General features: G+C 34.2%; 2 protein-coding genes, 1 long non-coding RNA gene and 1 pseudogene across 3 annotated transcripts; 3 read left to right on the top strand and 1 right to left on the bottom strand.

Moving 5' to 3' along the window:
* Nucleotides 1-8,145: 8,145 nt before the first annotated feature.
* On the top strand, nt 8,146-9,734 carry LOC143590515 (cytochrome P450 89A2 pseudogene; annotated as a pseudogene).
* A 13,818-nt stretch (nt 9,735-23,552) lies between these two features.
* LOC143590247 (uncharacterized) lies at nt 23,553-25,367 on the top strand. The gene is made up of 2 exons (XM_077070789.1): nt 23,553-24,195; nt 24,336-25,367. Exons 1-2 carry the CDS (start codon nt 23,671-23,673, stop codon nt 24,630-24,632), a joined length of 822 nt encoding a protein of 273 aa, XP_076926904.1. The 5' UTR covers nt 23,553-23,670; the 3' UTR covers nt 24,633-25,367.
* A 43-nt stretch (nt 25,368-25,410) lies between these two features.
* On the top strand, nt 25,411-26,298 carry LOC143590239 (uncharacterized). Its single transcript, XR_013145439.1, has 4 exons — nt 25,411-25,434; nt 25,528-25,711; nt 25,793-26,039; nt 26,117-26,298. It is a non-coding gene; the product is annotated as an uncharacterized LOC143590239 (long non-coding RNA).
* Nucleotides 26,299-26,329: 31 nt separating this feature from the next.
* Nucleotides 26,330-28,585, bottom strand: LOC143590507 (protein FAR1-RELATED SEQUENCE 5-like). The gene is made up of 5 exons (XM_077070965.1): nt 27,729-28,585; nt 27,436-27,694; nt 26,778-27,341; nt 26,386-26,700; nt 26,330-26,335 (listed from the first exon to the last, which is right to left on the bottom strand). Exons 1-5 carry the CDS (start codon nt 28,430-28,432, stop codon nt 26,330-26,332), a joined length of 1,848 nt encoding a protein of 615 aa, XP_076927080.1. The 5' UTR covers nt 28,433-28,585.
* Between the last annotated feature and the right edge of the window lie 43,504 nt (nt 28,586-72,089).

Here is a 72,089-nt window from a genome sequence, read left to right as displayed (position 1 = left end):
AACCCGAGATGTTTTTAGTTCTGGAAAAATTACAGGGAACTATGTGGGTGACAGGGGTCATCCCAGAAAAATTTGGGATTTTTCGAAGGTCGTTTGGTATTTTCGACATATTTGGTGTTTAAATGACGTTTAAAAATGGTTAAATAAATTTTAGATATGAAAATTAATTCTGGAAAAATTTTATAAAATTCCTTACTGTCAAAATATGGTTTGTACAAAATTTCAAGGTCCGAGACTAAACGGATATTTATTTGTGCTAAATGGAACTTAAAAACAAACTTTTAAAGCTTAAAACGAGTAAACCGGCGAAGTTCGCCTAAGCGAGCTGACTGGTGTTTGAAAACCCTAAAAATGGATGATTTTTATGAAACTAAGTTAATCAAGTAAAATAAATCATCCGAAAATAATTCGGATGATTTGGGTAATTTTACCCGACTTAACCGTTTCCGGTGTATTAAAGGCGGAAACGGGCCCCGCGGCCAAACGGGGTGTCTAACCAAGCTCTAATTTCACCACTTTAATGAAAATATCAATAACAACTATTTTCAGGTCGTGTGTGGTCAAACTCATTTTTTGAAAACATAAAGATGGATAACCGTGCTAGGCACGCAAAACGAGAAAACAAACTAACGGTAGTTTTGACTAAAGAACTCTAGGTGATATCACAATCTAAGTCCTGAAAAGTATTTCGGGGTTAACATTGTCCCCGGATCGTGTACGGTACTGGGTTAACAGTGTCCTCAGACGTACCGGTTAATACGAATTTAAGTTATATTGATAGAAATTGTGTAGTAACGATTTGGGGGATCGTATTACAGATCTGTACCAGTAGCCGTGCACCGTAGTACATCTTGCTCATAAGAAGGTGAGTTTTCACGAGCCCCTTTTTATTGAACTGTTTTAAATATTTTCCCGGGGCGGAAAGCATGTTTTTATCAAAGTGTTTAAGTACATGCCGATCGCATGGAAATCAATGTATTTATATAATGTTTATTGTACGGGAATCGTACGGTAATGTATTAAGATGGTAATTGTCTGAGTTGCTAATATTGTAAGGCCCGAAACAGTGTTCTGGGTTAACAGTGTCCCCAGAGGTTATTAAATGTATTTATGGGTTAACAGTGTCCCCAGAGGCTATTAAATGTATTTCTGGGTTAACAGTGTCCCCAGAGGTTATTAAATGTATTTCTGGGTTAACAGTGTCCCCAGAGGTTATTAAATGTGTTTCTGGGTTAACAGAGTTTTCACTTGTAGGCTCAGCATAATTACATCATTAATTTATGATTATTAAAATGATTTGTCATGGTTTACTTAAATTAGTGAAACTCACCAACTATTCGTAGTTGACCCGTTTTCTTTACATGCTTTCTAGGTACACCAAAATTGGAATGAATGATACGTGCTTGCTGATGTGGGCTATTTTGTGGAAGCTTAAGAGTCTATATTTTGTTTTAAATATATTAATGTACTATCGGTAAAACTTATGTGATAACACCTAGATGGTAACGAAACTCGGAACAATGTAATTCGTTTAAATTAATGTAGTGGTGTTTTCTTTATAAGCAATGCTGTTGATATCAGATGTGTCTGTTGCATCCCGTGTACGTTTCCGCTGCGGTTACGGGGTGTTACAACTATTCATAATTTTCCATTAGAAAATTTACATCCAAATTTGTGAAATATTATAGAATTTTGTTGTGAAAAATTATAGTGTTACAATGTGTAGGGATGACTTTAAAATTTGAACCCGATGAGAAAACCCGAAACCCGACCTAATCGGGACGGGTAATTCCCGACATATTAGAGTTTGGGACGGGTTTGAGGTCATCGACCAGTTTGTTTTTACTTTATAACATTTTAAACCAGATAGGAAACCTGAAACACGGTTGGTATCCCCAAAACCCGACGAGTAATTACCAGTTAAATACCGGAAGAGTCTAGGAGGAGTTTTTATAATTGGGTCTAGGTCTGGGGAAACCTAAACCCGTCTCAAACCCGACCCACTGCCATGCCGTGGACGTGGATATAAAAGATCTTACTAAAAAAGTTGTTATTAATTGTTATTAGGTTATATATGTACCCTTTATATATATATATTAAGTTTATATCATCAATTTTTATATGTGTTAAATATATATTTAAATTTATGTATGAATTATTTTAAATAAATAAATAACTAAATATGATTTAAGATATATATAAGTAAATAGATAATAAATACAGTGATAATAATGTGTAAATATAACTTGTAATATATTAATTAATTTATGACAAACGTTAGAATATATATTTGATATATAAAATTAATATAAACCAATTTATAAAGATGTTCAACGATTAGAAAACACCATAATGGTGTCGGGTTTTAATAAAATAACGATGACTTATTATTATTAAAAATATACTTATAATACATAAATACACACACACACACACATATATATAGAAAGGATAAAACACAATAATATCTTATCGTACATTGTGTGCGCGACTCCCTCAACCCTTGATTTCAAAAAACACGCGGTGGCAAATTTAGAATTATTTCAATTTGTTTCCTTCCTAATTAACCGTTGCATCGATTCAACCATCGTCACCGGCGTCATTTACAGACACACACTTTAATTGATTTTAATTGAAATACGCCATTTGCGGAAACCAAGTTGCAGAAGTTCCATATTTTGTTCATATGATCGAATCGATGATCAAATTAATGGTCGACTGATAATTGTTTGATGATTACGAGATTATATGAAGTGATTTCAGAGTTCAATTTCATGTTACAGGTGTTTAATTTTAGATAGGAACTTCTGAACGTTTAAAGGTGAACGTATAAGTGTTTCTGTACTTTTTTGTTAGTTTAGAAGTTCTGAACTTCTTTGAATGTATTAGAATGTTTAAAGACGTTCATTTTTTTCCAGAACTTCTTTGAATGTATTAGAACGTTTAAAGATGTTCAGGTTTGTCTCAGAACGATTAAACGTAATATTTTGAACCCTAATCAGAGCTCGATTGAGTGCATTATTTCTGCAATTCCATAATCGATTGATGAATCTAAATACTTCTACACATCAATTCGATTAGTTAAATCATCATTTTTTGATCAATTTTGAAGATTTCATAATGTTCAACGACGTTCGATTTTGATTTGGTTTTTGACTTTAAAGATTTCATACTTTAAGCTTTGATTAGAGTTTAGAAATTGGATGGGATTGAGCGACGAGTTCCAAATTTGGATCAGAGTCGATTTGTAATCAACGAATTTGGATCGCGAACTACTGTTGGGTTATTTACAAAATTATCACCGCGTGTTTTTTAATCTAACGCTCTAGAAAGTCGCATACATAATGTACGATAAGTCATTATTGTACGTTAACCTTCCCCTATATATATATATATATATATATATATATATATATATATATATATATATATAGGGGAAGGTTAAAGTACAAATGAAATTAGCATGCTAAACGTGAGAATCATGTAGAGTAATTTTATATACAATTAGAGTAATTATTTAATTACTCTATGATGTAATTAAATAATTACTCTACTTGATTCTCACGTTTATCATTTTAATTTCATTTGTATTTGATCGAAACCACACACACACACACATATATATATATATATATGGAGATGATCAAGAGATAACTCCTCTTTAAAGAGAGAACTAGAGAACAAATAATGAAATATTTTTAATGTAATAAAAAAAATTTAAATTTTTTTTCTTTCATGCTTCGTATATGTTGATATTCTTAGCCATAAAAAAATATAAAATTAAAAAAATTTAAAAAAAACAAACAAAAAAAAAACTTGTTGTAGTCCACATATGCAATACATCGACTTTTTCTTAATGCATATGTGCACTGGTGTGTATTTTTATATATTCAATAGTGTTGATTAGCATATATGCAGTTGTTTGTATTGTATATTTGCAATAGTGTTATATTATATACAAAATTTAAAAAAAAATGATATAGTGCATATGTGCATTAGTGTTATAGAAAAGGGTTAAAATAAAAATACATAGTTTTGTAATAAGAGTATGAATGATACAAAATTTAGAGTTAGTAAACTATGTACCATAAATCCTTAATCCTAAGAAACTATTTGTATTTTAAAAACTACCAATGTCAACCACTAGATCATAGATCCAATGGCCTAGATTTATTCTTACATTTCCTAGAAATCTATTTCATTTTATTATAACCCACCATGGTGTTATATTATATATATGCGATAGTGTATATTGCATACAATTATTAGTGTTGTGTTATACGCAATAAAACACTATTGTATATATGCAGTACGCATTAGTGCACATATGCACTACATCGACAACTTGTTTTTTTAGTAACAATATCATTTTATTAGAAAGTGGAAAGACAAAAATCACAAAATGTTTTTTTAAATAGTTAAAAATAATTATTTACTAGTTCTCTTGTTCTCTCTAGATCCCACCCCCATATATATATATATATATATATATATATATATATATATATATATAGGGTAAGATCCTAAGAGAACCCTTTGCAAATTGAGAACTTTGAGAACCATTTTAGACTACTAAAATCACCTTTTAAAAAATATTTAAAAAAATCATAAAACAAAAAATAATAAAAATTTTAAAAAAGTAAAAAAAAACCAAAATTCTTATGTTTCATTCCGGTTTCATTAAAAAAATTAAAAAAAACGTCGTATTATACTTATATGTATAATTTTATTTAATCTTTAGTTACGTAATATACACATATGTACAGCGTCATTTATCTTAAATTATACACATGTGTACAAAAAAATATGTAACTGTATATATATGTATATATTATACATATGTGTATATAATTTAGCTAAACCGAGTTTTTTTTATGAAACCGGGATGATAAAATAAGAATTTTGTTTTGTTTTACTTTTTTGATTTTTGTGTTTTTTTTTATTTTTAGGTTTTTTTGGTCCAAAATGGTTCTCATAGTTCTCAATTTCAAAAAGGTTCTCTCATGATCCTGTTCCTATATATATATAAAGGTTTAAATAAAAAGAAGTTGTTTCCTAGAAATGGTAAGAATCAATAGAATTATGACATTTGGCATTAAAACCTATGGTTAAACAACAATTATAGTAAACTATGTCGGTTATATTAGTGAATGAGTAATTGTAGGAAACTATGACGGTTTTTTGTAATTTTAAATCTCAATCATTGGTTGTATGATCCAATGGCTATGATTTATTTCTAGTATTCCTAGTAAACTACTTGTTTTTAGGATAACTCTCTATATAATATAATATAATATAATATAATATAATATAATATAATATAATATAATATAATATAATATAATATAATATAATATAATATAATATAATATAATATAATATAATATAATATAATATAATATAGGGTGCAGTTACTGTACGCTAATGCTTAACGTACGGTAGGTACGTGAGACGTTCAAAGGCAAAAAACAAAGGCAAAATCTAAAACGCTTAGAAGACGCTCACAAAACCTTAAATGCTCGTTAAACACTCAAAAACCGTCTTTGTGATAAAAAGTGAAAAATTGATCGATTAACCATCCAAAACCGTTTTTTTTTTCGGTGAAGTAATGATCGATTGGATATGTATTGACGATTCCGAGATGTTTGGATGTGATTTCATGGATTGATTCGTGAAAAATGGTATTCACGTACATATTTGTACGATAAGCATTAGTGTATTTGATCTTTTCAATATATCTATAATATATATAAACGAAAACATAAAAATTTTACGTATCGCGATGTGGTCGATCCCCCTTTTTTTGGAGTCACCAAATTTGCTTGATTTTTAAATGGAGGCTTCTCATGCATTTGACCCGAATTCACGGGTATGGGTCTTATCAAACTCATATATTTCTTAAACGGGTTATAACATCTCATTAAATTAAAAACTAAACTCACCAAATATTTGATACAAAAATCCTATAAAGTATGAATATACTAAAAATTAATATCTGATTTATTTAAAAAAAGATATATGTTATTTATAATTAAAAAACTAATTTTATATTAAAAAATAAACGGGTCTTGGGTCTTATTAAACTCATATAGCTTTTAAAGCGGGTTATAACATCTCATTTATTTATTTGTGGAACAATTTAATATCAAACCATAAGTATATTATTAACTTTCATACAATAAAAGAAAAAATAAAAATTTAAAAAATAGATAAATATTAAAAACAAATAATATAAAATGACCCCTATGATACGGAGGATAAAAACTATATATATATATATATATATATATATATATATATAAACGAAAACATAAAAATCCTACGTGTCGCGATGTGGTCGCTCCCCTTTTTTTGGACTCACCAGATTTGCTTAATTTTTAAATGGAGGTTTCTCATGCATTTCACCCGAATTCATGGGTATGGATCTTACCAAGCCCAGATGTTACTTAAACGGGTTATAACATTTCATTAAATTAAAAATTATTCTCACCAAATTATTTATGTAAAAATCCTATAAAATAGGATATAATAAAAAATAATATCTTATTTATTCAAAAGATATATATATATATATATATATATATATTATTTAAATTAAAAAACCAATTTGATAGTAAAAAAAAATAAACGGGTCTTGGGTCTTATCAAACCATAAGTATATTATTAACTTTACTTAAATATTATTTATAATTAAAAAACCAATTTCATAGTAAAAAAATAAACAGGTCTTGGGTCTCATCAAAACCATATAACTTTTAAACCGGGTTATAACATTTCATTTATTTGTGAAACAATTTATTATCAAACCATAAGTATATTATTAACTTTTATACAATAAAAAAATATAAATTAAAAAAATAAATAAATATTAAAACAAACAATATAAAACAACTCTCGTTGATAAAAACTAGTATGTGTGTGTGTGTGTATATATATATATATGAGAGGGTTATCCTAAAAACAAGTAGTTTTCTATGAAGATATAGTTTCTTAGATTTGTTCTTTCACCATATTTTGTAATGCCACATGTCAAAAATCTATTGGTTCTTACCATTCTTAGTAAACTTCTTATTTTTATTTGAACCTTTCTATATATATATATATATATATATATATATATATATATATAGGGTAAGGATCCTAAGAGAACCCTTTGCAAATTGAGAAATTTGAGAACCATTTTGGACCACTAAAAACATATTTGAAAAAAATATTTTAAAAAATCATAAAACAAAAAATAACAAAAATTTTTAAAAAGTTAAAAAACCATAATTCTTATATTTCATTCCGGATTCATTAAAAAAATAAAAAATAAATAAAAAAACAAAAAAAACGTCGTATTATACACATATGTATAATTTTATTTAGTCTTTAGTTAATATACACATATGTACAGTGTCATTTATCTTAATTTATACACATGTGTATAAAAAAATCATGTAAATGTACATATATGTATATATTATACATATGTGTATATAATTTGGCTAAACCGAGGTTTTTTTTATGAAACCGGGATGTTAAAATAAGAATTTTGGTTTTTTTACTTTTTTCATTTTCGTGTTTTTTTATTTTATGATTTTTTTATAATTGGGTTTTTTGTGGTCCAAAATGGTTCTCATGGTTCTCAATTTCAAAAAGGTTCTCTCATGATCCTGATCCTACATACATATATATATATATATTATATATATATATATATATATATATATAGGATTGATTTCTTTTAAGAACTGCTTTGAGTTTTAAGAACTCGAAAGAACTCAATGTAACAATTTTTTTTGAATTTTTTTTACACATGTGTAATACGTAAGTGTAAGTAATGTACAAAAAATTACCGTAATTTTTTACACACCGAATCGACTTTTTACACATGTGTAACTAAAATTTAAACTTGTGTAATCAACAAAAATACTTATTCTCTCTCCTGATTCATTTTTTAATCAAATTTAATCTCAGCCACATTTTTAACTCTTTTAATTAAATGTGTGGTCCAAAATTGAGTTCTTAAAGTTCTTACAACTCATTAAGTTCTCAAAATATCTCTCTCCATATATATATATATATGTATGTATATATATATATATATATATATATATATATATATATATTACGTCAACAAATATGTTGGAATCATTGTGGAACATGGAGTCTTGGTTAATTGTTCTCGCTTCTGTCGGCCTATCAGCCATTATTATATCTCTCTTGCTTTGTAGGAGAGGCAACAAGAAGCTGCCCCCTGGGACGTTGTTCTTTTACTCCCACTTCCTACTCTTAACCAATTCCCTTCCAAAGCTCCAATTCATCATCAGAGGTCTAAAGGCAAAATACGGACCGCTCATAACTCTTAACATCGGTTTCATTCTTCAGTCTTCGTCAGCAGCCATTCTCTGGCACACCAAATCCTCATCCAGAAAGGCACCACTTTCTCCGACCGCCCTAAAACATGGGGGATAGTCGGCATCTCTTCAGCCTCATACGGCCCTACCTGGAGAGTATATCGTCACAACCTTGGCTCTAATTTCTTGCACCCTTCAAACGTCAAGTCCTATTCGTGGGATCGAAAATGGGTCCTCCGAATCATGATTGATCAGCTTCAGGAGCAACAGAAGGCCGTGGGAACAATCAAGATGGTTAACCATATAAAGTTAGCCATGTTACGCCTCTCATTATTGATGTGCTTTGGGCAGAAGCTTGAAGATCATCGTATCAATGACATCGCATGTGTACAAGATGGTTTGCTCTCATTGGCCGACTCAATGAGTTTTAACTTGTTCCTTGTGTCCCGATGGTTGGCGAAGATAATGTTTAGAAACCAATGGAAGAAGTTCGTTCAATTGCGGAATGATCAGAAGCAACTGCTCATTTCGCTCATCAAGTCTCGAACATAAGCAGCTAGATCTGAATCAGTACGAGACAAAGAACAGTTGGTAACATACATCGACACCCTTGTGAAACTTCAAGTTCCGGGGGAAGACGCTATAAATAAAAATGGTGGAAAGCTCACCCAAAAGGAGATGGTGAGCATGTGCGACGAGTTCCTTGTTGTTGCCACCGAGACCACCTCTAGTGCTCTAAAATGGATTATGGCCAATCTCGTGAAGTATCCTGATATTCAATGTAAGCTCTATGATGAGATCGTTGCAGTTGTTGGACCACCACCACCATCACCATTGGGGTCTCAGCTAGAATCGGTTATAAACGAAGAAAACCTACATAAAATCCCATATCTAAAAGCAGTGGTTTTAGAAGGACTGAGGAGACATCCACCAGGGCACATTGCGCTGCTCCATAGGGTTGGTGAGGAGGTAGAGCTGCAAGGCTACATAATTCCAAAGGGGGCAACCATCAATTTCATGGTAGCTGAGATGGGTTGGGACCCAGAGGTCTGGGATGATCCCATGGAGTTCAAGCCCGAGAGGTTTCTTTCAAACGATGGTAATAATTGTGTGTTTGATATAACCGGAAACAAAGGGATCAAGATGATGCCTTTTGGTTCGGGAAGAAGGATATGTCCTGGTGCCGATTTGGCTTTGCTTCATTTAGAATATCTTGTTGCCAATTTGATTTGGTATTTCAATTGGAGTGTTCCCGGTGGTTATCGTGTTGATCTTACAGAGAAAGTCAAGTTTACCGTGATTATGAACAACCCCCCGGAAACAAAAATCTCTTTAAGGAACAAAACATCAGCCATCACCAAGTCTACAGTGTATAAAAATAAGAAACCTATTTGAATCCGCAAGTATGATTTACACTAGTATATGGAAACTAATATATTGATATTTGTATAATTATTTAATACCAAAAATAAGAAACCTATATGTACGTTTGGTTCTATGTAATGTTAGTTTATCGTTATGCAGTCATATTATATGAAACCATATATATATATATATATCTATAATATATATAAAGGAAGACATAAAAATCCTACGTGTTGTGATGTGGTCGCTCCTCCTTTTTTTAGAGTCACCAGATTTGCTAAATGGAGGATTCTCATGCATTTGGCCCGAATTCATAGGTATTGGTCTTACCAAACTCAGATATTCTTTAAACGGGTTATAACATTTCATTAAATTAAAAAATATTCACACCAAATTATTTATGTAAAAATCCTATAAAATAGGATACAATAAATAAATAATATCTTATTTATTTTAAAAAAGGATATATATTATTTAAATTAAAAAAACAATCTGATAGTAAAAAAAATAAACGGGTCTTGGGTCTAATCTAACCATAAGTATATTATTAACTTTCATAAATATTATTTATAATTAAAAAACCAATTTCATAGTAAAAAAATTAAGGGGTCTTGGGTCTCATCAAAACCATATAGCTTTTAAACCAGGTTATAACATCTCATTTTTTTGTGAAACAATTTATCATCAAACCATAAGTATATTATTAACTTTCATACAATAAAAAAAATATAAATTAACAAAATAAATAAATATTAGAACAAACAATATAAAACAACCCCGTAATACGGGGGATAAAAACTAGTATATATATCTATAATATATATAAATGAAAATATAAAAATCCTACGTGTCATGATATGGTCGCTCCCCTTTTTTTGGAGTCACTAGATTTCCTTGATTTTTAAATGAAAGCTTTTAATGCATTTGACCCGAATTCATGGGTATGAGTCTAATCAAACTCATATATATCTTAAACGGGTTAACATCTCATTAAATTAAAAACTAATCTCACCAAATATTTGATATAAAAATCCTATAAAGTAGGGATATACTAAAAATTAATATATGATTCATTTTAAAAAAAATATATTATTTATAATTAGAAAACCAATTTTATAGTAAAAAATAAACGGGTCTTGGGTCTCGTCAAACCATATAGCTTTTAAACTGGATTATAACATCTCATTTATTTATGAAACAATTTACCATCAAACCATAAGTATATTATTAACTTTCATACAATAAACAAATAAAAATTCAAAACATAAATAAATATTAGAAACAAATAATATAAAACAACTCTCGTAAATAAACAATACATTTAAAAGCTTTATGATTGTTTTTTACATTTACTCAAGCCACCATATTGTTTTATTTGTAAATTAAGACTTTAAGTGCATTTGACCCGAATTCACGGTATGAGTCTCACTATAGCCAGATAACCTTAAACGAGTTATAATATCTCACTGTTTTAAAAATAAATCTCACCAATTATTTAATATCAAATCTTATAAAGTAGGGATATACTAAATATTAATATCCAATTTTTTAAGACAAACGTATTATTTATAATAAGAAACAATTTGATAGTAAAAAAAAATAAACGGGTCATGGGTCTCACCAAACCCATAGCTTTTAAATGGGTTATAACATGTCATTTATTTATGAAACTATTTCATCATCAAACCCTAAGTATATTATTAACTTTTTTATAATACATAAAATTAAAATGCAAAAATAAATATGAATATTAGACACGAATAAGAAACACAACTCCCGTAACACGGAGGATAAAAACTAGTATATGTATATATATATATATAATTGTTTACCATAAAATCCTACGTGTCACTCTCACGTCGCTTCTCGCATCCCATAGAGCCGCCAGAGTGCTTGATTTCTGAATGAAGGTTTCTCATTCATTCATTTAAAAATCGCGGGTATGGAACTTTTGATGGTTTTGGATCGGGTCAAATGGATTATATCACATTGTATCGTCGTTGATGCTGTAAACCCTAATCCCTGCTAATACAAACTCCACCACAACCTTATCAATGACAATCCCTGCTCCCTTCTCTGATTACAACCCCTATAGAGCTTCCGATTCACCATAAAATACAACTACCCTAAATTGATTTGTTAAGCGTTGTTCCTCAATTACTATTCAATTCTATTAAGATGCCTTCTTTTTTACAACAGCCTAGGTTTGCGTCTCTAGCAAGGGGTCCACGACGATTCTATTCTCAAATCCGACCAACTGTCAGCTACGTATCTCTCTCTATTTTTGTTCAAATTTGATTGCGAAACATCTGCTTGGTGATTAATGTCAGGAATTAGAGGTTTACTCAGTTTGAATTTGGGCTTTTGTTATATTGATATGAGGATTTGATGTAAATTAAAATCTAAAACCTAGACAAATTATAATTAAAAATTTAAATGATTTTTGTTACACAGTTGTGGTGAGTGTTGGTAAAGAAACGATAATAAATACTTTTGTTGTATCAAGTCTATCAATTATAACTGTTTGTACCTAATATATAATTGGGCTTAGTAATCAACGCATCAAAGCTGGGCAATGGATGATCATAACTTTGATAAATTGTTTAGGATTAGATGTTTGGATAATCTGTCATGGTGATAGGTGAGTTGTCGTATGCTTTTATAATTTTATCATTCGTTCTTAATATGATGTTTGGATACTACTTGTGGTTGATGGTCTCCTTGTGAAGGTGTAGCTGCAAGAACATTCTCCTGTTGGCTTAAACATAGTAAATCCGGTATTTGGTATATTCTTTTGATGATTTTATGAAACTTGTGTATATTTTAAAGATATTTGTCTGGGATTTATTATTTGCTATTGGAATTAAAATGCATCTCTTTCATTTTGTTTTTGTATATGGGATTTCAATTTTATTTGAAGGTAATCTGTTGACGGTGGTCTGGAAGTGTGCATGCTCTCCAATCAAAGTCAAATTCATCAGTTACCGTTGTCAGGTTCGATTTCGATGTTCCCCGGTCAGGTTAGATTTACGAATTGCAAAAAATTGTTTGGTTAATTTATTAATTAGAAGCAAATTCAAGGAAATTGTTGAAAGATCTTTGAAAATTAGTCTTTTGATTCATTTTAAATGATTTTAGCTATCGGATGAACTTGCAAGTTAACTCAAAGCTGTTAATTTGTTGCTTAGTTGGATATGAATTAAAGGAAATTGATAAATGATATGTGAATTGTAACACCCCGACCAAAGGTGGCGGAACATGCCGGGGTGTAACGTGATTGGACAAATACACAAGACACTATTAAAGTGACAATATTTAATTAACTCATTAATTTCATTCAATCACCAAAGTAACACATATTGTTCATACAAATAACATCAAAACATAAGAAATAAATATTGTTCATTCTTCTAATAACCTAGCGGTATCAAAATAGAATGACGTCTTCGAACTCCAACTCAAGTAATAATCAAACCTGTAACAATGCATAAAATAACATTTGTCAACACGTATGTTGGTGAGCAATTTTATAGTTTTGAGTATATATAATATGAGCGAAATCCACAAACGTATATGAGACTATAAATAAAAGCATCAATCGTGGCATATAAAATATATGTAAATGAGGATCCTTTCTACTCGGTAACAACCGACATACTCGGATAATGAGGCCCTATTCTACTAGCACAAGGCTAAGTAGTTAGGGGAGCGTATGATCATACTTAATGAGGCTCAACAACAACATAAAAATAAACACTCGCGCAAGTAAAGCATATGAGACATATAACACGCAATAGAGCAAGTATTCTAGCATCATACACCCTAAGGTTTGTGGTTTGAGAAATGAGTATAATATAAATCATTTTTGTTGAATAAGTATGCATGTTACCCCCAAAAGATAAAAATGAAAACGAGGGATGAAATGTACTCACGTTAACTAAATAACTTGAAAGATTGATTCGTGAATAATCGGAGATCGGGTTTAGCAAGCAAGACCTAGATTAAATAGGTCTTAAGTTAGTAGGTAGTCTTGGAAGGGTTTAAAGTAAAGTATGACAAGTAAAGTAAATAATGAAGTTCATGGTTTAAAAATATACATAGTTGGGAAATTAAAGACATGTTCTAAAAAGTAAGTTTACTCGAAACCGGTTCTTGGTATTTCATGCATAATTATTACTCAACCTATGTTAAATAACTTATGTGGGTTATAATGCACTAATGCAAGACCCTTTGGGTATATGAACACCAAAACAAGGTTTTAATCGAGTGTTCGGATTTGTTAACTTGGGTCTAGATAATTAACTAAACTCAAAGTTAACTTTCCAAAATGTTTTGAGATAACTCAATAAAGTCGAAAGACTTAACCAAGTATATAGTTCTATTATGAAGAACCTTAACGTCTGTTAAGTGAGTATTTGGTTTCACCGGTCCAAGCTTGTTATAAGATCAAGTTGGATACCGACACACCAAGTAAGTTGATAAAATACTTAAAATTAGTTTTAAATATATTCTTGAAGAAAAGATGGGTTTCGATGGCCAAAAACACACTTGTGTGTCTTCGGCAAGTGAACTCGGTTAGTTCGGTTTTGGTTCGGTCCTTGACTCGGAATGATACCGAGGATGGTTGCCACATACCCAAATACCATAGAACTACCAAAATGGTTTTAGAAATTACAAGGTTCAAATCTTTCATAAGCATGTTTCTTTAACTATTTTAAACAAAACTAGTAAACAAACTATTTTAAACAAAGGCTAGTAAACAAGAGTTCGGTCTTGGTTCGGTCTTGATTCGGGTCTAATCTCGGGATAAAACCGAGACTAGTGACTTCATACCCAAGACCATGAAACTCTTTAAACATGAATTAAAACTAAACTATTTTAACTATTTTAAACAAAACTAGTAAACAAAACTATTTAAAACAAAAGCTAGTAAACAAGAGTTCGGTCTTGGTTCGGTCTTGATTCGGGTCTAATCTCGGGATAAACCGAGACTAGTGACTTCATACCCAAGACCATGAAACTCTTTAAACATGAATTAAAACTAAACTACTTACAATATAAACAAGACTAGTAAAGCATTAAAGGAAAATAGTATAATCAAGAACTACAAAGAGTTCTCCATGAAGCCTTGCCTTGTAGCATATCACCTCCCGAAGAAGATGAAAGCCGAAGGAAACAAGGGGTGCATATTATATATATGTTGTACCACAAGATATGAATTAGTAAGTAACAAAACAAAAATTAAAGAAGGTTGTTGCTTGATAATTATGAACCTTGAAGGTTAGAGATAGTGTTCTTAGTTTGAGAGAGAAAGAAGATGAATGAGCAAGAAGAAATGAAGGGGATGGGGTTGTTTATATAGGGAAGGAGTCACACTTGTTTTCCTTGTTTTATATCAATACTTGCATGTGTTTTTTTCTTTAAAAAAAAGGTTTAAACAAGTTAAATAATACAAACTAGTAACAAATCCAAAAAGTAAGAGATGATTATGAAACATAAAAATCCAATATTTTATATTAGTGAAAGATTTGGTTTACAAATCGGGTCGGGTTTCGATAAAAATACAAATACAAAAAAGACCGAAAATAACGAATGTTACATGAATATTAGTTTTCTAATTTCGTACATGGGCTATGCTATTATTAGCTTAATTCAAAGGTAATGAACAAATGCCTACACTAATTGAAACACAAGAACCAGAAGAGTTAAGAAGTTCAACTTACACAAAAAATTAGCTTGGGATAGTGCCTTTTTCACAAGTGATGGTACATTGGTATGTTATAACTTTAACTTGACGCGTTTTTAATGTTAGTTTTTTTAGTTGATTATGGTGGCTTTAATTGACCATATTTTATTTTATTTTTATTTTTATTCATTTATCATTTTTTTTTTACAATAATAAGGTTCAGTTCTAAATCATAATCCAAACATCATGTTTACCTTGCTCATTTTAAGAATCACTTTTTGTGTTGTACGCATGTGTTATTGACGCAGATGAGCTTTCAACTATGATTAAAGTAGGTGAAAAGGGTGTAAAACATCAATTACCAGGAATCGAAGAAGAATAATATTAATGGATTCAATTTGCACATTTGAAAGTGATAATCTGTCACTAGATTGGCTTGAAGCTGAACTATTTGACGACATTAGAGCTTAAATTCAGAAATCTTATAAATCATCGAAGGTTAATAATCTAAGTATCAAGACGTCATCATTAAAGAAAGATTTCCAACCAAAAATTAGCAGTTGCGAGTGTACATTCTATATAATCTAAGTATAATACTAGATATTGTAGTTTAAGTTCAAATCACATTTTTATGTTGTATGTTTTTTCTAAAGCATCAAAGAAGGCGGATCTTGATAACGGGTATATCATTTTGATTCATTTGATTGAGAAATGGGTCGGTTTGGGCTATGTTTTATTTTAATATTACAGGCACAATTTGGGAATATAAAAGAAAGTTCAGTTTTTTATTTTTCATTTTTATTTTTATTTTGTATTAGTATTATTTTTTTTGAAATGCCAAAATATATTAAAATGAAAACACATGAATCTTAGCAAATAGCTAGGAACCAAACAGAACAATCAAGAGAAGAAAGTTCAGTTTTGGCTGCAATTAATCCGTGCTTATTTAATAGAGCCAAAAGTGTGCAGATTATTCCGAACAGATTTATGCAAGGAATTTGTAATTCGAGTTTTGAATCTATACATGTTGAAGCTAAAGAGAATAAGAAAGATGATTGTCGTACCTCTACCACCAACTAAATGTGTAAAATTGCTAATGTGTTTCGTGTCAAATTTGATGAAATATTGGTGTCTTTTTGTACAGAAACATGGTGATTGGGATGTTTATTTCAGGTTGTTGCTCATGGAGTTTTTATGAGGTCAGAAAGCCAGAAAAGAATCACTCATGAAGGTGTACACATCAAACGGTTTTGGTCCATGAGCGATCTCACATCTTTGCATTGTTTCTGCTTAATTAAGAGGTAGACTTTATCATATAAGTTATTCATCTATTTGAGTTACATTATCATATCTGGTCGGTGTAACTAAATCAAACCCATTTAGTGGGGATTACGAGGATGAGGAGCGTTGGATATTTTACACCATCATGCATCATCAAGTTAGAATTATCATCTGGTTCGGAGAGCTACTCGCTTGCGGGATTCTCATGTAGCTTATGCCTAAGAGTATCACCATGTTATTGGAGATTTGGAGTTAGAATTTTCGTAGATTGTGTATCAATAAAGTAGATACCTTTTTATGCTTATGTACCACATTTGTTGGTTCACCGTCCATCATTACTCTGTTTCTTAGTTCATGTAACTTCTCTAATTCTTGCTGCAAATATGCATGAACTTCAAAAATTCCAATAATAAACATGATCTATGCATTAAAAAACTGTAGAGAATCTCTAATTATTTTCTGTATCATGTGTTACTGCTAATCTTAGATCTTGCTTTTTTTTTAATGGTTTAAACATATAAAATTATTAGATTTTCATGGGGGATGAAATAGATTTATCAAGTTGTTTTCTTATAATTAAACATAAAACTTGGTTTATCAAAACATGCCATGGCGTGAATTCATTAACTAACTCTCTTCGTGGGATTTTTAACTGATTGTTCTGATAATGCATTTGTATGATGTTTAGGAGTTTTAGTATGTTATGTGCGTGATTTTTTTTTATATTATTATATTTTTTTGGGGCTTTTGTATTTAGGATAAGATGGACTTATAGATCTCTCTCTTAAAATGAAAACTTAAAAAAAGTTAAAAACACAACAAAAATGAAGGAAAAAATGAATATTAAATCATAAATAGCACATCATATTCATTTCAAATGGGTGAAGAGAAATGGAGCTAATTGAATTGATGTCACTCACTTATTTTTTTTAATTTTGTATGCATAAAGCTATAAACTATTAAACTTGAACTAATTTTAGTTCATTTTATTTGTTTTTTTCGTATTAGTTCTTGCCCTACGTACCAAACCTAACCAATCTTGGTTCAAAGCATTATAACCATACAAACATATAAATTCTGAATGAATATAACAAACTTTATTACAATACAATGAATTAAATTGTCATTCAAATAACAATATTTTTTTCGTACTAACATCACATAATACAAAACAAAATAATTAATGAACAATTATTTTCATACAAACAAAAAAATCATTGCAAAAATGACAACCAAAATCATCTCTCCAAAATTAAAACAAACTTCCATACCCATGATGAGCATTAAATCTAAACAAACTTTCGCCCAAAAAATAAAAATAAAATTAAAATCGACCAAGATAAAATAACAATAACATATATAGAGAGAAAACAAAACGCAAAACATTTAAGTATACTTGAAATTAAACTCCACCCCAACAATTAATATAGCCTATCTTGGTCCCCCCCCAACCCCCAAAAAAAATACTATAATCAAAATGACATTAAAAACGGTAGATTAATTAAATAATATTACAAGTTATATATTTAAAATAGTATTAAAAAACACTAAATAAACCCGCGTAATACGCGTGCTAAAAACTAGTATATATATATAGAGGATTAAATCATGAGAGAACCTTTTTGAAATTGAGAACTTTGAGAACCATTTTGGACAAAAAAACACAAAAATAAAAAAAAATCATAAAATAAAAAAAAACACAAAAATGAAAAAAGTAAAAAAACCCAAAATTCTTAATTTAACATCCCGGTTTCATTAAAAAAAATCGGTTTAGCAAATTATATACACATATGTATAATATATACATATATGTACATTTACATGATTTTTTTATACACATGTGTATAATTTAAGATAAATGATACTGTAGATATGTATATATTACGTAACTAAAGATTAAATAAAATTATACATAAGTGTATAATACAACGTTTTTTTTTTTGTTTTTTTTTATTTTTTATATTTTTTAATGAAACCGGATAGAAATATAAGAATCTTAGTTTTTTTACTTTTTAAAAATTTTTGTTATTTTTTTTATGATTTTTTTAAAATATATTTTTAAATGTGTTTTTAGTGGTCCAAAATGGTTCTCAAAGTTTTCAATTTGCAAAGGGTTCTCTTAGGATCCTTACCATCTATATATATATATATATACTAGTTTTTATCCCCCGTATTACGGGGGTTGTTTTATATTATTTGTTTCTAATATTTATTTATTTTTTGAATTGTTATTTTTTTATTGTATGGAAGTTAATAATATACTTATGAGTTGATGATAAATTGTTTCACAAATAAATGGGATGTTATAACCCGGTTTAAAAGCTATATGGCTTTGATGAGACCCAAGACCTGTTTATTTTTTTACTATAAAATTGGTTTTTTAATTATAAATAATATATATCTTTTTTTTAAATAAATCATATATTAGTTTTTATTTATTCCTACTTAATAGGATTTTTATATCAAATATTTGGTGAGATAAGTTTTTAAGTTAATGAGATGTTATAACCCATTTAAGAAATATCTGGGTTTGATGAGACCTATACCCGTGAATTCGGGTCAAATGCATGAGAAGCCTCCATTTAATAATTAAGCAATCTGGTGGTTTCCAAAAAATGGGGGAGCGACCATATCACGACACGTAGGATTTTTGATTTTTCGTTTATATATATATATATATATATATATATATATATATAGAGAGAGAGAGAGAGAGAGAGAGAGAGAGAGAGAGAGGTTTAAGTTCAGGAAAGAAGTCGTTTTATTGCAAGAAGTGTGAGAGATCACTTTAACCAATTAGATTTTTTCTATTTGTTTTCTCTTTTAATTAAATATATGGTTATAATGTAAACATCTTAATTGTTTTATATGGTAACAACTAATGGTTTTTTTAGAAGTTTTAATTTTTTTATAACAATTATATTATTTATCTATTAATTTAAAACATAGGAAATGTATGATTATGGATTTGATTATAGTTATCATATCCAATTTTTTTTATATTTTTTTAATATAAATTATTAATCTTCATTTCATTCATAGATACTCAACCCCCTACACTACTCTACATATACTCGCTATATACCATACACGTAGCTCAATAAAATCCTACACTATAATAAACACAAATATTCTTACCAACCACTACTATAATACATACATTATCTTACACCATTCAAACACTGTCATTGTCAGCTAAAATGATTTAATACTAGGTTACCATACACATACATAACCTCCTAAATTTCCTACACAGTATCATTACAAAATAAAAACCTACACCGATCACAATATTAACTTACACATACAATACTACTTCATGTTATTACCTATACAAATCACAATATTAACCTACACATACATAACCTACCAACTTTCCTACACATTACCATCAAACTCATACACACACATCCTCACAAAGTCCCTACATGTACACATCCGACATAGTAATTTATGTGAGGATATTTGTAGATGGTATAGTGTAAAAGTTTAGTATATGTAGATTAATTTTTTGGATTGGTGTGTTAAAATATTTGTTGTTTTATTAAAGGAAACTGTTTTTCTTTTAAATTTTTGAACATCCCATTAGTTTCTAAATCACACATGATCACAATATGTTTCTATAATTTTATTAAAATATAAGAAAATTTAAAAGTGTTGTTAATATAATTTATTAAATTGTAGTTAATGTAATTTATTAGGATGTATGTTGCCTTTAATATGCCTAGACATAAAAGACTAAACTGCCCATTTCAACTTAAAATCATTGACTTGACTTTCTTATTTATTACAAACATGCCATTATTATTATCTACCTTTGATTAACAAAATCAATGACTCATATTTATTTCTCGCGTTTCTCTCAATAAAACAACTTCTCTCCTGAACCATCCCCTATATTACATATATATATATATATATACTTTGTAATTTTTCGTTTACACAAATTGGTTATGGCGTACATGTGTGTGCACGGTGGGAGTGGTCGGTTGGTGGGGTGGGGGGGGGGGGGGTTGATCACACTGAACGGTTTAGATGTTGTGGACTTTTCAGTAAGGCCCACCTTTTTCATGAGTTTGTGATTACCCTACACCATCTCCGGTTTTGCGGGTATACTCGTAGTTTTAAAAGATACAAAAGGAACAAAACATTACTTTTTGAAAGAAAAATTGGTTTCTAAGTAATTCTAACCATACCCTATTGATAAATAACAGTTTCAACTTAATACTCGGGTGATGACGGTCACAATTAAATGTGTATTTGTTTATAACTGTCCATGACTAACAGAAACCTAGCACCGTTAGTCGCAGGTCGACGGAAAAACGTTTTTGGCCGGAAAATATCTCAATTTTTGCCGGAAAACTCAATTTTTTGAACGAAACCTCTTTGTGACAATAGATCGCACCTTTATGAACAATTTTTCTAGTAAAAGCCTTAGTTATTGAGGTCGCCCACTGTTAAATATGTTGTCATTAGCGACAACACTATTAGCGGCTACAACACTATTAGTGGCGACATATCAAAATCCGTGAAAAGACAAATCTGGGCATCATTCTGAAACGGATCCAATGGATAGGGTTTCATCGTACCCATACTTGTTTTTTTCCTTCTTCCCTCCATCTCCTTATTCTTTTACCTCCATTTTTTTCACACCCATTTCACTCTCTTTCTCTCCAAAGACACCAACGAGATATCACCTGCAGCAGTCTCCATCTCCTGTTTTGACAACATTGTTCCCTCCAGTCACCGTCTCCGGCCGTTAAACCACCGTCGCCGGCCGTCAGACCACCGTCGGAGCCCCAGGTGCACCGCCGTCGGAGCCCAGTCAAACCACTGTCTTTGTCACCAAAATCTGGTTAGTATGTACATATATGTATATGTGTAGCTATATTCACTTGGCTGTGCAAGTTAGGTTATAATTATTGTTGAATTATGCAATATATATATATATGCTTGATTTTGAAATGATTTGTGTGGATTTTCTTGATGCCATTGTGATTTTTTACTAATCTGGGGTGTGAATTTGGGGTTGAATTTGATGATTTTAGTTGAGCTATGGACTAATTTGTGTGAATTGGGGGTTGAATTAATGATAATAATAAGCATACGGGCGTTCGTTATAAAAAATAGGCAAAATTCACAATATTCAAGCCCAAACAGTTAACTAAGCCTAGGTAAATGACTTCCCAAAATTTCAGGTTTAGATTCAATATATTGGACCAAAACTTAACTTGGGCCTCATGATTTGGTGCATAAACCGCTTAACCAGTTAATTGAAAATCAATTATTTTCAAAACCGGTTAGTGGTCAACAGTCAAATAACCGGTTAGTCGGTCAGGTACTACATGAATTTGAGTCAAGAGACCTCTACTCGTTCTCAAAACCTCATAATTGGAATTTTTGATTTACGGGGATGGGTTATTGTAAAAAGAGGAGTTTTTCTAATAAGTGTAAGAAGCAATCTTGGTTGTTAGATCTTGCTAATCAAGGGTCAAGATTAGAAGATGGAATAAAATAAGGAGTGTCTTATTTTACCACTTGATATTGGTGTGTTAAAGGATATTTTAGGGATATTAGGTATTTATATCATGCAGATTGTCAACTTATTAATCGGGGAAGCTCCTATTTCTATGCAATCAGTTGATTGACCTTCCAAAAAACACTCAATAATCTAATCGTCTTATATTATTCAACCATAGACGATTCTAGTCCACAAACAATCACCATCAGACTGAGTCATTCTCTCTCTCCACCGCCGTTTACAAGAAAGAAGACGAAGGTAAGAATTTTGGTTTTCGTCTTTCAAATCGGGTGATCGATTCAAACTGGTGTGTCTTTGTTTAATCGTTAGTGGGTTTTAAAGTCTGTTAACTTCGGACTTTTAATGGGTGTGTTTAATTGAACATGCAGGTGAAGAAGAATGGAGAAGAAGAACAGTAAATTGAACACTAGGGTGGCAAAATCGAAGGATACATGTGTGTTTTTAGGATTTAATAGCGTTTTAGTTGAAACCCCCAATTTCTAGGGTTTCAGTTACATGGCCGATCTGTTCGTTGTGGCCCGATGTGTTTTTATTGATGGTAGTGTGTGGTATGTTATGGTGTGTTTGATGTTGGAGATGAGTTTTGTTGTTTGGGTTTCAGTTTTTTAGTTGATGTGTTTTTCCTTGGTTTGAGTTTTAGTTGAACATGCAGTCGAATGTTGGGTTTGAGTTTTTTAGTTGATGTGTTTTTACTTGGTGATCGAGAGTTGTTATTTTATGAAATGTGTTACAAAGTTTTGTGTGTTTTGAGGTTGTGTGTAGTTGGTCTGGTTGCTCATGTTTGTGTGGTTTAAGTGTTTTGAGGTTGTGTGTAAAAAGGTGTGTGTGTTTTAACTTTTTGTTTAGTCTGTTAGTTCTTATTTTATGTCAGATGATGTATTTGTTCGTGTTTATTTTGATGTTGGTTTGTAATTAACACGTTGTTTTTTGGTTTGTTAGTTAGGAGAAGCCCACGAATAGCATACAATACCACTTTCAAGGGTCTAGGCTACGGGGATGAGGTGAAGAAAGAGATTAACTTCAAAGTTATTCATATTCATATTGTTATAGTTGTAGTCGTTACGTACTTAATTTTGGTGTATTGTTGTAGAAAACGCAAAAAATGAAATGGAAGGAAGTTCGTCATGCCGGGCGACAAATTTGGTTGAGGATTTTTTTAAAAGTAAGTTTGTACTTGAAGTAGATTGTGTTTTTTCTTGAAATTAAGTAATTGTAGTAGGTAGTGGTTTTAATTGAAAATAATTTCTTATTTGTTGAAACTAAATGCAGCTGGCATTGTTGACTCAGATGACGACTTTGTAACTCCACGTTATAAGATGTTGAAAAAAGGAGAGTGAAAATAAGAAGTTAGCATTTTACGACTATGTTGGTCAAAAGATTAAACCGAGGGTGAAACATAGATTGTTCCACGAGTATATCACAAATTTAACCGATGAGCAGAAAAAAGTTGTAATAGTATGGGTTTTGGTACTATGCTCGAAATGAGTATAGCTAACATACCAACCGGGTTGGGCTACTGGTTGGTTAGAAACTATGACCATAGTATTAGCATACTTAATTTGGGAGACAAACAAGTAAAAATTACCGAGACACTTGTAGAAAGCATGTTAGGGATCCCTAGGGGAAGTAATGAGATAGTGGAGACGTTGAGGCCTAGGGCTGAGGATGAGGTTGTGCGAAGATGGAGAAGTCAATTTAAAAACCCACAGGGAAGACTTTGTCTCATAGAATTTATGAAGTTCGTGAAAACCAAGAGGGATGTAGGCTGGCATTTCAAGATGAATTTTCCGGTTGCTCTAGGGACATATATGGGTGATATTACCGGGAATAACACGGTTAATCAAAAGTTTCTACCAGCAGTTAGAGACATAAATAGCTTGGGGGAGTTGAATTGGTGTCGGTACCTAATAACAGTTATGCGAAGGAGACGCGAGAAATGGAACGAAAGTAAAGAATACAACGGGTCCATGATTTTGCTAGCGGTACGTATTTGATTACAATTTTGTTTGTTTTGAAACTATTACTCAAAGTCATCATATTATTAACCCAACTGTTACCTGTCCTTTTTTTAAACTGTTAGATGTTGTTGTTTTTTGAAAATGGTGTTTGATTTTGTTTGTAGTATGCGTACGCGAATAGTCAGTTTAATTGTGTTGTGGAAAATGGCAAGAAGTTGATGGCTGTTAAGGTTTTCGTGGACGACGACCTAACAGTTTTACAAGACATGTTGGAGGAGAAACGGCTGGGTAAGGTCACAATTGAAAAATCAGCGGGTAAGGTCGTTAAAAAGATAACAAATCAAGATAAAGATGTGGGGGATGTTGATGGGGGTAAAAAGGTGGCTAAGTTTACGAAAAAGGAGTTAGCCAAAATGGTGATCAGAAAACACACTAAGAAGTCTGTTGAATCGGGTCAATGAGAGGATGGTGATAAGGTGGCTGATGTTCAAACAAAACAAGATTTTACGGATGATAAAGTTGCTGTTGTTGAATCTGAGCAACACCAGGAGGGGTTTGATAAAGGTGAAGAAATGATAAATATGCCGACAGAAACTGATGAAGAGGTAAGATAGTATTAAAGTTTATATGTTTATTTTATATGTAAGTTGTGATTTTAAATATTAAAGTGTTGGGGTGTTTTTGGAAATAGGAAAGAGCAGAGCGGCTGATGGATTTGATGCAATATTTCGATAACTTATACGGAGATATATGTCGGGAGTTTGATGAAGCACATGATGAGTGTTCTGGTAGCCTTTTAATTAAAGAGTTGGAGGATCAGTGGAATAAAAACCTAGCTAGATACACAGGTAAGCGGGAGGATGAGACTGGGAATAATGAAGGAGATGGGAACGGTGAAGCATCTCCAATAGTGATGACACAAAGAACTTGGGAAAGCATGGAAAGGTTGTGCGCAAAATATGAATCCGGTTCAATAAAGTCTACGCCTCAAAAGAAAAAAGTTAGTTTTATTGTGCCCGATTTCAATCTTGAATCTGGAGTTAAAAAAGATGATCGTGAGACGTTAGCTGTTATAGCTAAAGGGAAGCGAGTTGCTGAACCGGACTGGGAGGTAAACACACCTAAAAGACCTCAGAGATTTATGTTCCTTTTCGAAGTTTATTGCTCACCGCATGCGAAACATGCGGTGTCGTTGAAAGCTATGCTAACAAAGCAATAGTCGAAGGTGGCTGGGTATGTGTTCGCGGCTTACGGGAACCATTGGTAAGTTTTAGTGTTTATGTGTTATTAATTATGAATAGGTATTGGGTATTATATACTTTATATGTATTGTGATATTTATTTTCATTAATTCAGGGACATTGTATTTAGCACGGGAGGTGGGGTTAGCATACGAAAGGTGATAATGGAAACTTTACGGCCGGACACATGGGTGCACGTGTCGGTAATGTCAGCATGGGCAAGTGTGTTAAACCACGAAGAAGCTATACGTTCAAAGTTTAACACGGTTCATAGGCTTTTCTGCTCGGCCGTGATGCTGGTATGATTAGTATTTTTTGATTTAGTAGTGTTGTTTTGTTGGTCATGAATAATGATTAATTTGTGTTGATAAATGACACAGCTACCGGACCAGTATGAAAAAGACCTACCAACAAGAATCGGATTTTTTAAGGAAAAATGGACAAGCATCTGGAAACACAAAGACTAAGAAGCATTGTAGGCGTGGAAGTTGTGTTGATACCAATTATAAACACAAAGCACTTCTATTTAATGGCGTTCAACCTGAAGACACATCAGACTTTTGTTATTGATAATATGGGACCAGGGGGTCGTTCAAGTTTATGTATAAGGGCTGGCCCGAGAAGATGGTATGTGTGTTTTTTTGTTGTTCAAGCATTATTATTTAAATTTTTATGTTAACTGCTGTTAATAACATTTGTCACAGAGAGAAACATTTTCTGGTTACCTAGCGTTGGTAGATCACCCCGATGCGTCAAAGGTCAACACATCAACACTGACGAGGGTGGATATACCATGGGCTAGTAAAAGCAACCATGTCGATTGTGGAGTGTTTATGATGAGACACATTGAGACCTTTAAGGGTTGTGTGACAAATGAATGGTTTGCTGATTGTGGGCTCTCAAACCGGTCTCTTCTGCTAGGTCTAGGGGCGTCAAACGTAATCTCGTCAACTTTTTCTTTGTAATCATTGACGTAGTCACGAAACTGGTTTAATTTTTCCATGTCAGTAACAAGTTTATTTATAATATGATCATTCACGATATTAATATCCCGAACAACACGATATATATCGGTAGTTTTATCTACGTTAGGCTCATCAAAACCAACAGAACGCATCGGGCTATTAGAAACGGCATCTTTGGTCCACCTACGGTTAATGTATTGCCTTGGGAAAACCTTGATATCTCCAATGTGGAGAACCTTTAAAATGTGGCGACATAGTAAGCCAAATTGCTCGAACCTCTTGCAGCCGCAATACACAGTCACGTCTTCCAAGCGAATCATTACCTATGATGATTAGTAAACTATTTATATATATAAAACTATAAATATAAAAAAAACATGTAAGCCCGTATAATATTTACCTTGTGAAAAGCAGCTGGTAGATGCTCAAAGTCTCGAATACTAAACTTTAAAAAATCACCAACCTGTTCGTAGCTTCGGGAAGTGCAGTTGTGAAGGGCTTTCTGAATTTCCATTTGGACATCAAAAAATATGGTTCTTGTGTATATTTCATGAGCTTGATTTTCAAGAGTGTAGTTACTTTCAATTTTTGCACTTTTGTAACGACAATCATGATCGTTCTTCTGATGTTCATGCCTTTGATGTTCCAATGCAGTTTCAAAATATGCCAAGAACTCGACCAAAGTGCAAGTTGCATTGCAAAATTTCCCAAAAAAGTAGTTCTCGCTCTCTGATCTTGATGACGTACGCATTAGACCAGACATGTTTTCTTCACGATAGTATGCTGGAATCCACGAATCTCTAATCTGGAAAATATCTTTAAGCCAGGCATGGTCGTTTAAGTTAAATTCGGTCATTATGGAATCCCACCCCTTCTCAAACAATTCGGGTGTTATAGAATCAGTCCATACAATATCACAAAGCCGAGTCTTAAAGTCGGTAGTGTTGCATAGATTGGCACCGACCTGGGAATGTATGTTTTTTCAGAGAATTAGAAACCAATATAATCATTATTGTTATAAATAAAAAGGTGGAAGACAATTAAAATGGAGTTTGTACCTTCCCAGATAGTTTATCCATGATATGCCACATGCACAAACGGTGTCTAGAATTTGGAAAAACGTCTTCAATTTCACGCTTCATGGCGGGGTCTTGTTCAGTTACAACCACAGGGGGTTCATAACCAAAAGCACTCTTAAAACACCTCAATAACCATGAATAAGTTTCAGCTGTTTCATCTCCAAGTAGAGCCGCGCCAAGAGTAACATTCCTATTATGGTTGTCGATTCCAGTAAATGGAACAAAAACCATGTTATACCTATAAATGAATATAAAACGAGATAAATACACACAACTTTTGTTTGTATAATTCAAATGAGACAACGTCCCCGAAGACATAGAAATTTCTCTTTGCACACTCGTCAGCCCAAAATAAACCCTTCAATGTGCCTTCTTTGCTGGTAATATAGTCACATGAAAAATTAGGACAAAAGTCTTTTTTTGCCATAAGACGTTGAAGAACCATCTCAGCATCGTAGTCGCCAATATACAAGTTAATATTTCTTTTGTAGTTTTTGCAATCAGACTTTGTTGCGCCAACTTTATCGAAGCCACCATACAGGGTCCGTATAATGTTAAAAGCCTTCACCGGACCAATGTTGATGTTAGCCAAATCATCTATCACTTTTTTTTGTGTAAATGTAAGCTCCCTAGAAGCTCTCAGAAAATGCATATCATTTTCGTTAACAAAAGGATGATTGTGTGCCTCGCCAAAAAATTTGACCCTATATTTGCCTTTATCATTTAAAACCAAGCGGAGTTGTGCATTACAACCGGTTCTTTGAGAAGGTCGCCTACGCTCTTTTTTCCTTTTATAATCTTGACTAAGCGTGTCAACTTCTTTAACAGTTCTTGACCCTTCCTTGGTACAAACAAAATACTTGAGACGAACAACGTTATTAACGATCGATTGTGTGCCTTTCCTTATAGAAAACCCGCCCGCTAAAGCATATCTTTTATAGAATTGCTCTGCAGCGTCTACAGAATCAAAAAGCATACCTCATTGGGTATCATTGATGCAGACACAATTGGCGTGTACGTCTTAGTGCCGGAATTGGGAGAGATGTGTTGAATCCCAAGCTCTTGGTAAGTTGGTGGATCTGTGAAGTAAATACAAGAAAACTAATCAACTTAAAAATTAAAAATAACAAGCAATAACACACTTAATTACGCAAATTCAAAAATAGTCAACAGACATTATAATAGAAAAAACAAGCAAAACACACTAAAAAAATTCATTAATGCAGAATACAATAACAGCCTTCAGAAACTATAATCGAAAAACAGTAAAAGACACACTAAAAAATTAACACCTAAAACAAACTATAATAAAAATAACACGCAAAAACACACTATAAACAAACTTCTAAACCCTAGTTGACGGCTGATGAGAATACAATGAAGAAACAAAACAGAAAAAAACAACATAGTCAACAAACAAATCGTAAACAAATAATAAACAAACCAGATTATTATCGAAAAACAGCACAAGACACACTAAAAAATTAACACCTAAAACACACTATAATAAAAATAACACGCAAAAACACACTATAATCAAACTTCTGAACCCTAGTTGACGGCTGATGAGAATACAATGAAGAAACAAACAGAAAAAACAAGATAGTCAACAAACAAATCGTAAACAAACAATAAACACACCAGTTTACACACTAAGAACAACATTATTACTTATTTAGACATCGATCACATGAAAATAACGAACCCTAATGGCGTTTAAGATATTTGTTATCATCGGTACAGAATATACGAAATAAAAAACATCATAATTAAGATAAGATCGTAATTACGATCAGATGTGTTGAACCCTAATGACGAATTACATAACAACGTAACCTAATTCAGAATAGCATAACACACCATGTCGCCATACAGGGTCCGAAAAATTCAAAAAATAATACAGGGTCCGAAAAATTCAAAAAATAATATTTGAAATTTACCTAATTGATGTTCATCCATGAAGGTCTCCATGTTAGACTAGTGAGATGATTAATTGATATGAATAAATGAGATGGAGAATAAGAAATAAAAGAATACTGAAGATTAATAATTAGATCTTGATGATAATGAAGAACGTGCATGATAATATCAATCAACTGGTTATTTTTTATTAACATTCAACTAAATATCGATTAATAAGGAACAAATCATGGGTGTATAATATTTTTAATTAATTATATATTTAAATACCATAATAAGAAAAGAAAGTAAGATTACAATCCTACCCTTATCATCTAATGGTTGACAATGCTTCCTACACTTTTTAGGAAAACATTACTTTTTATATTAACCTTTCTCTTAATTTACGTTCATTTAGGAAGAAAAAAATGGACCCAAGTAGGAGAGATTCCCATGTCTTTTATAACCAAAGTTAGAACAATGAGTTGCAGGTCTTGTAAAAATATTGTAATGTAATCAACATCATTAGTCAAGTCAACAACATTACCATCTTCTAGCTATACAATTACTGAAAGTTAGGATATCTAATAGGAAACATGGACCATGTGCCTTGACCGCTCCAAATTATTTAAAAACTAACTAATGGAAGTATCCAATTGATCAGCATGCATGGGATTAGGTCCGGACACACACACAAATAAATATATGTATATATATCATTAATTTATTTTATAACTAAGTAAAATGAAAAAAAATGTATGTTATGTTGTTCACTTGTTCGCCCTAGCTTCTTGCTATATTGCCTCGTCTATTAATATATAGTATAATAATTGCCAGATTTGTTATTTGGTGCATATTTTCAAGAAAATTCAATGGAACTTGAATTATATAAACGAATAACATTAATAATGAATTTATATTAGGTTTTTAATAAACGAGTTGGCTCATGAGCCGCACCCGGCTTGCTTATTAATTCATTGAACCCGAGACATGTTCGGTTCAGCTCGTGGTTCGGTTTGTGTATATAAAATAATGATAATGATAATAATAATAATAATAATAACAATATAAATGAATAATAGTATTAATGAATTTATATTATGATTTTAATAAACAAGTTGTCTCACGAGCTTATAAATTAGTTGAACCCGAACATGAGCCTAAACTTGTGTTGTGTTTGTGTATAATGTTTTTTTTGTTGTTTAATAAATAAGTTAGCCTGAGCCCACATTTTGTGTTTATATTATATTTTATGTTATGTCAGACTCATTTTAATCATCAAGAGCTTAGAATACCCGCCCAAAATTGATATACAAATAAATTTTGGGCTGTCCCCCGTTTTGGGACTGCATTTTGAATACTTTATCTCATTTAGGATGTGAATGCGTATTACATGATTGTTTATTTTAAAAAAGATTTGGTTGACATTTTCTTTTAGCTCCTTGGGTGTGTATATATATATATGATGAGTATCATTACAGAACTGTTAAATTATTTAAGAACTTGAAAGAACCCATGAAAACTAACGTTTTTTATAAAATTATTTTGTATGTTAATGTTAGTTGAGTGTAGCTTTATCGTTTTATATATATATATATTTACGATTACAATTTTGAAAATTAGGTTTTATACATATCTATGTTTTGTTTTACAGCTATGTAAATTTGTTAGTATATAAATTTTACATATATGTAAACTTGTTATTTATATATGTAATCAAAAGTTTTTATATAAAATATGATAAAACTACTCTTAAATAATGTTAATATATAAAAAATTAAAAAAATGTTTGGTTGTGTAGAGTTCCTAAGAGTTCTTAACTTTTTTAGAGTTCTTAAATGATACTAACCCTATATATATATATATATATATATATATATATATATATATATATATATATATATATATATATATATATATTATACTTGGGAGCTAAGGGGAAATGCTGCCGATTTTTTCTTAAACAAACAATCGTGTAATTCATATTCATATACGAGATAAAGTATTTAAAAGGTGGGTTTAGAAGCCTACCCTTGTGAATACTCAATCTGTTGTCCAAACAATATTTTAATACTTTCCCGTAGCCTGAAACCCCTAAATTATGTTTCAGTTTCAGGATCATGTCCGTCGATAAAACTTGGATTATCAATCCATACATTAGATCAAATGAGTATCAGCAAGGACTAGAGTATTTTATCTAGATATGCAAAAACCATGTTGAAAGCAGAGGCCTTGTAAGACGTGCATGTGCAAAATGTCATAATTCTGAACTAATACCTTACAAAAATATGAAAGCTCATATGCGTGCATTTGGCTTTTGTCGGATGTACACTGAACGGATCTATCATGGCGAAAGTTTAATTCCTCCGAATGTGGTTGTTGACGAGATTGCGCCAACTAACGATATGGTCGACGTTATCGAAGACGTTATGGATGAGCATAGGGAAGAGGATACCAACCTTGATGATGAGAACTCGGATTCTGATAGTAGCGGTGTCCGTGAAAATTTTGAAGAGTTGTTAAAGGAAGCCCGATCCGTTGTACCAAGTTTTCTTCCGTTGACTTTTTGGCAATGATTATGCATATAAAGGTGAAAAACAAATGGAATAATAGTTCGCTTGATGAGCTCCTTGAGGTTTTGCAATCTTTACATCTAGAAGCCTTCAAGGTTCCCCATTCGCATTATGTAGCGAAAAAGACATTAAAGAAGATTGGTTTGGGGTATGAGTCGATAGACAGTTGCAAAAATGATTATGCTCACTTTTGGGCAGAACACCAGACGTTACAGAATTGTCCTATCTGTAATGAGAGTCAGTGGGTCGATACAAAAACAAACGGAAAGAAGGTACCTCACAAGGTGTTACGATATTTTCCTTTGACCCCAAGACTAAGACGTTTATATTGTTCGAGACACACAACAAAAGAAATAATCTGGCATAGTACCGGACAATCAGAAAATGGTACGATGCGTCATCCTGTTGAGGATCTTCATGAAAAGAATTTGATAATAAGTACCTTAATTTCTCGAGGGAGCCCCGAAATGTTCGTCTAGGGCTTGCAGGTGATGGTTTCAATCCGTTTGGTAACATGTCCTTGGCTCATAGCACGTGGCCAGTTGTACTCACCATATACAATCTGCCTCCATTATACATGAAAGAGTCCTCATTCATGTTATCATTACTAATTCCCAGCCCAAAATCACCAGGGAAGGACATGGATGTTTTCCTTAGGCCCTTGGTGGATGAGCTTAAGAATTTGTGGCAAGAAGGCGTACGTACTAAAGACGAGAATACAAACACATTCTTCACAATGAAGGTGGTGCTATTATGGACCATAAACGACTTTCCAGCTTATAGTAGTCTATCAGGGTGGAACAGACAGGGCTACAAGGCATGCCCGACTTTCAATGAAGACACTCCTTCAATACATATAACATATAAAGTTGTATATGTCGGTCATCGCCGGTTCTTACATGTTAACCATTCATGGAGAAAAAGTTTGGACTTTAATGGTGAACCTGAGACAAGATCCCCTCCAAAACAATTAGTGCTGTTGACATAGAAGATCAACTCATTCGTCTACTCCATCGTGTACCGGGCAAGCATCCCGATTTTGGATGTGTTAAGAGGAAGCGAGAGGATTTCGAGTTGAACTAGAACAAACAAAGCATATTTTTTGAACTTGAGTATTGGTCTCACTCCAGCTGTAGCACAACATAGATGTAATGCATGTTGAGAGAAATGTGTGCGATTGTTTGCTCGGTACTCTTCTGATGAATGATTAAACCAAAGACACGCCAAACACACGAATTGACTTGCAAAATCTAAATATTCGAAGAACACAATAGTTGTAACGAAAGGGTAACAAGGTTTATTGGCTCATCCAAAATACTCATTAAAGGTTGGTGATCGAAAGCTTTTCTGTCAATTTATAAAAGATGTTAAACTGTCGGATGGGTTTAAATCTAATATTAGCAAAAGAGTGACAGATAACAATACTAATATTACTGGGTTGAAATCTCATGATTGTCATATTCTCATGCAACGTTTGTTACCGAGTGGTGTTCGGTGGTTTTTAGTTACGATATTTATACGCCTATAGTAGATCTTTGCAAGTTCTTTAGTCAACTTTGCTCAGGAACACTATTTGTAGATGATATGAAGAAAGCAAAGAAATCCATTCTTTTGATATTGTGCAAGTTAGAGTTGATCTATCCTCCATTGTTTTTTGACATTATGGTTCATTTAGTTTTGCATATACCTGATGAAGCAATTCGTGGAGGTCCAGTCTATATGAGATGGATGTATCCGCTTGAAAGGTATATGAAAAAACAAAAAAAATATGTCAGAAATAAGGCAAGGCCGGAAGGTTCTATAACTGAAGGTTATGTTGCTGAATAGGCTCTATCATTTTGTTAGATTTACCTTCAAGATATACATACTCGGTTAAATCGACCCGACATAAATGAAGAACATGTTGTCGAAAAAACTAAGTTATGGGTGTTTGAGTCTAAATGTCGTCCGGCTAGCACAAGTAAGATCCAATATCTCACTCTCAACGAAAATATCAATTTCTGATGGTTTGTTCTCGATAGCTGTCAACGAAAAGCTCAATTTTGAATGGTTTGTTCTCTTTAACATATAATAATTTTTTAAGTATTTTCTCTTTCCTTGTATATTTTTGTCATCAATATAGTGAATTAAAATATGAACATCCTCAAGATGTTAAAACCAAATTTCCAAAGTGGTTTCTTGAGAAGATAATCCATATAATCGGGTAAGTATTTCCCCCTTTCATTTAATTTGCATTTACCTAATGAAGTAATGCATTATTCTATATTCGTTAGTTATATTCTTTGAAAGTACAAAATTCTACTGAATTCCACCCAGAGTTGTAAGCTCTTTCATTGGGTGCGGAAATATATGTCTTTACATACATTTCTTTCATAGTCAACGGTGTTAGGTTTATGGTACGGGTACGTGACGTAGATTGAACAACGCAAAACTTTGGGGTTCTAGAAGGAGTGAACCATGAGAAATACTATGGACAAGTATAAGAGAACATCGAGTTGTGTTATGGAAATGGGTATTCAACCGTCCTATTTCGGTGCAAGTGGTTTGATACTCAAAAGGGTGTTAGACATGATAATAATATCACTTGCATCAACACAGAACATGAATGGGACCAAGAATATAAACTCATATTTGCTTCTCAAGTCAAACAAGTGTTCTACATTTAAGAACATTGTCGATGAAACCAAAATACTAACCACCGATGGGTTGTCGAGAATGTTATTCATCAAAAAATTTGGGATATACCTACATTAAACGATGGTCGCGTCGAAAATGCTCAAAATTTTGAAAATGACTTAGTAAAAGATCTTGACGTTGTTTACAACAATTCTTCATCTAATTTTTTAATTTCCATCGACTTTTCTCAATACTTGTTAAACACGTCTTCTGATGTCACTACGGGTGAGAAGCTAAGTGAGTTAATCCGCCAACTGTTACCGCTAATACATTGTCTGAGGATGAGAGTGATAATGACGAGGACGATTTTGATTACGACACTGAGGGATCAGAGGCAAACACAAAACTATCCGAGGGAGAGTTTGATTAAAAGAATAGTTGTAATTTGTATTTGTATATGCTTAAAAGAAAACTTTGTATCTATTTTTATGTTGCAATATTAGAAAACTTGAATCATATTATATATTGTATTGTATATTTTATAACTTTTCAGATCATTGCGGATGTCATGCCTCGAGGACATGGCGGCGATGGTGCCGAGGATCCGCCACCTCAAAGTGGTTTTGGGAGAGGTTTTCACGAGGAGGAAAGTAAGTGTTATTATGATTTATTTATTTACCATATCTTATTTCTTTATTCTGAAGATATATATTGTTATAAATATATACATATTGTGACTAATAATTTTTAATTATATTTTGTAGCTGTCCAAGCTCGACGTAAAGGAAGAAGATCAGCCAAAAAAAAAATTGGCAACGACGTTTAAGAAAAATGGGGGGCCTTTATCTCTCACATTTGATAGGAATGCCACGTATATCCCGATTGGTGAGGTTGCTGACATTATCGGTCGTGAAGTGGGGATATACATGGGGAGGAACATCGCTTTTGACAAGGAGAGTTGGGATAATGTGTCTGCAGCAGAAAAAAATGCCTTGAATGAGCATCTTAGTGTAAGTGATTTATTAATTTTAAGTATATTTCATATATTCTTCATTTCATTATGTGTCTTTTACTTAATTAACTAATTTCTTTAAATTACTTCCTAGAGATACTTCAATTTGCAAGAGATTGAGAGGGATCCTCAAAAGAATATGCTAAAGGGTGGCATTGAAATTTATTCTCAAAGCGATATAGAGACCGAAAAAGCAAAGCAAAAGGTCATTATAACGCTATGGGTGGAAAGGCTGATTTAGAGTTAACAAAGACCCCCCCCCCAAGAATATGGGTGAAGAAAATTGGAAGAAAGCTGTCGACCTTTTCAAGACTGAATCACATGAAAATCGGTCGTTGGTCATCAAAACAAATCGTCAAAAGCAACAGTACACAAAACGCAGGGGGACGACATCCTATAGTAGCTATGGCTATAAAAACGTAATGCTTTATATTTTTACACACACATAAAATTATATATTTATCGTATGATCTAATATTTAATGTTATTCAGAGTGTGAACGAGCTTCAAGTGTTTAAGAAAGCTCATTGTCGACGTGATGGGACTTTTTGATAGTCTGGTGGCTGAGCGACAATATGTATATATTTTTTAAACAATATATTTTTACTATAGTAGTTATGGCTACAAAAACGTAATGCTTTATATTTTTACACACACATAATATATATTTATTGTATGATCTAATATTTAATGTTATTCAGAGTGTGAACGAGCTTCAAGTGTTTAAGAAAGCTTATTGTCGACGTGATGGGACTTTTTGATAGTCTGGTGGCTGAGCGACAATATGTATGTATTTGTTAAAGAATATATTTATAAATATATTTATATCTATCTATAGTAATCATTTGTTGTAAAATACTGAATGATTTAATCAAAGAGTTCGAGGCACTAACCGAGCCTAATAGGGAAGGTGAATTTGAAGAAAGTAATGAGCCGATTTCAAATGCGGTCAGAATATTTGAAAAGGTGTTAGGTCCTTGGCGCGGTTGTACAAGAGGTATCAGGCCTAAACCTTTTATAGCCACATCGTTGAGTGTTGCGGATCAATGTGAGCAGTAGCAGACACCACATCCATTCTTTACACCGATAAATTTTTTTATGTTGAATCAAAGTGGTTTTGATAATTTTTACCCACGTTGGTAATTATTTATTTTTTTTAATTATAGGATGAACTAGATAGAATTTTTAGCAACCTGGATTTTCTTGCTGCATTTCACAACATAATGCCTCGGCCTCCTCCAATAAGGGATCAAGGAACAATGATGATCTTTTTGTAACATCCCAAAATTTCAATAATAATATTTTAATATATTATATGTTTTAACGGATGAGGATTTACCTGAGTTAGTAGATTATAGATAATAATGATAGATAGATAAGTAGGATAATTAGAGGAGTTGAACATGGACTAAAAAGGAAAGATAGGCCTTAGGTCCATAGGCTTAAGGGAGTATAAATACCCCTTAAACCCTAAATCTTTCCATTTCCATCCATATTATCCATCTTATTCTCTCTACACCTTAAAACACACACTTAAGCCATAAAATACCTTCCTTATCCGCCACCATTATCCAAACCATAAACCGATCATAGTAATCATAGGTCTTCGATCATACAAGTGAGCTAACGAGTCCAAGGTCGTGTATCATGCTAGCCGTGACTCTACTAACGTCTAAAGGTAAGTTTTAAGCTTAAAGGTTACATTTTTTATGAACGTTTTGCCATGAAACTTGATCCTAGAGTAGATCGGGTCTAGATGTTTCATAAAAATACAAACTTGATGATTAAAATGGATGAAATGGACTCATAGATATAAACGGTTCATAAAGGAAACTCTAGATCTAGCCTAGAACATTTTAAACTTATAAAGGTCCAAACTTTATGCCTAAAATGAATTAGATCTAGATATTGGCATAGTGGTGGGTGCAAAACAGTTAAAGGGTAGTTGAAATTCTGGTTATAAACCATAAAACAGTAGCAGTGATGAGTAAAAAAATGATTGGGATGGAGAAATGAACTGAAAACATCGGACCTGAGGGTTCTCAGCCAATTTTGAGAACCCGTAATCAACCATGTGGTTTTCGGTCAACCAGATATCTCGGCCAATGAGTTCTCGGCCACGGGGTTTTCGGTCAGATACGGGTTTTCGGCCAAAACATGTGTTTTCGGTCAAACCATAGTTCTCGGCCAGAACAAGTTCTCGGTCACTTTGTTCTTTACTTGGATTTGGGCCTGAGTCCAGTTGGGCCCAGATACCATAATGGACAGTTGGACCTAATTCAGCTAAGACAATATCCAATTTAGACAAACTAGCCCATTAACTTAAACTTAACAATCAAGCCCAACTTAGAAAATAACTTAAAATGTTAATGGAAAATGTGTTAAGGCAGTTAATGAAAATAAAACTTTTCCAAGTTGACCTGGCAGCTTAACCCCAGCCAGGGGCTCTGCCCCTTGGACCCCGCTAGGGGCCGCCGCCCCTAGAACCTCGCTGCTAGGGGCGCTGCCCCCGGACCCCCGTTAGTTTTGGGTTATGTAAAGACAGAAATACAATATGAGTAGCAATAGTTAATTGATACATGTAAATATTATATAGTTAGCCGTGCACAGCTCAATAAGGGAATAACTATTAACGGTGAACGTAACCGCATTTAGGTGAGTTTCTAGCCCCATTTCCTTGTTATGTTTTCGGGGCTGTGTGCATACTCGATATGATTGTTAATACACTTATCCTAAGTGATAAATGTATGCCTTATGTGATATATGTGAACGGTATGAATGATTGCTTGTCGGTACGTGAACGATCTTCGGATATTGCATGTACTGCCAAGTTATAATTATGGATATGATGCTATGTATAATGAATGAATGATAGCTTGTCGGTACGTGAACGATCTTCAGATATTGCACGTACTGCCAAGTTATAATTATGGATATGAATGTTATGTATGAACTACGAATGATACGTATGTATGTTATGAATGAATGTAAGAAATAGAAAGGTAGAAAAGGGACTGGACCCTAATAGTATCCAAGGCAGAAAAGGGACCGAGCCCTTTAATAATCTCGAGGCAGAAAAAGGGACTGGACCCTGATAACTTCCGAGGCAGAAACAGGGACTGGACCCTAATAATATCCAAGGCAGAAAAAGGGACCAGACCCTAATAATATCCGAGGCAGAATAGAATAAAGTAATGTAGAATTTGATTTTTGAAAGTATGAATGGAAGTTTGTATGTATGTACGAAAAGTATGTTATGTTATTAACTAGAACACACTCAGCGTAGCTGACTTTTAGTATGCACGCAGGTGAGTAGAGTGAGACAGCTCGCTTGAGGGGAACACGTGGCATTGAATAAGAGGCTGGCATCGGAAGACGTTTATGTTTAATATTATATTATTTTGAAAGACAATTTGGTTATTCTAAGACAAGTTATGGATTAATGTAATGTTTTTGAAAGTTTTTATATTCCGCGAATGTTTTTATTAACTCTGATAACTAGAACTATGTGAATGAATAAATCCAACGTCCAAACGTGAAACACCGGTAACAGGGCCTTACACTTTTGGACCAAGATACCATGGATGAGGAAGATTGATGTTATTTTGGGCTGATATATGTGTATGAACGGTTGTTTAAACGGTTTTATTACCGTAACTATCTAAACAGTGTGTAGCTAACTTTATGATATATGTGTATGAAAATCGTTGGAACGGAAGTATGTGTATTTAGAAAATCTGGAAACGATTATGGGAATGCAGGAACAGGAACACGAATAGGAAAATTTGCGGCGATTCTGGTGGCCGCAAATGAACACTTTTTTTTACTGTCGCCAACACCCTAAACCACCGTCAAAGTTAGTTGGTGGTGCTCCAGTGGTGGTGGCAATTGGTTGGGGGTGAGTCAGTCGGCGGCGGCGGCGGTGTCCAAATTGAGCATTTTAATGAAAAATGTGAGTTCCATGCAAAAACGTTTTCCCGACGACCTGCAACTAACGACATTAGGGTTCTGTTAGTCGAAGACTATTTGTAACATCCCCAAAATTTCAGTCCAAATTTGACAGCTTAATAAAGATAAAGGACCAACAATATTTTCAAGATAAATGAAAGAAAATGAGATAAGGAAATAAAACCATTCCATGTTAAGAAAATAAGGAACTTCATCCCACATGAAAAAAGGAAGAAACTGGAAGCATTCAACATGGGTATAAATATGAAATAGAATTTATTCCAACATGGAAATTGAAAAAAATTTGGAAGCTCTTTATAAGGAGATGAGTTTCAATATTAGTATTCTTTTATGTCTAGCATGTACCCAGCGATCCTAGTGGAGGGTGCGAAGCACCCGACGTGCACGCGCACGGGTGCGAGCGATGGGCAATGGGCGAAATGTGGCGCTTTGATGGCGCACTTTGCACTTCGCACGCTCGCATCGCCGCAAGCCGCCTTATTGTTTTTGGAATTGGAAGAAAGACAAAAAAGTGACATGTTATAAAAGACAAATGGTTAAAAGTAAAAAATATGAATTCTTGATCCTTCACGCAATGCGAACAGACTAGAAATTAATTCTTCACGCTACGAGAAGGACAAAACACAGAACCCAAGAAAGTACGCCTTCGCGCTACGTGAAGAACCAACCTAGGTTGATTTGCTCTACGCGAAGTGCCAAGTCTACATGGATGGCATGTGTGGACACGTGGCATCAGGTGTCAGACCACATGGTGACATGTGGCACGCTGTGGTGACTCATCAATATTATGTCGGTTCGCGCGACCCGAAGGGCTTGATGTATGTTCCTTAGCATGACGCGAAGTAGCACAAAAGTTTCTTTACATAGGATGGATCACGACTTGTTCCATCACACACCAAAACACATTATATCTTAACATAATTAACCTCGTTTTGCATGCATAGTCTCGTAGTATATGCCAGGCTCAAAATTTCTGACGGTTTAAGCCCCCGATACGCGTCATAGAGAGGAAGTGCTGCTTGATCAGTTTTAGATATGTAACTCCGAATACCCGTGTGAGGTAGGGGTTCTGTCTAAGTTATTGTTTTATTATTATAAATGGCTTAGAGCATCGGGGTATAGCCCGAACCTTGATTAAAATTAAGCATAACATAACTTTTCATAATTATTTACATACAAGGGGTATAGTCAAAATGATATTTCTTGATAATTAAGATATATAATATTTTATATACACATGTTATAACTGAATGAATGTTTCTTCTTGAAGATGAAACTCAATATAGATGTTTCTTCATGAAGAAGAACATAACATAAAATTAGTAAATAAATAAAAAGGACTAAAAGTCCAAATATTTTATATAAACATATGATTTTATCAAGGTTATAGCTATAAAGAATAGACTAAAGGTCTGAAGCTAGATCATTGATTTAGTTATTTATACAAAGGCTATTCTCGTACTATTGTCCGAGGTAACAAGTCAAGAAGTATAAATCACAAAACAGAAATCAGTATCAGAAATTGATCATAAACCGAAAAGGTGAATACACCCTAAACTTTTACAAACTCTTTTAGAGTCAGAATGATGCATATGATATTTGAATCCATAAAACCTTGTGTTACAATAATAAGAAATAGACACTCTGATTAAAAGTATATATGTGTCTGGATCCATTCATACATGGTGACTCGAAGTTCCCCGAGGCCATGCATATCATCAAACATGCCTCTGGAAGTCTATGAGATTGTTCATAGAAATGATGTTCTGTATATGATTAATTGTAATGTACTTACCCTAATTTTATCCCAATTTAGTTGGGTGCCTATTGAGTAGTCACAAAGGTATTCTTATTGAAAAGATTTTACAACAGAGTCAGCGTCACTCACCAGCTGTGTGCTGTCGTATTTTTTCCCACATTTTACAGGAAATCAGAAAGGTTAGAACAGATAAGCAAGACATCAGAAGATTGGAGATGTAGTTATTAGATGTTATCTGGTGGCTCAGATATTAAATATTATAAAGAATTTTGTTTTCCAAAGACATGTATTTGAATTATCAAATGAATATTTAAACCCTAGTTTTTAATATAATAATATTTATACAAAAGACTACTGTTGAAAAGAACATATTTTCTCAAACATGCTTTGTAAACATTAAACGGAAATTCTAACTTGAAATTTTATAAATAAATATTTTATTTTTAAATACTACTGCTAAAACAAACACGCAACTCTAATATGTTAACAAAACAAATACCAACTAATGGGTGTTACACCTAGGCCCTAAATCAGGGTGTGACAGTATGGTATCAGAGCCATTAGTCTTAGAGAATTAGGTATATAATTATACCTAGGCTTTGATCAGGGATAAGTTTCAAATACTTATTATACAGATATTGGTTTGAAAAAATTAGATACAGGATTGAAAGTATCAAGATTACAATCATTAAATAATTAAAACTATTACAGATAAGATATAACAGTAGGGATAAGATAAGAGTGTCTTCCTATCCTTAATCTAACTTCGCACGGATGTCCGATCTTCAGTCTAGTCGAGGATCATTTCAACCTCCATCATGTAAAGGGAAAGGATTTATAAGAACAACTTTACTCTCAACTCCTGTATCCAGTGAAAAAAGATTCACATCAAACAACAATGGAGGAAGATTCAAATTCCTTTGATACTAACATCCCAATAGCTCAGATCATTCCAAATCACAATATAAATGGAGCAGGATCAAGTAGATTCAAGAAAGCAATAATGTCAAAGAGAAAAGAATTAATGACCTCTCTAGAAGAGTATCCTCAGGGACAGGAATATTTTAATATTTGGAAACTCAAGATCCTTACTTTTCTCACACTCAAGATGAACATCTGAACACCGATTACAATTCCTCAATAGGAATGTTTCACATTGAGGATAGCTCAACTCGTTATGAGATTGACGTTACCAAATTAGCAGAAACCATTCTCTAGAAAGAAATAGAGATGGAAGGAAAGGAGAAAGGCATAAACACCAAGAAGGACATCAAGTTAAATAAATTAAACCTTCGCTGGAAGAAATAGATAATAAAAACCTTAGTAGTTGTAACAAATATTTTGCACTCTTGTAATTACAATATAATTAAAAGATATGTTTTGAATTCTTCGAATGTTGGACTTATCTTTTAAAATTTATTGTAGTATGTCAAGAGAAGAAAGCGCAAACTCTCATAACAGTCCTTCCAATAAAACTGGAAATGAGGAAAATGTTAACAATGAATATAAAGAAATTCCCGCCCAATATATAGAGGGAATTTAGAAAATGATAAAGGAAGTTATGAATCCATTTCTTGACGCAATCAAGGACATCTCTACAAGTCAAAGTCTATCAAAATCTAACAAGAGAAGTTGAAGTAAGTCGGTTCGTTCAAGAAAGGAAGAAGATTATGACAACTCTACATCTGATAATAATTCAAGGGACAGTATCTGAAAGAAATTAAAAGTTCAAAAAGGATGTAGCTTTCCTAAAGAATTTTATAGAGACACAAATGCTATAGCCGCTATGAGATGGCTAGAAGAACAAGAATCAATCTTTATCATTAGCAAATGCACCGGTGAGGAAGCTATTCAGTGTTCTTAACAATTATTCAAGTGATAAACTTTTGAATGGTGGAATACACTGATTCAAAATAAGGGTCGAGAAACAATGAATAATCTAAGTTGGGAGATATTCAAAAGTCTCATATTATTGAAATTTTGTCCAATTCATGAAATGGACTAGATTCAAACTCAGTTATGGAATCACAAGGTTGTTGGTACAAATCTTAAGGAATATAACAAGGTTGTTGATTCAAACTCATTAGCAAATGCACCGGTGAGGAAGCTATCCAGTATTTTTCACAAATGTTCAAGGGAGAAGCTTTTGAATAGTGGAATACCTTGATTCAAAATAAGGGTCGAGAAACAATGAATAATCTAAGTTGGGAGATATTCAAAAGTCTCATATTATAGAAATTTTGTCCAATTCATGAAATGGACCAGATTCAAACTCAGTTATGGAATCACAAGGTTGTTGGTACAAATCTTAAGGAATATAACAAGGTTGTTGATTCAAACTCATTAGCAAATGCACCGGTGAGGAAGCTATTCAGTATTCTTCGCAAATGTTCAAGGGAGAAGCTTTTGAATGGTGGAATACCCTGATTCAAAATAAGGGTCAAGAAACAATGTATAATCTAAGTTGGGAGACATTCAAAAGTATCTTATTATAGAAATTTTGTCCAATTCATGAAATGGATCAGATTCAAACTCAGTTATGGAATCACAAGGTTATTGGTACAAATCTTAAGGAATATAACACTAAATTCCTAGAATACTGCCGACTGGTTCCACATCTAGAACTCCAAAATATAATAAAGTAACTCGTTATATATATGGGTTACAAAAAGAAATAAGAGACATGGTACGATCTAATATGCCACAAACAGTTGATTCGCCTATGGAATTTTCCGGATACTTAATCAACAGTAAGATAAGAAATCAAGAGGAAGAAAAGAAGTAAGACAAAGAAACCAAAGAACCCGAAAGATTTTGAGAAGTTAGAAAGAAAGAAAATACTTCAAAGTCAACATGCAAGACTTGTGGAAGAAAACATACTGGAAAATGTCGGTTAGAAAATACAAATAATTGTACATACTGTAAGAGATCAGGACACTCAATAGAAGAATGCAGAAATAAATTAGGATTATGTTTTACATGCGGAGAAATGGGCAACTTTATAACTGATTGCCCTAAAATAAAATCTAGTCAAGATTAATGTATGACAAGACATTAGCATTAGAAGAAAACGAAAGACATCTAACAACAATCAAGACTAGAATAAACAGGATCATAACAAACGAATGTCAGATAGATTAGTTAAGTTTTGTATATTGGTTGCAACTCATTTTCAAACATGAGGTTTTGTAAACCAAAGAAGGATATTTAATTCCATATGTTATAAATGAAATATTAACATACAGATTGTGTTAATACACAAGAATGCTTATATTCGTTATCTCTAAAGGACAGTTAGAGATTCAAACACTGAAAAGTTTTTCCGAAACTTAGAATGAATAAAACATTGAGTTAACTTATCATCTGGAAGGATGACTATAAAGGAAAAGACACGTCATTGAAATGAATTTCTAATCAACAGTGAGACATTCAAGAAATACAAATGATGGAATATTATATTACCTATCAGCTAACGTTGATAAAAAAGTTAAAGAAAAAGAGCCCGAGAAGAAATACAATTGCTAAGCATAGCAAATGTAATTAAGCAAAATTACAAAGGTACTATCAGAATATAGGAAACCTCAATGACCAGGATCATAGAGGGAATAGATTCAATAGATGAATCCAAACAACAACCTAGTTAATATCAGTGAATGTTTAGAATAAAAAATGGTAAGGTAAACAATTTAACAAAATTGATTATTGTGTTTAACAATTATATTTACTCAGAATATTCTGAACTATTGACTGCATGCATCATTTAAGGATATAAGTTAACAACAAATAAAAAATCTCAGTCATTCTACATTCAGATCTTAACACAGGAACCAGATTAGATAGAATATAATTATCAATCGATAAGTAAGAACCACTCACATTTAAGACAACGAATCTCGAGGACGAGATTCATTTTTTCAAGGTGGGGAGGATGTAGCATCCCCAAAATTTCGGCCCTAATTGGGAAACTTAATAAAGATAAAGGACCAAATATATTTTCAAAAAAATTGATAAGAAAATGAGACAAGGAAATAAAACCATTCAATGTTAAGAAAATAAGGAAGTTCATCCCACATGGAAGAAAAGAGGAAAGTGGAAGCATTCCACACGTGTATAAATATGAAATAGAATTTCTTCCAACATGGAAAGTGAGAAAATTTTGGAAGCTCTTTATAGGGAGATGGGTTTTCATAGTGGAATTCTTTTATGCCTAGCATGCACCCAGTGATCCTAGTGGAGGGTGCGAAGCATCTGACTCGCACGCGCATGGCGCGGGCGATGGGTAATGGGCAAAATGTGGCGCTTTGATGGCACACTTTGTACTTCGCATGCTTGCATTGCTGCGAGCCCCTTGAGAGCCACCTTATTGTTTTTGGAAAATAGAAGAAAGACCAAGAAGTGACAATGTAAGGCCCCGATCCCGGTGCCCTACTTTGAACGTTGGATTTACTCATAAACATAGTTATAATATCAGGGTTATTTAAAACGTTCACGGAAACGTTATCTTCGATCATTCGTTACAAAATATTTAATCATTTCCTTAAAACCATAACATAAAACATCGTATTCAAAACGTCATTTCTTCCATCTTCAGATGCCAACCGTTCAATGCATGCCATGAGCCATCCTCATGCTAGCTCAATAAACATATATACCTGCGTGCATACGAAAAGTTAGCTACGCTGAGTGAGTTCTAGTTAATCAGGAAACATACAATACATTCACATACTTACTTATATACGTATCCGAAGATACATATTATATACTTAACGTATTCATCGTTCTTCCATACACATACTTTCATTCTTTCGTACTTTCTTTCTTTAACATACACAATACACATGTAACTAACCTTACATTATAAAGAGCATTTCGCCCTACATACCTCGGATATTGTTAGGGTCTGGTACCCTTCATCCTCGGATATTATTAGGGTCCGGTCACCCTCCATCCTCGGATATTATTAGGGTCCGGTCACCCTCCATCCTCAAATATTATCGGGGTCCGGTCACCCTCCATCCTCGGACATTATTAGGGTCCGGTCACCCTCCATCCTCTTGATATTATTATGGTCCGGTCATCCTCCATCCTCGAATATTATTAGGGTCTGGTCTCCCATTGTTTCGTACTACTATAACATACCTATCCTTTACGTACTTTCCTTGAAAATACGTGCAATCTCCGAAGAGCGTTCACGTACCAGCAACATATCATACTTACATCATACCTAATCATTCATGCGTCATTTATACATCATATATATTCATACATACAACATTCATACATCATATATCAATCATATCGTTAACTACCACCTGACGGTCCATGCAATATCCGAAGATCGTTCATGCACCATCAAGCAATCATCATACATAATTCATACAGGGCTTACACTTACCAGTTAAGGTAAGTGTATTAACTATCACATCGAGTATGCACACAGCCCCGAAAACATAACTAGGAAGTGGGGCTAGAAACTCACCTGGATCCTGTTGCGTTCGCCGTTAATCGTTATTCCCTTCTTTAACTGAGCTCTGTTAACTGTATATAAGTTACACGTATCAAAACCCGTCCTATCGTATCAGATTACTTTTACTTAGTATTAAGCGAACTTAGTTTTAAGCGAACTTAACATTAAATGAACTTAACATTAAGCGAACTTATTATCTAAACGAACTTATCATTTAAGCGAGCTTATCTTTTAAGCGAACTTATCTACAGTAGCGAACTTATATGGCGAAGTTGATCAGTAGGCGAACTTGCTTGCAAGAGAACTTGCTTGCAGGCGAAGTTGTATAGTAGCAATTTCGGGTTTGGTTTTGAACCCATAAACATCTTAGTTTTAACGTGAAATCCTATGATACGATGTTAATAATTTCCGTGAACATTCCCATGGTCATTTTCGGATAAGACTCGACCCGAAAACGCTTAAAGTTTGGATCTTTCAGCTTAAAACGTTTAAAACTAGATCTAGGTTCTATTTTAAACGAGCCGTTCATAACCATGAGTTCGTTAAGTCCATTTTAATCTTCAAGTTTGCAACTTTACGATTTATCTAGACCCGATCTATCATCCAACCAATTCTCATATAAATCCGTTCATGAAAAGTAAGTTTTTTTAACAAAAATGTACCTTTGAGGTTTTTGTATGAAGCCACTCGAGATGCTCAAAACCATATCAAAAGAACTCCGATTTGAGTGATTCAAGCGACCACGGAACAGTCTCGTCCTGATATACAAACCCATGAGCTCTCCTTCGCCGGAAACCGCCGCTACAGTCGCCGGAATCTTCACTTTTGAGCTTCTGTGGTTTTACTGATAAAACCGGTACTTCCAGGCCTTTGATCGAAGATATAATTGGTGGGAATCTTCATTTATATACTGTGAACACTATGTTAAAATTTGAGACCGATCCGACGGCTAGATCTCCGGGAATCTTTGTGTCTTTGTGGGTGGTTTTCTCAAAAACGGGAATTGTGTTAAGTGTGTGTTTTGATGGTGTTGGCTATGGTGTAGAGATGTATGAAAATGGAAAGGATTAGGGTGTTAAGGGGTATTTATAGTCCCTTAAGCCCATGGATATTAGGCCCATCTTTCCTTTTTGGTACATAATTAATTACATCTAATTAGCCTACTTATCCTTCCATCTTTATCATTTTACTATTTTTCTATTAACTCAAGTAAACTTTTCCATCTTAATTAATTTTAGCTTTCTAGGTAGCTTGTCCATGAAGTCCTTGGTGATACGCTTCCTTATCCAGACTTTGCAAGTGCATATCGCTTCCACAAGCATACTCTACTTTCTTGTCCTTTAAATATAAACATTGCACTTACTATCATTACACTTAGCAATGATTGATCATTCCGTCCCATTACAACCTTTAGCAAATATACTGCTTTGCAATACGTTCAAAACATATTAATTCCAAAAAAGGAAACCTCTTCAGTTTCTCCTTAATGGTTACTTCTTAAAAATCCCTTTGTCTATTCTTGAGAGAGAACACTTCTTGCAATTCTTGAGCGCATCCATTGCATAACTTGTCGGAGAACTCCTTAAGTCACCACTTATACCTTCTTTCATTCTCAGCTCTGCATCAACATATAAGGTTCATGAGTTATAGCTGTCCAAGGTAGCTTGATCATGAAGTCCATGATGATACATCTCCCTCTTTCTTGACTAATCAAGCATCACGTTGTCCTATGAATCCATTGTTGTTTGCCGTTGCATATCAGGCTGCTTGATCTATCGTAACCAATTACCATAACCGACTTCCTTTCTGGCATGTCTTGACTTTCTTTTTTAATACCATTCTATCCTTTCCGTTCCAGAGAACTTCCTTCCATGATCACATGATTATCAATTACTCACTAATCATTTGTGCCAATACTCGTCTAAACCATATCTACGCTTTCCTTGCATGTCTTTCCACCTTTTGTCCCTGGTTTCTAGCATCCTCTTGCGGTGTGACTGTTGGCTCCACATTCATAACACTTGGGGTTGTTCTTATCTGTGTATGCAAAGTATCATGTCTATCCACAGCTGTCACATACCATGGACTCATCTTCATTTGACTTCTACTTAAGCATGTGACTTCCATTAACATACGCCTTCATTATAACCGACACCTAGACTTATGACCTTCATCTAGGATTTGGCCTCGAAGATACCCATGACGTGGAATCCTCAGGTGACCAAATCTGATTTTCACATCATAAGTATTATCATCCAACTCTCGGTGTAACTAGGGAATTCATTTATTTTTTATCTTCCTCTCATTCAACTGTACCTTGTGGATCTTGCTAATGCAATCCGGAGTACTAATTAATTTATACTACTTAAATGTCGTGATATCTTCTCCACATTCTGGCCGTCAGCAACCATATTAGCCTCACCAGGATAATACTTGATTCCACAGTCATAATCCTTTATCAGCCTCACTCATCTTCTAGCCTCGTATTCCGTTCCTTCTGCTTCTTATGACATGTGTCAATGGTACCCCTTGAAAACTTAGCATACGATTACTCTTTCTTCAGCATTTCCAACACTTCTCTCAAGTGTTCAGCATGGTCGGACTTATCTCTTGAATAATCAAAACTATCGTCTGTGAAGGCAATGACATATTTGTCCTAATATCGGATGACATACCCTATTCATCATAACCATAAATGCTGCTTGAGCATTCGTCTATCCAAACGGTATCAAGAGAAACTCGTAGTATTCATATCGCGTTTGAAATGTTTTCTTAGGGATGTCTGCCTCTTTCACTTTCAACTGATGATAGCCTGCTCTGAGGTCTATTTGCGAGGACCAACTCGCACCTTTCATCTAATAAAACTAAATATCCATTTGTGGCAATATCTATTCTTCACAGTAAGCTTGTTCAACTCATAGAAATCTGTACACATTCTCATACTTTCACCTTTTTCCAACATGAACATCGCCGGTACACCCCACAGGGAAATACTCTACATTAAAGCACCTTTGTCAAGGAGTTCTTGCAGTTTGGGCATTAACTCTTTCGTCTTGAACGGCGACATGCAGTAAGGTGCTTTCGCAGCAGGTGGTGCTCCTGGTATTAACTCTATCTGGAATCCTACCTTTCTTCCCAGTGGTAACCCCGGAAGGTCCTACGGGAACACTTCTGGTTAGTAACACACTACAGGAACCTTTTTCATTTCTATCATGTCGGCCGTAGCTTTGGCAACATACACCAGGTAGGCACTGCACCCTCGTCTTAACAAACATTCAGCTTTTATCATCGGAATGACTTTAAGCCTTGAACTTTCCTTAATACCATAAAAGGTCACTGTACCGTCATCCAAAGACTTAAACATTATCAACTCATTCTTACCTTCTAAACGAGCTTTAAGCTCAAACGTCAAATCCATTTCCAAATGACATCGAACTCTCTTAAGGTTAATCATACAGAGTAGCAAGGAACTCACGTCCTTCTAATTCTACCTTACAGTTTTTAACCATCCTCATATTTTAACGAAAGTATCGCTAGTGGTCTCTTCCATATGGTCTCAGGTACACAACTACATTCTTCTTAGCGTCTTCTTTCATATTCGCTACACTATGTAGCCTCATCCTATCATGCATGTTCACTCAGGATATCTTGACAATCACCCGTCCTTCTCGATCACCTCCGTTTCCTCATCATTCGCTTCGTTTTACCCGATCCCAGCAACTTCCTTTATGGAGTTAACCATTGCAGACATACTACATTTCTTGACTCATTCTAGTTGGCTTATCTCCGTCTCTTTCATGTTGCCTCCACTTGGACTTCCCAGTTCGGGCTGCATTTGATGCTTCAGAAAACATTGTTGGCATTGTAGTGCGATACAATTTAGCAGCTCCATTAATATTTGACTACAAGCTCCAAGTGTGGTCCTTCTTAAATACTTCCTAAAGTTGAAGTCCTGCTGCTTTCGTACATCGCTTTGTCACCTTCTTCAAAAAGGGTGTCTGGTTGGAATGTATTTTACCGCAACATCCAGTACGACCTCCTTTGTATCGGTCATCTATCTTATCCCTAAGGAAACACAAACATTATCACTCTAGGAATTATTTAGCACATGATTCGTAAGGTAAATAGTTAATGACAGTGGCCAAGTGTAATTAACTTTTTACATTACTTCCCAGGTTCTACATACTTCCCTTTGTGATCTCACTTGGGCTAGTTTCTATTTCTCACACAATCATAATATACATATAACCTACATTCTTATCCCTAGAAATTAAGCTAGCACTCATACATTCATTCTCTAGCAATTAAGCTAGCATACAAACATTCTTTCTTTAGCTACTAAGCTAACATCATATACTCTTTCACTTTCATTTAACATACATATACATATATTTCTAAATCTTTACATTGATTTAATCATGCAACTTACCGTTACCGAGCTTGCTTGAGAGACACATGGCTTTCATGAACTGGCATCTTATTTCTTTTCTTACTTAAATCCCATTCTCTGTTCGAGTCTAAGCATGTAGGATGCTTAATTCTTTCGAACTTATGCTCTGATACCAACTTGTAAGGCCCCGATCCCAGTGCCATACTTTGAACGTTGGATTTACTCATAAACATAGTTCTAATATCAGAGTTATTTAAAACGTTCGCGGAAACGTTATCTTCTATCATTCGTTACAAAACATTTAATCATTTCCTTAAAACCATAACATAAAACATCGTATTCAAAAGTCATTTCTTCCATCTTCAGATGCCAGCCGTTCAATCCATGCCATGTTCCATCCTCATGCCAGCTCAATAAACATATATACCTGCGTGCATACTAAAAGTCAGCTACACTGAGTGAGTTCTAGTTAATCAGACAACATACAATACATTCACATACTTACTTATATACGTATCCAAAGATAAATATTATATACTTAACCTATTTATCGTTCTTCCATACACATACTTTCATTCTTTCGTAATTTCTTTATTTAACATACACAATACACATATAACTAACCTTACATTATAAAGAGCATTTCGCCCTACATACCTCGGATATTGTTAGAGTCTGGTACCCTTCATCCTCGGATATTATTAGGGTCCGGTCACCCTCCATCCTCGGATATTATTAGGGTCCGGTCACCCACCATCCTCGGATATTATCGGGGTCCGGTCACCCTCCATCCTCGGATATTATTAGGGTTCGGTCACCCTCCATCCTCGGATATTATTAGGGTCCGGTCACCCTCCATCCTCAAATATTATTAGGGTCCGGTCTCCCATTGTTTCGTACTACTATAACATACCTGTCCTTTACGTACTTTCCTTGACAATACGTGCAATCTCCGAAGAGCGTTCACGTACTAGCAACATATCATACTTACATCATACTTAATCGTTCAATGCATCATTTATACATCATATATATTCATACATACAACATTCATACATCATATATCAATCATATCGTTAACTACCACATGACGGTCCATGCAATATCCGAAGATCGTTCATGCACCGTCAAGCAATCATCATACATAGTTCATACAGGGCTTACACTTACCACTTAAGGTAAGTGTATTAACTATCACATCGAGTATGCACACAGCCCCGAAAACATAACAAGGAACTGGGGCTAGAAACTCACCTGGATCCTGTTACGTTCGCCGTTAATCGTTATTCCCTTCTTTAACTGAGCTCTGTTAACTGTATATAAGTTATACGTTTCAAAATTCGTCATATCGTATCAGATTACTTTTACTTAGTATTAAGCTAACTTAGTGTTAAGCGAACTTAACATTAAATGAACTTAAAATTAAGCGAACTTAACATTAAATGAACTTAACATTAAGCGAACTTATTATATAAGCGAACTTAACATTTAAGTGAGCTTATCTTTTAAGCGAACTTATCTACAGTAGCGAACTTATACAGCGAAGGTGATCAGTAGGCGAACTTGCTTGCAGGCGAAGTTGTATAGTAGCAATTTCGGGTTTGGTTTTGAACCCATAAACATCTCAGTTTTAATGTGAAATCCTTTGATACGATGTTAATAATTTCCGTGAACATTCCCATGGTCATTTTCGGATAAGACTCGGCCCGAAAACGCATAAAGTTTGGATCTTTAAGCTTAAAACGTTTAAAACTAGATCTAGGGTCTATTTTAAACGAGCCATTCATAACCATGAGTTCGTTAAGTCCATTTTAATCTTCAAGTTTGCAACTTTACGATTTATCTAGACCCGATCTATCATCCTACCAATTCTCATATAAATCCGTTCATGAAAAGTAAGTCTTTTTAACAAAAACGTACCTTTGAGGTTTTTGTATGAAACCACTCGAGATGCTCAAAACCATATCAAACGAACTCTGATTTGAGTGATTCAAGAGGCCACGGAACAGTCTCGTCCCGATCTACAAACCCATCAGCTCACCTTCACCGGAAACCGCCGCTACAGTCGCCGGAACAGCTGAACAGTCGCCGGAATCTTCACTTTTGAGCTGCTGTGGTTTTACTGATAAAACCGGTACTTCCAGGACTTTGATCAAAGATGTATTCGGTGGGAATCTTCATTTATATACTGTGAACACTCAGTTAAAATTTGAGACCGATCCGACGGCTAGATCTCCGGGAATCTTTGTGTCTTTGTGGGTGGTTTTATCAAAAACGAGAATTGTGTTAAGTGTGTGTTTTGATGTGTTGGCTATGGTGTAGAGATGTATGAAAATGGAAAGGATTAGGGTTTTAAGGGGTATTTATACTCCCTTAAGCCCATGGACCTTAAGCCCATCTTTCTTTTTTGGTCCATAATTAATTACATCTAATTAGCCTACTTATCCTTCTATCTTTATCATTTTACTATTTTTCTATTAACTCAAGTAAACTTTTCCATCTTAAATAAATAATATATTAATTATTTATTCTTAGAAATTTTGAGATGTTACAGACAAGTTATCAAAAACATAAGACTAAAAGTGAAAAATCTGAATTATTGATCCTTCGCGCAACGCGAACGGACAAGAAATTGATTCTTCACGCTACACGAAAGACACACTACAGAACCCAAGAAAGTACACCTTCGCTCTACGCGAAGAACCAGCCTAGGTTGCTTCGCACTACGCGAAGTGCCTAGTCTGCATGGATGACACGTGTGGACACATGTCAGACCACATGGCGCCACGTGGCACCGCTATGGTGACTCGTCAATATTATGTAGGTTCACAAGACACAAAGGGCTTGATGTCTGTTCCTTCGCGCGACGCGAAGCTTCAGAAAAGTTGCAATAAAGAGGATGGGTCACGGCTTGTTCCATCACACACCAAAACAAATTATTTTCACATTATTAACCTAGTTTTCGTGCATAGTCTCCTAGTACGTTCCAAGCTCCAAAGTTCTGAAGGTTTAACCCCTGATACACAATATAGAGTAGAAGTGTTGCTCGAAAAGTTTTAGATATCTAACTCCGAATACTAGTGTGAGGTAGGGGTTCTGTCTAAGTTCTTATTTTGTTATTATAAATGGCTTAGACCATAGTCGGGGGTATAGCCCGAACCTTGATTACAATTAAGCGTAATATAAATTTTCATAACAAAGGTTATAGTCAAAATGTTGTTTCTTTTTTATTAAGAAACGTAAGCATTTACATAAAACGGGTATAGTCAAAATGATATTTCTTGATAATAAAGATATATAATATTTTATATAACCAGGTTATAGTTGAGTGAATGTTTCTTCTTGAAAAAGAAACTCAGTATAGATTTTTCTTCATGAAGAAGAAATGTAGCATATTGTTGGTAAATATACAAAAGGACTAAAAGTCGAAATGTTTTATCTAAAAAAATGATTTTATCAAGGTTAAGGTTATACAAAATAGACTAAAGGTCTGAAGCTAGATCGTTGATCTAGTTATTTATACAAAGCTTATTCTCGTACTATAGGTCTAAGGTAACAAATTAAGAAACAGAAATAATAAAACAAAAATCAGTATCAGAAACTGATCATAAACCGAAAAGGTGAATCCACCCTAAACATTAAAAACTCTTAGAGTCAAAATGATTGCATAGGATCTACGAATCCTTAAAACATTGTGTTACAATAATAAGAAACATACACTCTGATTAAAAGTATACATGTGTCTGGATCCATTCATACATGGTGACTCGGAGTTCCCCGAGGCCATGCATATCATCAAACATGCCTCTGGAAGTCTATAGGACTGTTCAGATAAATGATATAATGTATATGATTAGTTGTACATGTACTTAGGGTAATTTTATCCCAATTAAGTTGGGTGCCTAATGAGTAGTCACAAAGGTATTATTGTTGATTCCACAAAGGTATTGAAATTTTTTACAATAGCGTCAACGTCATTCACCAGCTATGTGCTGACGTATGTTTCCCCGCATTTTACTGGAAATTAGAAAGGTTAGAATAGACAAGCATGGCATGATAAAAGATTGAAGATGTAGTTATTAAATGTTAATAGGTGGCTCGGATATTTTATTTTAAAATATTATACATAATTTTGTTTACTAAAGACGGGTATTTGAATTATCAAACGGATATTTAAAGCGGAGTTTTTAATATATTAATATTTATTCAAAAGACTACTGCTGAAAAGAACATATTTTCTCAACCATGCTTTGTAAACATTAAACGGGTATTCTAACTTGACATTTTATAAACGAATATATTTTATTTTAAAAGACTTCCGTTAAAACAAACCCACAACTCTGATATAATTACAAAATATGTACTAACTAACGGGCGTTACACCTAGGCTGCAAGTTGGGGTGTGACACTATTGTAAACAAATACACCTTTATTTGGAACTGCTACGAGCGAATTGTTATTGAGACTTTTATTTGCCAATATGTCATAGATTTAAAACCAATATTCCTTTCAAAATTAAAAAACATTGACTTTCATTAATCCAAAGTATTACTTATTGGCCTATAATCATCTCAACTAACAACTTAACTAGTGACAATCCCAACTTCTGACTCCGTAACCAATAACAAACCCTCACTAACGGATAGTTAACTTTATTTTAAATTACACAAATAGCCCCTAGGTTTACACATATTACCTACTTTATGAAAACAAGTTGAATCTATATGAGAAATAGATATGTTTCTCAAGTTCTTTGTATTTCCGGCCACCACAACCACCTTCCACCAATGATATGAACCTCCGTTTTGAGCTCGGATTTCAGGCGAGAAAGAAAGTGAAACTTAACATTAAAACTAATACAGTTTGCATAAAATTAGATTTTCACTAATGTACATAAAATTTTCAGTGTTAATAGTTATCAAACACATAGATCTTCTGTAAAATCTATTATCCCTAACATGAATCATTAAACTATTTAAACATAAACTGATAAGTAAGAGTTCAATGAACATAAAAGTCAAAGGGTTGTACTCGATCTGAATTAAAGCAATTAAGAACTAAGCTTACTTGTTCATAACTTAAAACAAAACCTTTATCTTGAAAAATTAGATCTCTCTACAAGCTTTACGCTGAAAGAATTGAAACATGCATGTCCTTAATGACCTATGGGAGAATCAATTAATATGTGTTGCTTCTTCCATAGAGAAGACTCGTCTTTCTCATTTATGTATCCTCCATATGAACTAGCAATAAAATAAAGAGGTAGGTAAGTGCGCAACAAGCTGCACCGCATTTGACATTCGTGACAAAACGAGGTATACTAAATTTACTACGTAGCGAGTAAACTATAAATCGGTTAATTCGTAGCGATTAAACAAGTAACTGACCGATACTGATTATGACCCGTATATATAATAAGGGGTTATATACGAGTTATATATATATATTATAGAGGCTAACATATTGATATATAGGCCCCAGTACATTTAAAACCATTTAAACGAAAAAGGTTTCGTTTATTGATACGCTATGAGTATAAACGTAATCGTTAACATCAAAACGAGCATTGTAGCATCCGTTACGCCGAAAAAGATTTATAAAACACTTATATGACATGTTCTAAGTAATTCATGAAAATATTTTGGATTTTTACAACGAGTCAGGACGTATTTCTTATTTTACAAAAATGGGCTGAAAAACACTCGTTTTCGCGCTGTTTTTCGCACTCGAACTAGTTTTCTTGCGAAATCAGAACCCGAACTAAATTTTGGACCGATATTTATACGTGACACAAAAACCGAGGCACCAATGGGCCAAAAAGAGGCCCAATGGGCTTCATATATGGTCCGGCCGCTAAAAGAGGGTGGGACCCTTGTTTTGTTTTTAGCTTGTTAAATAAGCCTCACTTGGATATTTTTACACCAAACCTGGCCTAGAACAATCTCAACTGATATCTTCATCTTTACCAGGCAAAACCTAGAGGTAAACACATTATTTATATGATTTTCATACTTGATTAACAAAGTTTAACCATGGAAAATTAGTTCTTGATTAGGTTTAAAGATGTTTAACCATTCAAAAACCATAAAAAATCAACTAAATTTTGTTTTGATGTTAAATATGTTTAAAAATCAGAATCATATAGATTTTAGGCCAAAATCGCGGATTAGAACATGAATACAACGTTTTTACGGTTCAAAAGTTCGGTTTGAAACCAAAACTGAAACCCTAATTAACAAGGCTATTCTATGGATGATTTATGCATGGTTTGATGTTATATAATATGTAGATACACTGACTTTTGACCCAAGACCTGGAGAGTTGTTTAAACAATCTAAAACTATCGAAAACCAACAAGGTAATTACCGTAATTCTCGTTTAGGGGCTGTTTAGAATTAGGTTGTGACGTGCTTGTTGTTAGCTTGTGAAACTTTTCAGGGACATTAAGGATCACATAGTTGAGTCCCTGTTAAATTTGGAAATTATTCGATAAACGGAGAATATTTGGTGAATTTATTACCGTTTATTGGCGTTTATTCGGGAAAACTAGTTAAACTTCATGAAAAATTCTGAAAGTTGGTTTGGAACCCAGAAATGTTATGTTAAGATCACTGGAAAAATTGGGGACATTTGGAGATGTCTAAGTATTTTTGTGCAATTGTGTTTTAATCGAGTTTTAACAGCAGAATAACGCACAAAAAGGCCTTTTAGCCAAGTAATTAGATTTTGGAGATTTTTCAGGAGCTAGTTCATGGTATTTTAATTACTTGGAAAAATTATGGGATTTTTCGGATGTCGTTTGGTATAAACGGGCTATTTAATACTTAATTATAACACGTTAAATGAATTTTTATAAATAGATAATTAATCATAAAATTTCTGAAAATATTTTTATAAAATTCTCCATATTTTAATTTATTTTTACAAAAATTTTCATAATTGATATATAAGTGCACAATTAGTTATAATTAATTAAAGATTTAAATTATATATGTTTTAACAAAACCGGCAGTTTTATGTTTAACGACCTGACTGGTATGTCAAAACATCAAAAGTGGCCAAATATCGTATTTTTGGGTGAATTTTATAAAAACAAACTTTTTACGAGTATTCCGGACAATTCGGGTGGATTGTACGCGTTTTGTATAATCAAACCCATGTGAAAACGGAAACGAACCCTGCGATCAATCCATATACCGAAACTTCAAAACTTTTTCATAAATCAAATCATTTTATCAATCAATATGTTTACTTAAGTTTGTGTGATCTTACCTAATCCCGAAACGCATACACGATCAACTTGGCTAGGCTCGGAAAGCGGTGAAACTGAGCCAAATCCGATTTTGAACATTTCATAGTGTACAACGTCACAATCTAAGACTACGGTTTTGTTCTGGGCCTATCAGCTATACCCAGACTATTTATACAACCCGATTTAGTTTAAACGATGTACTAGTATTAACAGTACGATACCGGTTATTGGATCCAAGCTATAATCGAGGCGCACTACTTACTGACGCGTATTACCAGCCGGAACTACGATAAGGTGAGTTTCACGACCCCACTTTCTAAACTGTTTTACGAACTTTTGGGGTGAAAGGCATGTTTACATATACTTATATATTTCAAAACGTGAAATGATGTGAATTATCTAAGTATTAACACTTGAAAGTCCCCACAAACACAAGTGATTAACTTCGTGCCGGTGACGTGTGGATAGTATTATCGGTTTGACAAACCCAATTGACAGGGCCGGAAGGGTATGCCGGAACATGTTAACCTAGTTGCACATTTTCATTTAAACTTGTTACATTCTGCTATGTGGTGTTAGACATAGTACATACTTGGGGCAAAGTGGCTGTTAAATGCCAACAGGAGTGCATGGGAAAGGGTGGCCATGTGTTTTATCTCGTTTCGGTTTCACTTGTGGCTTAGTATAAAAACATCATACACAGACATACGTATATACTTACTTACTGTGAACTTTACAAACTCATATACTGATTTTGTTCGTACTCGTGAAACTTGAAACTCACCAACTAGACGTAGTTGACCCTTTTTAACATGTTTTTCAGGTGAGCCCAAGTTGGAATAATTTGCAATGTGCTCGGTGCTATAAGGGAAATGAATCGCTGTACATAGACGCTAGTATATATATTAAAGAATAAGCAATCACGCGAACTGGTTATGTGATTTTCATCTAGTTTGTAAACTTAGTACCTACCAATGTAATATGATGTAAATTAGTTTGTTGAATTTCTTTATAAACAATGTGGTTGATACAGTATCATCTGTTACATTCCCGTATTACGCTTCCACAACTACCAAGTTGACAGAAGTTGGTATCAGAGCCATTGTTTATAAAGAATTAGGATGTCCCTTAGGATACCTTAATATAACCGTAGGCTCGATTAGCATTGGGAATAAAATAGTATTAAATAATATATATACCGATGATTCTCAGGATGAACTCGAATGGGAAAGTGGGTTATTATGGTCCGGAACGTAATAACAGACTTGTTTGTATGAGGGAATTCGAGAAAGAGTCGATAAACAATCCAATAAGTAAAAACAGCGACATATGTGTGTAAAATACATTATTAAGTATATGTAAATAAACATATATCTGTGCTAATGTGTATGAATATCTGTATATATTTATTATGATTAATATGATTTAAAAATATTATTCTTATTACTAACCATTGTGCAGGAATTTGTCGAGGTCTACCGATCGGTTATCTATTGCGGTACTAGCATTACCTGAAGAGGATGAGGACCCAGAAGAGGAAACTAGGGAGGAACCGGAGGAGGAGATGAGTGAGAGCTTAGGGAACGCTGTAGTGCCACACGAGGTGCCGACCGACCAGCTTGATTTATCGGGCTACAGGTGAGATAGTTACCCTCCTAGGGAAACACCTAGGCTAGAGGCTGGAGCTACTAGTGCTTATCATTCACCGATTAGAACACCCAGATCCCCTACTCCACTTGTACATAATACACCAGTACCCCCACCCACTATTAGAAACCGTCAGACTGCCCGCATGAGCGTGCGCCCACCTGAGCACACCTCTCCCCACCTCGATCTACATACCATAGGGGATAAACATCACGTGTCCAAGTCACTAAGATACCTATTCCCACCTGGGGTCTACCCGCACCGATACCAGAGCCACCTCTTCAGTCTGATTCAGCATGGTTGGGTTTAGTGACTGATCAGATCTTAGAACAATCACACTCGATAAATAACCTTAACCAGCATAGACATGACATGCAAGATCACATGTTGTACATGCAGCAAGAAATAAGGAATGTGCATAGGTCAAATGCTTACAACCGCTGGCGTCAGGATCGGGCAATGACACTGTTGGGAGTATGTATGGCGGTTATTACAGCCCTAGTGGCTGCTGTTGTGTGGTTGTTGTAGCATGTAGTTATGAACGGGTAGAACACTAGTAGTATAGTTTGGTATACATAGTCTTTTGACTTCCCATTCAACATTTTGTAGAATCATGTTTAGCTGACATGGGAAATGTTTACGGTTTAGCATTATTACAAGCACTGGCCCTTATCGGGTTAAGTCTATATATCACATAGTGAAAAATTTTTACACGCATATTCAAGCGCTGCCCTACACCAGTTTAAGCCTATGCGCTAATTTTGAGATGCATATCTATAGTAATGATTATGGCTAATACAAATGTGTTCTTCTTTTGGCATAGTTGCGTGTTTGTGAATTATAATATCGTTATATTGTGCTTATTATGTTGGAAACAGTATTAATTATTATATGTAATTGATTATTTTAAAGAATGGCACCGAAGAAAGCAAACCCTTTATCTGAAGCGGAAGTGGCCGCAATAATTGCTCGCCAACTACAAGCAGTGATGCCAACTACAAGCAGTGATACCAACTATACCTCCGCCAGTAATATTGTAGCACAAGTCACTGCAGGCATATGTGCCAACAATATTGTTAATGAACCTACAAGCACCACTACGGCCACTGCTAATATACCTCCGCCAGTAACTAATGTAGCCCCGGGTATTACTACCCCGCTGACTACTAATAATGTTATAAACACTAATAATACTCGCCCGACTGTTAATGTCATTGGGAACCCTGAACCCATTTTGAACACCGATAATATCACGAATCCAAACCCCGTACCAATTGTCAAAACAACTACTAATGATACCACTCGACCAAATACCGGTAACAATCGTAATAACCAAGAACCCCCACCCCAGGAATATGCTTATAAGCAATTCAAATCGTGTAACCCCACCGAGTTCTAAGGTATTGAGGGACCTAACGGATTGGTGAAATGGATTGAAAAGACTGAGTATGTAATCAACATTAGTGAATGTCCACCAGACCGAATAGTCAAATTCGCTACTACTATGTTTCTGGATCATGCCTTGATGTGGTGGAACACAGTGGTACAGTTAAGGGGACAAGATGCTATAAACCGTATGTCATAGACCGAACTTAAAACCGTTTTGCTAGAGCATTTTTGCCCAAAAAGTGAGATTTAAAGGCTGGAACATGAATTGTGGAATTTGGAAATGAAGGGTGTTGACCATGTGGGATATACAAACCATTTTAACGAATTGTCTCGCTTAGTACCGTTGTTAGTTACTCCGGAAGCTAAACGTATTGAACGTTGTATCTGGGGATTAACCCCTGCTGTGAGGAGCATAGTTAATTCAGTAGCCCACCCAACATTGGAAAGTGTTGTATCTCAAGCGGGTGTTGTTACTTTTGATCTTATGAGAAGTGGTGTGATAAGGATGCTGGGGGAAACATCAAGTTTAAAATGATCTGATTATGGGACAAGGATGCAAGGGAACCCTCAAAATAAACGAGCCCATCCGAATACCCGAAATTATGCCATGACCAGTTCTAATGTGAAACAAGAGGCTTATAAAGAGACGTTACCGAAGTGTGGGAAATGAAATTTTCATCATGCGGGTGATTGTAAACCGGTATTTGTCACAAGTGTGGAAGAACTGGACATTATGCCCCTAATTGTAGAACCCCCAGCAACAATGTAAACCGACCACAACAACCAACCCAACTACCTCGACCTCAAACAACCCGACCACAACTCAATCAACAAACCCCACCTACCATGAACCTTCGTACCTACTATGAATGTGGAAGTACGAAACATTATCAGAGATACTGCCCCAAGCTGAATCAGGGTGCAGTGAGAAGGCAGAACCAAGCACAAGCATCAACTTCCAATGTAGCTAGGGGACGCGCGTTTGTAATAGGATCGGGTGAAGTGCGTCATGATCCAAATGTGGTAACCTCTACATTCTTAGTTTCTGGTTAGTATGCTTCAGTTTTGTTTGACACGGACGCCGATAGAAGTTTCGTATCTGTTAACTTTTTACCCTTAGAAAATATGCTGGTTAGTGAGCTAACGAAACCATACACTATAGAACTCGCTAACGGTAAGTCTATACTTGTTAACCGAATAGTCCGAAACTGTTCTCTTATCCTAAACGACCATCCGTTTCTTATTGATTTACTTCCAGTGGAATTAGGAAGTTTTGATGTTATAGTCGGTATGTACTGGCTATCCAAGTATAAAGCGGAAATTATTTGTAAAGATAAGACTGTTAGGATACCTCTTTCGAATGATGAGGCAATGACTGTTCAAGGTAAGAAATCTGGTACTATACTGCCTCTCGTATCCCAACTTAAGGCAATAAAATATTTGCGTCAAGGATGTACATTATACTTGGCGAACGTAACAGTCAAGGACCCCGATGAAAAGCGAATAGATGACATCCAAGTGGTACACGAGTATTCAGATGTATTTCTCGATGAGTTTCCTGGTTTACCACCGACCCGACAAGTCGAATTCCTTATTGACCTGATACCGGGAGCAGCCCCCATTTCTAAGGCACCCTACCGACTTGCACCTTCTGAAATGCATGAACTGTCCAACCAGATGCAAGAGTTACTAGACAGGGGATTTATCCGACCTAGTTATTCACCATGGGAAGCATCAGTGTTATTTGTGAAAAAGAAAGACGGAAGTTTTCGGATGTGTATTGACTACCGGGAATTGAATAAAGTGACTATAAAGAATAGATACCCCTTACCACGAATTGATGACTTGTTTGATCAGCTCCAGGGTTTGAAGTATTTTTCAAAAATTGATCTCAGATCGGGTTATCATCAAGTGAGAATTCAGGAAGAAGATATCCCAAAAACAGCCTTCCGAACTCGGTATGGTTACTATGAATTTTTGGTTATGCCGTTTGGGTTGACCAATGCGCCTGCAGTATTTATGGATCTCATGAACCGGGTTTGCAAACCCTACCTTGACAAATTCGTGATAGTGTTTATGGATGACATTTTGATATATTCGAGAAGTAATGAAGAACACGAACAACATCTGCGGGTAATCTTGGAACTATTGAGGCAAGAAAAGTTATACGCAAAGTTGTCCAAATGTGAATTCTGGTTACAAGAAGTACAATTTTTAGGACACATTGTGAATCAACAAGGAATCCAAGTAGATCCCAGTAAAATCGAGGCCATTAAGAATTGACAAGTACCTAAATCACCAAAAAAAATTCGCCAGTTTTTGGGACTAGCCGGGTATTACCGACGATTTATTTAAAACTTTTCAAGTATTGCCCAACCTTTAACTCTCCTAACCCAAAAAGATCGAACATATTACTGAGGAGAAGAACAAGAAATGGCCTTCCAAACGTTAAAACAAAAGTTATGTGAAGCTCCAATATTAAGTCCTCCAGATGAAACTGAAGAATTGGTGGTCTATTGTGACGCGTCTTGTAAAGGTTTGGGATGCTAACTGATGAAACGAAAGAAATTAATATCGTATGCATCCCGACAATTAAAAGTACATGAGAAGAATTATACAACCTACGACTTGGAATTGGGAGCAGTTATCTTTGCATTGAAAATCTGGAGACACTACTTGTACGGCACCAAATGTACCATCTATACTGATCACAAAAGCCTACAACACATATTTGAAAAGAAGGAGTTGAATATGAGACAGAGAAGATAGGTAGAACTGTTAAATGACTATGATTGTGAGATTAAATACCATCCGGGGAAGGCCAATATAGTAGCTGATGCTTTAAGCCGAACGGACAGAGTTAAATCGTTGAGGGTACGAGAACTCGGAATGATTGTCCAAAGTAGCCTAATCGAACAAGTTCGTGTTGCACAAGACGAAGCCTTAAAAGCATATCAGTTAGAAAAGGAAGAACTACACGAGAATGAAAAGAATTTTGAGAAGAAAATTGATGAAATATTCTATTATAAAACCGGGTATGGATTCCAACACTTCATAAACTTCATGAATTGATTCTTGATGAAGCAAACAAATTCAAATATTCTATTCATCCAGGTACTGATAAGATGTATAAGGATATTAAATAATTCTACTGGTGGCCTGGCATGAAAAAGTATATAGCCTTGTATATAAGCAAATGTGCAACTTGTGCAAGGGTTAAGGATGAATACCAAAAACCTTCGGGAATGTTGCAACAACCCGAAATACCTCAATGGAAATGGGAACAAATCACCATGGACTTTGTAACACACCTTCCCAAAACCACCCGAGGACACAATGCAATCTAGGTAATAGTAGACCGATTAACCAAATCTGCACATTTCATTCCAATCCGTAACAACTATACTACCGAAAAACTCACCCAAATTTACATTGATGAAATCATATCTCGACACCAAGTACCTCTTTCGATTATCTCAGATCGAGACAGTCACTTTACTTCACATTTATGGCAAGCAGTTCAAGAAACTCTAGGAACCCGAATAGACCTGAGTACCGCTTACCATCCCCAAACTAATGGCCAATCTGAGCGAACTATTCAAACCTTAGAAGATCTACTACGTGCTTGTGTACTGGATTTTAAAGGAAATTGGGATCAACACCTCCCGCTCATTGAATTCTCTTGCAATAACAGTTACCACAGTAGTATACAAGCAGCACCTTGTGAAGTATTATACGGGCGAAAATGTAGATCGCCACTTTGTTGGACAGAAGTGGGTGAAACTCAAATTTCAAGATCCGATTTAATTCAAGAAACCACCGATAAGATCCACAAGATTATACAAAAATTGAAAGCTGCCCGTGACCGACAAAAGAGTTATGTCGATATTCGCAGAAAACTGTTATCTTTTGAAATAGGCGACAAGGTGTTTTTGAAAGTATCGCGATGGAAAGGTGTTATAAGGTTTGGAAAGAACCGGTGGAAATTGTGGACAGGAAAACTAAGCAGTTACGACACAAAAAAATCTCGTTGGTAAAAGTTCGGTTAAACTCAAAACAAGGACCCGAATTTGCTTAGGAACGAAAGGACGAATTCCGCAAGAAATACCCACACCTGTTCCCTAAAAAGAAAACCGTTGAACATCAAATTTTGGGGACAAAATTTCTTATCGGGGGTAGAAAGTGATATTTGTGACAAAATGAGGTATACTAAATTTACTACGTAGCAAGTAAACTATAAATCGGTTAATTCGTAGCGATTAAACGAGTAACCGACCGACACTGATTATGACCCGTATATATACTGAGGGGTCATATACGAGTTTATATTATAGAGGCTAACATATTAATTTAGGCCCCAGTACGTTTAAACCATTTAATCGAAAAAGGTTTCGTTTATTGATACGATATGAGTTTAAACACAATCGTTAATATCAAAACGAGCATTGTAGCATCCGTTACGCCGAAAAAGATTTATAAAACACTTATATGACATGTTCTAAGCAATCCGTGAAAATATTTTGGATTTTTACAACGAGTCAGTATGTTTTTTTTATTTTACAAAAATGGGCTGAAAAACACTCATTTTCGCGCAGTTTTTCAAACTCGAACTAGTTTTCTTGGGAAAAACAGAACCTGAACTAAATTTTGGACCGATATTTACGCGTGACATGAAAACCGAGGCACCAATGGGTCCCATATATGGTTCGGCCGTTAAAAGAGGGTGGGACCCTTGATTTGTTTTTTGCTTGTTAAACAAACCTCACTTGGATATTTTTACACCAAACATGGCCTAGAACAATCTCAGCTGATATCTTCATCTTTCCCAGCCAAAACCAAGAGGTAAACACCTTATTTATATGATTTTCATACCTGATTAACAAAGTTTAACCATGGAAAATTAGTTCTTGATTAGTTTTAAACATGTTTAACCATTCAAAAACCATAAAAATCAACTAAAATCATATTTTGATGTTAAACAAGTTTAAAAAGCAGAATCATATAGATTTTTGGCCAAAAACGCGGATTAGAACATCAATACAACGTTTTTACGATTCAAAAGTTCGGTTTGAAACCAAAACCGAAACCCTAATTAACAAGGCTGTTCTATGGATAATTTATGCATGGTTTGATGTTATATAATATGTAGATACACTGAATTATGACCCAAGACCTGTAGAGTTGTTTAAACAATCGAAAACCGACAAGGTAATCATTCTCGTTGAGGGGCTGTTTAGAATTAGGTTGTGAAGTGATTGTTGTTAGCTTGTGAAACTTTTCAGGGACATTAGGGATCACATAAGTGAGTCCCTATTAAAAGATGGTAATTTTTCGATAAACGGAGAATATTTGGAGAATTTATTACCGTGTATTGGCGCTTATTCGGGAAAAATAGTTAAACTTCATGACAAATTATGAAAATTGGTTTGGACCCAGAAATTTTATGTTAAGATCACTGGGACAATTTGGGGACACTTGTAGATGTCTAAGTATTTTTGTGTAATTGTGTTTTAATTGAGTTTTAACAGCCGAAAAACGCACAAAAAGACCTTTTGGCCATGGAATTAGGTTCTGGAGATTTTGTATAAGCTATTTCATGGTATTTTAATAACTTGTAAAAATTATAGGATTTTTCGGACGTCGTTTGGTATAAACAGGCTATTTATTACTTAATTATAACACATTAAATGAATTTTTATAAATAGATAATTAATCATAAAATTTCTGAAAACATTTTAATATAATTCTTCATATTTTAATTTATTTTTACAAAAATTTTCATAATTTATATATAAGTGCACAATTAGTTATAATTAATTAAAGATTTAAATTATATATGTTTTAACAAAACCGGCAATTTTGTGTTTAACGAGCTGACTGGTATGTCAAAACATCAAAAGTGGCCAAATATCGTATTATTGGATGAATTTGATAAAAACAAACTTTTTAAGAGGATTCCGGACAATTCGGGTGGATTGTACGCGTTTTGTATAATCAAACCCGTGTGAAGACGGAAACTAACCCTTTGATCAATCCATATACCGAAACTTCAAAATTCTTTCATAAATCAAATCATTTTAACAATCAATATGTTTACTTAAGTTTGTGTGATATTACCTAACCCCGAAATGCATAAACGATCAACTTGGCTAAGCTCGGAAAACGGTGAAACTGAGCCAAATCTGGTTTTGAACATTTCATAATATACAACGTCACAATCTAAGACAACGGTCATGTTCTGGGCCTATCAGCTATACCCAGACTTGTTATACGGCTCGATTTAGTTTAAACATTGTACTAGTATTAACAATACGATACCGGTTATAGGATCCAAGCATTAATTGAGGCACACTACTTACTGACACGCATTACCAGCCGGAACTACGATAAGGTGAGTTTCACGACCCCACTTCTAAACTGTTTTACGAACTTTTTGGGTGAAAGGCATGTTTACGTATACTTATATACTTGAAAACGTGTGATGATGTGAATTATCTAAGTACTAACACTTGAAAGTCCCCACAAACACAAGTTATTAACTTCTTGCCGGTGACGTGTGGATAGTACTATCGGTTTGACAAACCTAACTGACAGGGCCGGAGGGGTATGCCGGAACATGTTAACCCAGTTGCACATTGTCATTTAAACTTGTTACATTCTGCAATGTGGTGTTAGACATAGTACATTGTAACGATTCCGGCAAATCCAGGTATACCCTAGCCGGTATATACTATTTACGTGTTATTTAATATTGATTATATGAGTTATAGCACATTGATACGAATATATATGGTTCACAGTATGAATCATACTCAATTATATAGTGAATCGTATTGGAATTACAATTAATCAATGATCGGTTATTGAAACCCGAACGGATCGGGAATTACATTATAGACGAAGTATATAATGTTTAGTGATATTTACGAAGTATTAATGCTTCGGGATAAGTAAATTATAGCACAGAAAAAGGATTTCGATTTATTAGTACGTCGGTACGATAAACGAAACCTTTAACACCAAACCAAGCAAGAGACGATCAATCAAGCCGAAAAAGATGCGTAATTATTAATAATATGATGTTTTAATGTCATGGGTTAAGTTTTTAAAGTTTTTAAATCAGTTTTATGTAAATTTTATTTTAACCCGGAAAACGACCATTTTATGCTCGTTTTAGGCCGAATTACGAGTTTAAACGAGAAACGAACTGAACCAGATTATCCACAACATTATCCGGATTGTGTAATCCAAATGTGTGGCCATGGGTTGAGATGTGGCCCCCCCACACACCACCACTTGGCCGGCCATGTATACACACACACATTCCATTCATTTCTTTTTTTTTACAACACATTTCACATAAAAAAACTCTCTCAAATCTCTAACTCTTTCAAGTGTTCATCAAATCCATCCCTTCTAATCAAGAACACAAGGTATAAACATGTTATAATACATGATCTTTGGTGTTGATTTCTTTATTTTGAGTTGTTTTGCAAGAACAAGAGGTTCCAAGTGAAATATGGGTGAAAACCCGAGATGGAACCGGTTCTCGTATGATCAAGGGATGTATACAAGTTATACAAAGGATCTTGATCCAAGTAATGAGTTAAAAGTGTTTAGAATAAAATTTTACGGTTAAAATCTTGTTAAAATGGATTTCCAAGTGAAAGATGGGTGAAAACCCGAGATGAAACCGACTCTTGCATGATCAAGAGATGTATACATGTTATACAAAGGATCTTGGTCCAAGAAATGAGTAAAAGAGTCGAGAACGGATTTTTACGGTTAAAACCTTTGTTTTTACTTAAAAACCGACACTTTGAAAGAAATGGTTTGATTGTTGGTATAGTTTGCTTGGTATAGTGTTATTGTGCTTGTAAGTGTTGTATCTAGCGGCTAGCAAAGGCTAGAAACCGAGATCCTTGCGATCTAAAGCTAGAAAACACAAGATAGTTCGGTTTTCGTGTGTATATGAAATTTGGACAGATTGTAGCACGCTTAGAGTCGGGTCACGAAATTTCACAGAGATGATCTACACATGAAAATATGAGATCTGTGAATTTTTGGTAATTTTTGGATAAAAGATGAATATTTAGTGAATTTAATGCTCGGTTTTGGCCAAAAATAGTGAAAAATAGCTAAACATGATGAAAAATTCTGGAAAATTTAAGATAATCTTTCTATAACATATAAATGTCACCCACAAAATTTGAGCTCAGTTGGAAAAGTCTAAGTAGGCTTTTCGGTGAAACGAGTTCTAGGGCTTTCTTGCTCGGTTTTGGGTGAAAATGGCTTGAAAAATGAGTTTTAAATTCTGGAAAAATTCCAGGGAGTTATGAGGATGGCAAGGATCATCCCAGAAAAATTTGGGATTTTTCTAAAGTGTTTTGGTATTTTTGACATATTTAGTGTATTAAAAAGGTTTAAAAATAGATAAATAAATGTAAATATAGGAAAATAAATCTGGAAAATTTTGTAAAATTTTCTTTCTGTCAAAATAAGTTTTGTGCAAAATTTCAAGACCCGAGACTAAACGGGTAATTATTTGTGCTAAAATGAACATAAAAACAAATATTTAAAGCTTAAAACGTGTAAACCGGCAAAACTCGCATAAGCGAGCTGACTGGTATATAAAAACCTAAAAATGGACTATTTTCATAAATCTAAGTAAATTAAGTAAAAATAAATCATCCGAAAATAATTCGGATGATTTGGGTAATTTTACCCGATTTTACTGTTTCCGGCACCTAAATGACGGAAACGGGCCCCGCGGCCAAACGGGGTGTCAAACCGAGCTCTAATTTCATCACTGTAACTAAAATAACAGTCAAACACCATTTTTGGGTTAAGTGTGAATAAACTCATTTTTGAAACTAAAAACGGACGACCGTGCTAGGCACGCAAATCAAGGAAAACATAAAAATGATAATTTTGACCGTCCGACTCTAAGTAATGGCACAATCTGAGTCCTTAGGAGTGTCACGGGGTTAACATTGTCCCCGGATCGAGTACAGTACTGGGTTAACAATGTCCCCAGATGTACCGATTAATACGGATTTAGTTTATGGGAATTATATAGTAACGACTAGATATTATATTACAGATCCAGGCACGTAGCTGTCCATTGTATTACCCACAGACTCACAAAAAGGTGAGTTTTCACGAGCCCCTTTTAATGAACTGTTTTAAATATTTTCCCGGGGCGGAAAGCATGATTGTGTTAAATTTCTAAGTACATACCGATCGTATGGAAACACTTGTATATTTTTATATATATATATATGGTATGATGCATAGAATAGAAAATTTGTTTATCGGGTGGAATTGTTCTGGGGTAACTTAGTTCCCAGAGGGTTATTGGATATATTTCTGGGTTAACAGTGTTCCCAGAGGGTAATGGATATGTTTCTGGGTTAACAGTGTCCCCAGAGGTTATTGGATATGGTTCTGGGTTAACAGTGTCCCCAGAGGGTATTTGATATGCGCTGGGTTAACAGTGTCCCCAGGGGTTATTGATATGTACTGGGTTAACAGTGTCCCCAGGGGTTATTGATATGTACTGGATTAACAGTGTCCCCAGGGGTTATTGATATGTACTGGGTTAACAGTGTCCCCAGGGGTTATTTGATATGTACTGGGTTAACAGTGTCCCCAGGGGTTAATGGATATGTTCTGGGTTAATAGTGTCCCCAGGGGTCGTTTAATGTGTTTTTGGGTTAATAGAGTTTTCATTAACGGGCTTAGCATAATTTCATCATTAACGTATGATTTTTATACTGATCTATGGTTTATTTAAATTAGTGAAACTCACCAACTATTCGTAGTTGACCCGTTTTCTTTACATGCTTTCTAGGTATGCCCAGGTTGGAATGATTGATATGTGCTTAACTATCTGTGCTACCTGTTGGAAGCTTGCTGCTCTGTATTTTGTAATGAATATATATTAATGTCTTATTGGTAATATATGTGTGTAACACCTAGACAGTAACGCAACTCGCAACAATGTAATATGTTATAAATTAATGTTGTGGTATTTTCTTTATAAGCAATGCTGTTGATATCAGATGTGTCTGTTGCATCCCGTGTACGTTTCCGCTGCGGTTACGGGGTGTTACAGAACTTGGTATCAGAGCCATTGGTTATAAAGATTTAGGACGTCTTTAAAAGATACCTAAAATATAACCAGTAGCTCAAGTATTATAGGATCTGAATATCAACTAATAATATATTGTGACGAGATCAGGATGAACTTGGATGGACAAGTGGGTTATTATGGTCCGGAACATAATAACAGACTTGTCTGCACGAGGGAATTCAAGGGAAGTCACGGGGGACTTAAATAGGTAAAATTGGCAACATATGTGTAGATGTATAATAATATTATTATGTGGCAAAATTGTATAAGTAAGTGCATGATTAATTTAATTATGAATTACACTATGGAAAGGGACTATATGTTTGTTAACTTGTGTGCAGGTAAAAATTGCAAGAACACCTAGTGTGTCGACGGAAGAGGACCCGGAAGAGGTCAGTTCCGGGGCCTCTGGAAGCCCAAGTGTAGCACCCAGCTCCGAGCCTTTAGAGGCTAGTCATAGTGCCTCTAGACAGACCACCCCAGCTAGGAGTGCTAGTTTACCCTCCCCTGCTAGGGTTACCAGAT

This window comes from Bidens hawaiensis, unplaced genomic scaffold (genome assembly GCF_021521415.1).
Source record: "Bidens hawaiensis isolate Kalapana, Puna unplaced genomic scaffold, B.hawaiensis_p1.1 tig00001647_1, whole genome shotgun sequence".
NCBI lineage: Eukaryota > Viridiplantae > Streptophyta > Magnoliopsida > Asterales > Asteraceae > Bidens > Bidens hawaiensis.
Note: the sequence above shows the minus strand (reverse complement) of the source record. Positions and strands in the feature narration are given on the sequence as shown.

Coding starts and splice junctions, on each gene's coding strand:
- LOC143590247 (XM_077070789.1), top strand. CDS start 23,671: ATGGGTTTTGGTACTATGCTCGAAATGAGTATAGCTAACATACCAACC. Junction 24,196..24,335: donor GGTCCATGATTTTGCTAGCG/GTACGTATTTGA, acceptor TTTTGTTTGTAG/TATGCGTACGCGAATAGTCA.
- LOC143590507 (XM_077070965.1), bottom strand. CDS start 28,432: ATGCTTTTTGATTCTGTAGACGCTGCAGAGCAATTCTATAAAAGATAT. Junction 27,695..27,728: donor GAATTATACAAACAAAAGTT/GTGTGTATTTAT, acceptor ATTCATTTATAG/GTATAACATGGTTTTTGTTC. Junction 27,342..27,435: donor TGGATAAACTATCTGGGAAG/GTACAAACTCCA, acceptor ATACATTCCCAG/GTCGGTGCCAATCTATGCAA.